This window comes from Oncorhynchus nerka, linkage group LG28, assembly GCF_034236695.1.
Source record: "Oncorhynchus nerka isolate Pitt River linkage group LG28, Oner_Uvic_2.0, whole genome shotgun sequence".
NCBI classification, from domain to species: Eukaryota; Metazoa; Chordata; class Actinopteri; order Salmoniformes; family Salmonidae; genus Oncorhynchus; species Oncorhynchus nerka.
Window position 1 is genome coordinate 53,233,138 of NC_088423.1, and position 72,089 is coordinate 53,305,226.

The 72,089-nt window shown below is 41.5% G+C and overlaps 1 protein-coding gene across 2 annotated transcripts; it reads right to left on the reverse strand.

Annotated features, from left to right (window-relative positions):
* Positions 1–2,741: 2,741 nt before the first annotated feature.
* LOC115113420 (stromal cell-derived factor 1-like) lies at positions 2,742–48,834 on the reverse strand. Of its 2 annotated transcripts, XM_029641025.2 has the most exons (5): positions 48,654–48,834; positions 31,013–31,130; positions 21,469–21,552; positions 12,783–12,855; positions 2,742–4,293 (listed from the first exon to the last, which is right to left on the reverse strand). In XM_029641025.2, exons 1-4 carry the CDS (start codon positions 48,718–48,720, stop codon positions 12,828–12,830), a joined length of 297 nt encoding a protein of 98 aa, XP_029496885.1. In that variant the 5' UTR covers positions 48,721–48,834; the 3' UTR covers positions 2,742–4,293; positions 12,783–12,827. The 2 variants fall into 2 exon arrangements, with proteins under 2 accessions (XP_029496885.1, XP_029496884.1); XM_029641024.2 differs by lacking the exon at positions 2,742–4,293 and having other exon boundaries at positions 5,448–12,855.
* Between the last annotated feature and the right edge of the window lie 23,255 nt (positions 48,835–72,089).

The following is a 72,089-nucleotide window of genomic DNA, read 5'->3' on the forward strand; positions in this document are numbered from 1 at the left end:
TGCTCTCTGGTTTCAGGCCATGGCTTTGAAAAGGCAAAAATTTTGTTGGTTGATTTTAACAGTGATTTCATCAAGATTATCACATGGGCCAAGGAATACAAACATACACATTCTGCCAAGATGAATCCAGGTCACTTGGTCCTGTTCAAATATACTTGCCTCTTCTTTTTTTTGTAAGTTTTTTTTTTACAATACAAATTAAAAGACAGCATATAAACACACACAAACATCAACGACATCACCCTGCCCAGACCCACCTGCTCACCCCCCCCCCCCCCCCCACCATAGCTCCTCCCACCAGCCTCCACTAACCGGTTTCATCAGAAGGATGATCAAAGAGACTATAGTTCTGACTCAGTTTCCCCACTCAGCGTTCCAAGGACAAACCTGTTTACTTTAATGTGTTCGTAATGACCAGCGGTTCAGTTAAATTTCCAGTGTATTCACAAATGTGATTATCCTATGTTTTATACAGTGCCTTCAGAAAGTATTCACACCCCTTGACTTTTTCCACATTTTGTTGTGTTGCAGGCCGAATTGAAAATGTATTACATTTAGATTTTGTGCCATACAATACTCCATAATGTCAAAGGGGAATTATGTTTTTAGACATTTTTACAAATTAATAGTATTCAACCCCTTTGTTATGTCAAGCCTAAATAACTTCAGGAGTAAAATGTGCCTAAATAATCGATAATATTTCAACCGGACAATAACGTTGTCAATATAAAAGGTAAACAAGAAAGGCTCACTCTCGGTCGTGCGCATGAAAAACCTCTGGGACACTGTAGGGTCAACTCATTCAGAGTGGTCTTACTCTCTCATTTTTCAGAATACAAGTCAGATGGATGGACTAACTGTGTGCAATAAGCATGACTTAGCCACAAAGGATCATTAGCTTCTTTTAAAGCTGTGAGTTGTTTCACATCACAAGCGTGTAGGCTTAAATGCCTAGTTGGGAACCCTGTAATTTGGGCAGCGCACGTGGCAATAGGCCTAGCTAATTAATAAGATGTGGCTGTCAGTGAAAAGCAATGCATCTAAAATATGAGTGAAGATAATGTGTCTTCAGTATAATTTGAAATTCACAAGTAAAAATTTGCTTAAAACCTCACTAGGGTACGTGGGACTAGCGTCCCACCTGGCCAACATCCAGTGAAATTGCAGAGCGCCAAATTCATAAACAGAAATACTCATTATAAAAATTTATAAAACATACAAGTGTTATACATCAGTTTAAAGATTAACTTCTTGTTAATCCAACCACAGTGTCAGTTTTCAAAAAGGCTTTACGGCGAAAGCTTACCATGCGATTATCTGAGAACAGCGCCCAGCAGACAAATCATTACAAACCAAGTAGAGGAGTTACACAAGTCAGAAATAGCGATAAAATTAATCACTTACCTTTGATGATCTTCATATGGTTGCACTCACAAGATTCTCATTTACTCAATAAATGTTAGTTTTGTTCGATAAAGTCCCTGTTTATATCCAAAATCTTCTGTTTTGTTCGCACGTTTTTTTCCAGTAATCCACAGGCTCAAACGCAGTCACAACAGGCAGATGAAAAATCCAAATAGTATCCGTAAAGTTCATAGAAACATGTCAAACGATGTTTATAAACAACCCTCGGGTTGTTTTTAGCCTAAATAATTGATCATATTTGAACCGGACAATAACGTCGTCAATATAAAAGGTAAACAAGAAAGGCTCACTCTCGGTTGTGCGCATGAAAAACCTCTGGGACACTGTAGGGTCAACTCATTCAGAGTGGTCTTACTCTCTCATTTTTCAGAATACAAGTCTGAAACCATTTCTAAAGACTGTTGACATCTAGTGGAAGCCATAAGAAGTGCAATTTGAGTCCTAAGTCAATGGATACTGTAATGGCATTCAATAGAAAACAACAAACATAAAAAAATGCCACTTTCTGGATGGATTTTTCCCAGGATTTTGCCTGCCAATGCAGTTATGTTATACTCACAGACATTATTTTAACTTCTTGGATATAGGGGGCGCTATTTAAATTTTTGGATGAAAAACGTTCGCGTTTTAAACAAGATATGTTGTCACGAAAAGATGCTCGACTATGCATATAATTGACAGCTTTGGAAAGAAAACACTCTGACGTTTCCAAAACTGCAAAGATATTGTCTGTGAGTGCCACAGAACTGATGTTACAGAAAAAACCCAGATAAAAATCCAATCAGGAAGTGCCGCATTGTTTGAAACCGCCTCATGGCAATGACTCCTTATATAGCTGTGGAGGAGCTAGGAGTCAGCTTACGTTTTCCACGTTTTCCCCAAGGTGTCTGCAGCATTGTGACGTATTTGTAGGCATATCATTGGAAGATTGACCATAAGAGACTACATCTACCAGGTGGTCGCTTGGTGTCCCCCGTCGCAATTATTGCATAATCTCCAGCTGCAGTATTTTTCCGTTTACTCCTGATGAGAAACCAACTGCCACAAATGATTTATCATCGAATAGAAATGTGAAAAACACCTTGAGGATTGATTCTAAACAACGTTTGCCATGTTTCTGTCGATATTATGGAGCTAATTTGGAAAAAAGTTCAGCGTTGTAGTGACTGCATTTTCAGTTTTTTTTTCTTAGCTAAACGTGACGAACAAAACGGAGCTATTTCTCCTACACAAATAATATTTTTGGAAAAAATGAACATTTGCTATCTAACTGAGAGTCTTGTCATTGAAAACATCCGAAGTTCTTCAAAGGTAAATTATTTTATTTGAATGCTTTTCATGTTTTTGTGAAAATGTTGCCTGCTGAATGCTAGGCTTAATGCTATGCTAGGCTATCAATACTCTTACACAAATGCTTGTGTAGCTTTGGTTGAAAAGCATATTTTGAAAATCTGAGATGACAGTGTTGTTAACAAAAGGCTAAACTTGTGTTTCAATATATTTATTTAATTTCATTTGCGATTTTCATGAATAGGAAACGTTACGTTATGGTAATGAGCTTGAGGCTATGATTACGCTCCCGGATACGGGATTGCTCGACGCTAGAGGTTAACAGTTGTGGAAACTTTAGAGTGTTTTCTATCCAAATCTACCAATATATGCACATCCTAGCTTCTGGGCCGGTGTAGCAGGCAGTTTACTTTGGGCACACTTTTCATCCGGAGGTGAAAATAGTGCCCCCTGCCCTAGTGAAGTTTTAACAAGTCACATAAGTTGCATAGACTCACTCTATGTGCAATAATATTGTTTAACATGATTTTTGAATGACTACCTCATCTCTGTACCCCCCCACATACAAATATCTGTAAGGTCCCTCAGTCGGGCAGTGAATTCCAAACACCGATTCAACCACAAAGACCAGAGGGGTTTTTCAATGACTCGCAAAGAAGGGCACCTATTGGTAGATGGGTAAACATAAAAAAGAAGACATTAAATATCCCTTTGAGAATCGAGTAGTTATTATTTCCACTTTGGATGGTGTATCAATACACCCAGTCACTACAAAGATACAGCCATCCTTTCTAACTCAAAACCGCTCAAGGATTTCACCATGAGGCCAATGGTGATAGGAGATCTCAGGATGGATCAAAAACATTTTAGTTACAGCTGTAATGACTGACAAACGTGATTCTAACATGATTTGACTGAATACTTATATGATCAAAATGTAGATTTTTTTTCTTCCGCTGAGATAGTGTTTTTTTTATGTACATCGTTAACAAAACATGACAATTTTAATCCCACTTTATAACACAACAAAATGTGGAAAAAGTCAGGGGGCGTGAATACTTTCTGAAGGCACTGTGCATTCGGAAAGTATTTATACCCCTTGACTTATCGACATTTTGTTACAATTCAGCCTTATTCTAAAATGGATTAAATTGCCCCCCCCTCAATCTACACACAATAATCCATAATGCCAAAGCAAAAACAGGTTTTTCAAGCATTTTTGCAAATGTACCAAAACATTTTTTGTTGAAATATCACATTAACATGAGTATTCAGACGCTTTACTCAGTATATTCTTGAAGCAGCTTTGACAGCAATTACATCCTAGAGTCCTCTTGGGTATTGGCACACCCGTATTTTGAGAGTTTCTCCCATTTTTCTCTGCAGATCCTCTCAAGCTCTGTCAGGTTGGATGGGGAGCGTCGCTGCACAGCTATTTTCCGGTCTTTCAGGTCAAAACCAGATTCTGAATCCAAGAGGTAAAGAGTGGCAGACAGGCTCGATGACAGGGCAGGCAGAAGGGGCAGGCAGGCAGGTACGGAGTCCAGAAAAAACAGGCAAAGGTCAAAACCGGGAAGACTAGAAAAAAGAGAATAGAAAACAGGAGCAGGGGAAAAACAAGCTGGTTGATTTGAAAACATACAAGATGAACTGGCACAGAGAGACTGGAAACACAGGGATAAATACACTGGGGAAAATAAGCGACGCCTTGAGGAGGTTTAGACAATCATAATAACAGGTGAAACAGATCAGGGCGTGGCAGTTGTCAGTCAATAGCTGGCTACCAACTAGCTAGCTAAGTAGAATTAGCATTGGTTTAGTGTAGCATCACTATTGATAGTAGCTATCACTGCGTGTGGTGCAGCTCATGAGAACGCTGCAATCAATGCACACTATCAGTGATGGCCTACATTTTACGGGTCATCCCAGTCGACCTCCTCCGGCAGTCACACTTAAATATTGTACAAGCTAATCTGACTTTGGTTATTCTTTGGAACCGTATTCCCTTACACAGTTTAAGCTAGAATGCATTCAACATAACTTGCAGACTGGTCTGTATTAATGTGGTGAATGCTAGCTCATTAGTGCATACTGTTCCATGAGTCACACTATTAGCATACCTTTTACGGTATCATTTCAGTGTGCTTATGCTAGCTCATTAGTGCATATAATTGCATGAGTTACACGCATTTTAAATAGGTGGTCCTGCCTGTCAGTGCGTTATAGTAGTATTATTCTAGCGACTGTTCTTATTCTATCATATGGTATTGTAGCAATGACTTCATTCTAGTCTTCACGAATTAGTACTGTCATAAATGAATCTTTTGCTTGCATTTTGTTATCTTCACGTCTTAGTTCTATCATGTATTTTAGGCTGCAACTCTTGTGTGGTGAATGCTCGCACAGTGATATTCTTTGCTTCATTTTCTATACACAGTATGCCTAATGGCATGGCTGCACGTGCATGGTTAGGTTCTGTATCCAGCAGAACCTAACCTAACCTATTGCAACCTTCTGGTTACTAGTCCACCGCTCTAACCACTAGGCTACCCTGCCGCCTGGGGTGGCACGCTCACTGTTTATATTCAAGCTTTGCTTGGGCAGTGAGTTACCCTGAAGGAGCAGAACCTATTTCATCAAGATTTGCATGAAAAGAGCAGGTGTTCAGGTGTTCAGATTAGCAATGGCATGAAAGCAACTTAATTTGCCCCCCACTTAAAAAAATGCAAACATAAATGAATACCTTTTATTCATGGTTAAAAGACTACGTTTAACTCAACAATATACAGTTTAACATTGAAACAATGTTACATCTAGCTCCTTCATAAGAACGGTGTGTGTTTGACATATAAAAGAGTACATCTTTAACCTATGGAAAAATAAAGGTTCAAAATGAAAATGTGATGTATCTCATGCTTAAGATTATTTATATGAAAAAGTACATTAAAAGTACCAAAAAATGTCAAGTAAAAAAGTGCAAAAACAACAGTTGACTAATGTGGATCCTATTCTTGTTCTCATTATCACATTCTAAAGTTATGTATTGTTGCTAACTACTTTATTGAGGGATTTTTTGTTGTTGTTGCTATGACTGTGATATGTGGTTGTGTCACCCAGCTATCTTATAGGTCGACTTTGGGCACAAAAACCATTCCAACTCCATCCCTTTCTCCATTTTAAAACAGAAATGGGGTGTGCCTTTGGTGGATCATTCTGGTCATGCGCGATGACCAACATAGCTAGTTTGTTAGCTACGCTAGCCTCTGTAGCTAGCCAGTAACTTCTCCAGTATGTGTTGACGCAATTTCACACGATTTGTTTTTGGATGGAAGCTGTAGAGATCGGTAAGAAATAGCACTTCTGTAGCCAAATATCTTATTTATCAAGTTTTTTTCAAGCATTAAATGACTTGGTATGATGGTGCATTGGTCAATGAATTGTTTAAAGATGTTTTTTATTTTATTTTGTGAGTGTCTGCTAAATGACTAAAATGTAAATGAAAATTAATGAATTTGTTGGACATAAAGTGCATCGGTATCCAAAATAACATACAGTATATGACATTAATAGGTAGCCAAGCCACTGTATTCCACTAGATCGGGGATGGGCAACTTTGATGGGGGTGGGGGCCACACATTGTTTTTACTCATCATGGGGGGATGAGTAAATGAGTGGAATGAGTGGGTCTGCATACCCTCATTTCATGCAATTCTACTTATTTAGCCGTGGGGCAGAGAGGAATTAACAGATTTACAGCTAATTTCCTGCAAAAGGGTTTGCTGTTTTTAGTATGATAACTGATGATCAATGGGCCCCACCCTGGTCTGTAATACGACCGTGCTTACTACAAGTTTAGATAGCTGGCTGACATACTAACTTAGCAATAATAAAATAAAATAAAATAAATCGCTGACACAACTGAGTGACTGTTAATGCACAAATTTCGAAGTATACAGTGAGTTGAGACCCCAACTGAGTCCCCCCCAATTAAAAAGAGTCCCCCCCCTGCACTACTTCTACTATTACTATACTGCTACTAATACTATCACACTACAACTGTTGATGAGATTATGACTTTCTCTATATTACTATAACATTGATTTTCATAGTGTGTGGTTTGCTAAATATGATACTTTATAAATTCCATAATGTTTCATGAAACATTTACATGGTAGTCTGGCTGACAACAAACATGATTTGGTTAACCCACTGCATGTGTTTGAGATTTTCATACAGTAATGTACTCTGGTCAATGTCAGAATTAAAGGGAAACCTGAACTACAAAGTTATTAGTCATCTGAGTGAACTATCCCTTTTAAGTAATCTGGGTGAGCTATCCCTTTAATAAAATTTGTAAGTACTGTTATTTTAACAATCTGGGTTAACTGTTCCTTTAATAAAATCTGGACATACTGTTCCTTTGATGTTTCCAGAACTGTGACGGAGCTACGGACCACTACCCTCTCATTGGTCGCTCAATTAGCAGAGTTCTGACTCCAGATGTTCTAGAATTTTCAGAGAGATCGGAAATGCAAAAGCAGCATATCATTCCACATTATCGCTCATTGACCGTGTTCCCCTAACAGCTAAAACAGCCCACACGTTCACATACATACACCCACACACAAACAAACACACACATGCAGTGACGGGGTCATGCATGGTCTCACTACCAGTCACAGTTCCACAGTTATCAACCAACTGTTGGCACCAAACATGACAACAACATTGTAATTATAATTCTAACTAGAGAGTAATTATCTTGGAACTTTTAGTGCCAATGTGTCACTGACTGAAATTCTAAATCTCCAATGAACTTCGGCAAACTTTGTATATCTGTGTCTCTTCTGAAGCTGCTCGGAAAATAACATCAAGACTATTTTTCACATTAAGACTGTTTATATAAAATACTTCAACATGCAACATGGCTGGATACCAAACAAAAAGTATTGGTTGATTGGGTACTAGATCTGGATGTCCAATCACTCCTGTGTGTAAACATAGGCAGACATAGGCTCAATCCCAATACCCCCTATAGCCCTCCCCCTCCATTTTGTGCAATTCCTCGATCCTCATCGAGTCGCAGTGCTGTCCCACTTCAACTTTAAGGGAGTGGTAGTGCCTTTTCAGCGCTCTAGTTTGGGGTGGCAGCCTAGTGGTAAGAGTGGTGGGCCAATAACCGAAAGGTTGCTGGATCAAATTTCTGAGCTGACAAGGTAGAAATCTGTTGTTTTTCCCCTGAACAAGACAGGTAACTGTTCCCCGGTAGGCTGTCATTTTAAATAAGAATGTGTTCTCAACTGACTTGCCTAGTTAAATAAAAAATATATAGTTGAACCTCCAAACAAAGGAAATTGAGATGCATGATTACTTCATACTCAATCGTGCAAAAAATGTACAGTTCAGAGAAATATGTTAGTTAATCTAGAGACAAGTGATTATGCATATTTTAAGTCAAAGTTAATTCACGAAAACCTACTTATTAACAAGCTATCTAGCTGACTAGCTAACATTATCCAACTAGCTAAACATTTAGTTTGCTATATGGGCATTTGACATTTGTATGAATTGTAATTTGTGTTGTTTAATGTTTTAGGGAATCCTGAACAATCCAGCCAGTCATCTTGAGAAATCCAGCTGATGTAAAGAATCTAACTTGATAACTAACTAACTTGGCTAACTTGCTGCAAATTGAATGTAGAATTTTTGTAATTTTGCCTTTATTAAAAAATATTTCAAAGCCAGTCACTTTATTGTAGTAACGTAACGTTAACGTTAGAGATTGGAGATATTTGCCAATGCAGGTAACGTAGCAGCAGGGCTTGGAACCGGTTCAGGGAACTGAAAAGTGGGAAAAAAATAATCAAGATTCATAAACGAAACCTGGAACGAAAGTGATCCATATGTTCCGAAACAGAAACATTATTTTAAAAGCATTGGAACTGGTTAATAAACGTTATTTACGTTCCAAGCATTTTTTCTAGTCCCACAACAGAGTGCCTATGCAAAGCCCTCTCTCTTTCACTTATTTTCAGTGTCTGCCAGCAAGCCAAAAATATTTGATTGTGTATGCTTGGGCTACCTGCCACTCACCCCACCCAAGCATAGGCTACTGCACTGACATTACAAGCTTGATTCACAAGATAGGGAGATAGATTTTTAATTAGCTAGAGAATTGGTAAACTTTTTCAATGCTAGTTAAGGATACTCTATGCCTAGTTATAGATAATGTCATAGCAAGATTCCCCGCGCTTCAAGCCTCCTCCTCAACCCTCTCTCCCCACCAGCAAAATTTCAGTCGCATTTTGCACCTTAGGCGACACTTGTCTGTCCATCATGCATGTAAACAACTAGCTTACCTGCTCTATCCGCACTGATTGGTGATTATTTGACCCTACTGGTCATCTATGAACATTTGAACATCTTGAAGAACCATCTGGCCTTAATGACCATGTACTCATATAATCTCCACCCGACACAGCCAGAAGAGGACTGGCCACCCTTCAGAGCCTGGTTCCTCTCTAGGTTCCTTCCTAGGTTCCTGCCTTTCTAGGGAGTTTTTCCTGGCCACCGTGCTACAACATCTGCATTGCTTGCTGTTTGGGGTTTTAGGCTGGATTTCTGTATAAGCACTTTGTGACATCTGCTGATGTAAAAAAGGATTTTTAAATACATTTGATTGATTGATTAAATGTTTTTTTTTTATGTTGATTTCACCGGTTAAAAAATGAACAGAAAGGAACAATATAAATCGGTCCTTTATTTTGGTTCAAATGTCACGCCCTGACCTGAGATATCTCTGTTTTCTTTATATTTTGGTTAGTCAGGGTGTGACTAGGGTGGGTACGCTAGTTTTTGTATTGTCTAGTTTTTTTTGTATGTCTAGGGTTTTTGTAGGTCTAGGTGATTTGTATGTCTATGGTGGCCTGATATGGTTCCCAATCAGAGGCAGCTGTTTATCGTTGTCTCTGATTGGGGATCATATTTAGTTAGGCATGTTTTTGGGATCTTGTCTTTGTGTAGTTGCCTGTCAGCACTTTTTTGTATAGCGTCACGTTTCATTTTGTTATTTTGTTTATTTGTTCAGTGTTCATTCTTTTTAATAAATAAGAATGTACGCATACCACGCTGTGCCATGGTCCGATAACGAACGTGACAGAAGATCCCACCAAAAATGGACCAAGCAGCGTGGTCAGGAGGAATGGACCTGGGAGGAGATTCTGGGTGGAGCAGGAACCTGGACGTAGGCTGGGGAGTATCGCCGTCCTAAGGAGGAGATAGAGGCAGCGAAAGCGGAACGGCGATGTTACGAGGAGTTGTACCAACGAGACAGGCACAAGAGGCAGCCCCATAAGATTTTTTTGGGGGTGGCACACAGGGAGGTTGGCTGAGTCAGGTTGGAGACCTGAGCCAACTCCTCATGCTTACCATGGGGAGCGTGTGACTGGTCAGAGACCGTGTTACGCAGTTATGCGCACGGTGTCTCCAGTTCGCATTCATAGCCCGGTGCGCTCTATTCCAGCTCCTCGCATTTGCCGGGCTAGAATGGTCATCCAGTCAGGACAGATGGTGCCGGCCCAGTGCTCCTGGTCTCCAGTACACCTCCTTGGACCAGGATATCCTGTGCCGGCTCTACGTACTGTGTCTCTGGTGCGTCTGCATAGCCCAGTGCGTCCTGTGCTAGCGCCCCGCACTTGCCGGGCTCAATTGAGCATCCAGCCAGGATGCATTGTGCCAGCTCTACGCTCCAGATCTCCAGTGCGCCTCCATAGTCCAGTACGTCCTGTGCCTGCTACCCGGACTCGCGCTGAGGTGCGTGTCATCAGCCCGGTACCACCAGTGCCGGCACCACGCAACAGACCCCCAGTGCGCCTCCAGAGTCCAGTAGGTCCTGTGCCTCCTCCCCGCAAAATGCCCTGAGGTGCGTGTCTTCAGCCCGGTGCCACCTGTACCGGTCCCACGCACCAGGCCTCCAGTGCGCCTCCACAGTCCAGAACCTCCTGTGTCCTGAGATGTGTCTTCAGCCCGGTACCACCAGTGCCAGCACCACGTATCAGGTCTCCAGTGTGCCTCCACAGTCCAGAACTTCCGGCGACAGTTCCCCGTCCAGAGCTTCCGGCGACAGTTTCCAGTCCAGAGCTTCCGGCGACAGTTTCCAGTCCAGAGCTTCCGGAAACAGTTCCCAGTCCAGAGCTTCCGGCGACAGTTCCCAGTCCAGAGCTTCCGGCGACAGTTCCCAGTCCAGAGCTTCCGGCGACAGTTCCCAGTCCGGAGCTTCCGGCGACGTTTCACAGTCCGGAACCTCCAACGACGGTCCCCAGTCCGGGGTCTCCGGCGACGGTCCCCAGTCTGGGGCCTCCGGCGATGATCCGCAGTCCAGAGCCTCTGGCGATGATCCACGGTCCGGTTCTACAAAGGCGGAGGAATCAGCATAAAGAGGGGGGGCTGCGTCCAGAACCGGAGCCGCCACCGAGGGTAGATTCCCACCCGGACCCTCCCTATAGGTTCAGGTTTGCGGCCGGGAGTCAGCACCTTTGGCGGGGGTCCTGTCACGCCCTGACCTGAGATATCTGTATTCTTTATATTTTGGTTAGGTCCGGGTGTGATTGGGGTGGGTACGCTAGTTTTTGTCTTGTCTAGGGGGTTTTGTATGTCTAGGGTTTTTCTCGGTCTAGGTGATTTGTATGTCTATGGTATTATTGTTGTCTCTGATTGGAGATCATATTTAGGCAGCCATTTCCCTTTGGTGTTTTTGGGATCTTCTCTATGTATAGTTGCCTGTCAGCACTCGTTTGTATAGCTTCACGTTTCGTTTTGTTATTTTGTTCAGTGTTAATTCTTTTTAGTAAATAAGAATGTACGCATACCACGCTACGCCTTTGTCCGATTCTTATAACGAACGTGACATCAAACCGGTTCAGAACTTTGTTTTTTCCATTCGGAACAGTGGAAAGAAACAAAAAAGAATGGTGGTTCAGAACGAAGAGATTAGAAAATAATTTTGGTTCCAACCCCTGCTAACCCTAGCTAACTCTTTTCTTCCTTATTGTGTAGTGGAGGATAAAAATACCTGTATGCTATGGATGTGTAGCTATGTAGCCGATCTGTGTACTGACCCTGAAAACGTTTGGTATAAATATTAGTTCAGAACAGTAGTTTTAATTGTTCTAGCTAAAGTGCCTTCACTGGTAATGACTGAATGAAATGTGACGGTTAAACCGCTATGGAATAAAAGTCCTGCTTCTGTACTACTCCACATTGAACCGCAGCCAGAGGATGGGTACATTACGGGTCCATTGTTGTTCTGCTGTTCTCATTTGATGTTCATATGGTAAGCACATATTTGTTGCATGAGAAATATAAGGAAAGTTATTACTGCAGCCAGTATAGGCATTCTGAAAAACACAAGGTTCATCGTCAATTAATTGCGTGGTGTCCGTGGCCGTTTCTGATGTGCGCAAGTGATGTAGCGATGTCCCATTCCCAAGTGTTATTATAGCTCTCCCTACCACTAGTTGCTCCATTTTTGAGTGCCACTCCCCCACAGACGGACACTCAAAAACGAGGGGGGGGGCTAAGGGATTGAGCCATTGTACGTTCTAGTGGCTCTGCCATGCATGTGTGAACACCTCCATGCCCCTTAGATCTTTCCCAGAATGACCTGTTGAACCTTGTACACTCCCCAGGACAAGCTGATAGAGTTGGATTGTGAGGCTTGAATCCTGTTATGAATCCTCCCTCTCTCTCCATCTCAGCCCCATCAATGCGTACTTTAAGCCCAGTCCTTACTCCTGAATGACAGAGAAGCCGGTGGCCAAAACAGCAACAAAAAATGGCTATTTACTGATGAAATAGGATTAAAAAAATGGTATATACATAATTGATAAAAACATACACTCACACAGATATAATTGCACTTGGCACTAGCAGGGGTGGAGTCTATAAGTGGTGATGGTAACAGAGGTGGTGGTTTTGGAAAGCCGTGGGTTGGATGGTTCCGCGATGGACAGGATAAGTGCTGTTCAGCGTGCGTGACGGGAGAGTACATGTTACATATTACAACCTACACGTCTCATGTTACATGTCTGTTGGTAGGTCTTCCTGCAGGCTCTCTAGTTGGTCTGCTTGGATGTCTTCATCCTGAAAGAACAAAACAGAGTATTAATATAAGAGAGTTAACAGAGCCATCAATTTTTTTTCTGTTTCCCCCCTGTGAGTTCAGGTCAACCACTTGACTGTTGCGCGACTGTATTTAGATTAATGACAATTTGTTTTAGTTATAGTCTGCCTTCCAGAGTTATACTTGTAACATCTGCTCCTGCTACGCCCTCTAAGTGGTCATCCGGTGTTCTCTTGACCTGCAGCGTGCGCGCACACACGCACACACACACACAGGTGTGCTGGAGTCGGAGCAGATCCCTACCAGCTGCAAATTGTTCCATAAATCAAGATCTCTACAAATGCTCATTCCTGCCACTTCAAATCAAATCTATTTGTCACATACTCATGGTTGGCAGATGTTAATGCAACTGTAGCAAAATGCTTGTGCTTTTAGTTCTGACAATGCAGTAATAACCAACGAGTAATCTAACCTAACAATTTCACAACAACTACCTTATACACACAAGTGTAAAGGAATGAATACGAATATGTACATAAAAATATATAAATGAGCGATGGCCGAACGGCAAAGGCAAGATGCAGTAGATAGTATAGAGTACAGTATATACATACAGTATGAGATGAGTAATGTAGGGTATGAAAACATTGTTTTAAGTGGCTAGTGATACAGTACATCAAGATGGCAAGATGCAGTAGATGGTATAGAGTACAGTATATACATATGAGATGAGAAATGTAGGGTATGAAAACATATAAAGCGGCATTGTTTTAAGTGGCTAGTGATGCAGTACATGAAGATGGCAAGATGCAGTAGATGGTATAGCGTAGAGTATATACATATAAGATGAGTAATGTAGGGTATGTAAACATTATATAAAGTGGCTAGTGATAAATTGATTACATACATTTTTCCATTATTAAAGTGGCTAGAGTTGATTCAGTATGTTGGCAGCAGCCACTCAATGTTAGTGATGGCTGTTTAACAGTCTAATGGCCTTGGATAGAAGCTGTTTTTCAGTCTCTCGGTCCCCGCTTTGATGCACCTGTACTGACCTCGCCTTCTGGATGATAGCGGGGTGAACAGGCAGCGGCGCGGGTGGTTGTTGTCCTTAATGATATTTTGGCCTTTCTGTGACATCGGGTGGTGTAGGTGTCCTGGAGGGCAGGTAGTTTGCACTCGGTGATGCGTTGTGCAGACCTCACTACCCTCTGGAGAGCCTTCCGGTTATGGGGGGAGCAGCTGCCGTACCAGGTGGTGAAACTCTCGATTGTGCATCTGTAAAAGTTTGTGAGTGTTTTTGGTGACAATCAGAATTTCTTCAGCCTCCTTCAGGTTGAAGAGGCACCTTCTTCACCACGCTGTCTGTGTGGGTGGACCATTTCAGTTTGTCCGTGATGTGTAAGCCGAGGAACTTAAAACTTTCCATCCTCTCCACTACTGTCCCGTCAATGTAGATAGGGGCCTGCTCCCTCTGTTTTCTGAAGTCCACGATCATCTCCTTTGTTTTATTGACATTGAGTGTGAGGTTATTTTCCTGACACCACACTCCGAGGGCCCTCACCTCCTCCCTGTAGGCCGTCTCGTCGTTGTTGGTAATCAAGCCTACCACTGTCTGCAAACTTGATGATTGAGTTGGAGGCGTGCATGGCCACGCAGTCGTGGGTGAACAGGGAGTACAGGAGAGGGCTGAGAACGCACCCTTGTGGGGACCCAGTGTTGAGGATCAGCGGGGTGGAGATGTTGTTACCTACCCTCACCACCTGGGGGAGGCCCGCCAGGAAGTCCAGGACCCAGTTGCACAGGGCGGGGTCGAGACCCAGGGAGTGGGTCTAGAGTGTCAGGTAGGGTGGAGGTGATATGGTCCTTGACTAGTCTCTCAAAGCACTTCATGATGACGGAAGTGAGTTCTACAGGGCGGTAGTCATTTAGCTCAGTTACCTTAGCTTTCTTGGGAACAGGAACAATGGTGGCCCTCTTGAAGCATGTGGGGACAGCAGACAGGGATAATGATTGATTGAATAGGTCTGTAAACACACCAGCCAGCTGGTCTGTGCATGCCCTGAGGACACGGTCGGGGATGCCGTCTGGGAGTGCAGCCTTGAGAGGGTTAACACGTTTAAATGTTTTACTCACGTTGACTACAGTGAAGGAGAGCCCGCAGGTTTTGGTAGCGGGCTGTGTCAGTGGCACTGTATTGTCCTCAAAGTCTGTCTGGGAGCAAGGCATCGTGATCCGCGACAGGGCTGGTTTTTATTTTGTAGTTTATGATTGACTGTAGACCCTGCCACATACCACCCGTGTCTGAGCCGTTGAATTGCGACTCCACTTTGTCTCTGTACTGAAGCTTAGCCTGTTTGATTGTCTTGCGGAGGGAATAGCTACACTGTTTGTATTCGGGCATGCTTCCGGTCACCTTGCCCTGATTAAAAGCAGTGGTTCGTGCGTTCAGTTTTGCGCGAATGCTGCCATCAATCCACGGTTTCTGGTTGGGGAATGTTTTAATAGACGCTGTGGGTACAACATCACCGATGCACTTGTTAATAAACTCGCACACCGAATCAGCGTATTCGTCAATGTTGTTGTTTACCGCAATGTGGAACATATCCCAGTCCACGTGATCGAAGCAATCTTGAAGCGTGGACCCTGATTGGTCGGACCAGCGTTGAACAGACCTGAGCGTGGGTGCTTCCTGTTTTAGTTTCTGTCTATAGGCTGGGATCAACAAAATGGAGTCATGGTCAGCTTTTACGAAGGGAGGGCAGGGGAGGGCCTTATATGTGTCGCGGAAGTTAGAATAACAGTGGTCTAGAGTTTTGCCAGCCCTGGTAGCACAATCGATATGCTGATAGAATTTGGGGAGCCTTGTTTTCAGATTAGCCTTGTTAAAATCCCCGGCTACAATAAATAAGCCTCAGGATATGTGGTTTCCAGTTTACATAGTCCAATGATGTTCTTTCAGGGCCGTCAATGTGTCTGCTTGGGGGGGGAATATACACGACTGTGATTATGATCGAAGGGAATTCTCTTGGTAGATAATACGCTCGAGCATTTGATTGTGACGTCTCGTTAATCATAAGGCATACACCCCCGCCCTTGTTCTTACCAGAGAGATGCTTGTTTCTGTCGGCGCAATGCGTGAAGAAACCAGGTGGCTGTACCGACTCAGATAGCGTGTCTCGAGTGAGCCATGTTTCCGTGAAACAAAGAACGTTATGGTCTCGGATGTTTCTCTGGAATGCTACCCTTGCTCGGATTTCGTCTACCTTGTTGTCAAGAGACTGGACATTGGCGAGTAGTATGCTCGGGAGCGGTGTGCGATGTTCCCGTCTACTGAGACTAACCAGAAGACTGCTCCGTCTGCGCCTTCTACGGCGCCATTGTTTTGGGTCGCCGGCTGGGATCCGATCCATTGTCCTGGGTGGTAGGCCAAACAGAGGATCCGCTTCGGGAAAGTCGTATTCCTGGTCGTAATTTTGAGTTGACATTGCTCTTATATCCAATAGTTCCTCCCGACTGTATGTAATAAAACCTAAGATTACCTGGGGTAACAATGTAAGAAATAACGCATAAAAAAAACAAAATACTTTATAGTTTTATAGTTAGGAAGGCGAAGCGAGGCGGGCCATCTGTGTCAGCGCCGGAAGTGATAGCAACTTCCACCCTGCCAGATCGTAATCTCTGCTCAGTCAGTCATTAGCCTGACTGAGTCAGTCATCAGTCCTAGCCTTTGTTAGTTCTGAAGATCCTGTTGCTCTGCTGTGCTTTTTTCCCTTCCTTACACCGTTTTGTCCTCTCTTGCAGTTACCGCTCTGTCCGTGTCTCCTGTACTACAACTCACCACCCAACCACCTTGCCCTGGATATCATTCACCACCACTACCTTGGATTCCCCTCAGGACCTGTTTCCCTGTTCAACTCGGCCAACTCCAACCTCACTCTACACTTCTGGTTTTTCTGCAATTCATCTGAGCTACCCGGTTCTGCACTCCATATTTCTCTGTTTCTCTTTTCTCTACCCACAGAACAGAGAAACAGTTTTTACTGATCCAATTCTTCTTAAACGAAGGCATTCTCAAGGTTTTGAAAATATCACTTAAGCATAGGGCAACAAAAGGGGTAACAAAAGTAAATTGAAATAAATTTGCTAAAATTATATAATTACTCCAGTCTATAACAGAAACAAATGAAATACTTAATCGGCGAGCATGACTTACCCACAAAGGCTCATTAGCTTCTTTTAAAGCTGTGGATTGTTTCAAATCACATGTGTGTAGGCCTATATGCCTAGTTGGGAAGCCCGTAATTTGAGCAGCGTGCATAGCAATAGGTCTAGCTGATTAATAAGATGTGGCTGTCGGTGAAAAGCAATGCATTTAAAATGTGTGAAATTCACGAGTAAAGATTTGCTTATTAAGTCACATAAGTTGCATGGACACTGTGTGCAATATAATTGTTTAACATGATTTTTGAATGACTACCTCATCTCTGGACCCAGCACATACAATAATCTGTAAGGTCCCTCAGTCGAGCAGTGAATTTCAAACACTCATTTAACCACAAAGACCAGAGAGGTTTTCCATTTCCTCGCAAAGAAGGGCACCTATTGGTAGATGGGTAAAGATAAAAAAGCTGACATTGAATATCCCTTTGAGCACGGTGAATCAATACCGCCAGTCGCTACAAAGACACGGCCGTCCTTCCTAACTCCGTTGCCAGAGAGGAAGAAATCCTCAGGAATTTCACCATGAGGCCAATGGTGACTTTTAATCAGTTAGAGTTTAATGGCTGTGATAGGAAAAAACTGAGGATGGATCAACAACAATGTAGTCACTCCACAATACTAACCTAAATGACAGAGTGAAACGAAGGAAGCCTGTGCAGAATAAAAAATATTCCAAAACATGCATCCTGTTTGCAATAAATGTACTTTATGTCCTGAATACAAAGCATTATGGTTGGGGCAAATCCAACACATCACTGGGTAGCATTCAAAATATTTTCCAACATGGTGGTGGCTGCATTATGTTATGTGTATGCTTTACATTGGCAAGGACTAGGGAAATAGAGCTGGGAGACATTCACCTGAAACCCAAGGCCAAATATACAGTGTAGTTGCTTAAGAAGTTGACATTGAATGTTCCTGAGTGGCCTTGTTAAATCGGGTTGAAAAGACTTGAAAATGGCTGTCTAACAATGATCAACAAACTTGACAGAGCTTGAATCATTTTTAAAAGAATGATGTGGAAATGTTGTACAATCCTGGTGTGGAGGTCATAAGGTGAATGCACCAATTTGTAAGTCGCTCTGGATAAGAGCGTCTGCTAAATGACTTAAATGTAAATGTAAATGCAAAACTTTTAGATTTACCCAAAAAGACTCACAGCTGTAATCGTTGCCGAATGTGATTCTAACATGTATTAAATATTTCTAAATGATATATTTCTGTATTTCATTTTCAATACATTTGCAAAAAATTCTAAAAACATGTTTTCACCTTGTCATTATGGGGTATCGTGTGTAGATGGGTGAGATGTTTTGTATTTATTTAATATATTTTGAATTCAGGCTGTATCATAAAAAATGTGGAATACAGAGTCTTGCAAAACTATTCATCCCCCTTGGCATTTTCCCTATTTTGTTGCATTACAACCTGTAATTTAAATATATATTTTTGGGATTACATGTAATGGACAAACACAAAATAGTCCAAATTGGTGAAGTGAAATTTAAACAATTACTTGTTTCAATACAATAAAAAGCAGAAAAGTGGTGCATTCATATGTTTTGTTATGAAGCACCTAAATAAGATCTGGTGCAACCAATTACCTTCAGAAGTCACATAATTAGTTGAATAAAGTCCACCTGTGTGCAATCTAAGTGTCACATGATCTCAGTATATGAATAGGTATGCAGTTCTGAAAGGTATGCAATACAACTAAGCAAGCGGCACCATGATGTCCAAGGACCTCTCCAAACAGGTCAGGGGCAAAGTTGTGGAGAAGTACAGATCAGAGTTGGGTTATAAAAAATTTCAGAAACTTTGAACATCCCACGGTGGACCATTACATCTATTATACATTTTTTAAAGAATATGGCACCACAACAAACCTGCCAAGAGAGGGCCACCCACCAAACTCACAGAACAGGCAAGGAGGGAAATTAATCAGAGAGGCAACAACGAGACCAAAGATAACCCTGAAAGAACTGCAAAGCTCCAAATCAAATCAAATCAGCAGAAATTGGAGTATCTGTCCATAGGACCACTTTAAGCCGTACACTGCACAGAGCTGGGCTTCATGGAAGAGTGTCCAGAAAAAATAAGAATACGTATTCCCGATGATAGTCAACCGAGTTCAAAGTAAAGGAAGGCAAAGTCGAGAACACATATACATAACATAGATGGCAGGTAGCTATATTTATATCATAGATGGTAATTGAATAACTGCAAACATGTCACGTTCTGACCTTAGTTCTTTTGTTATGTCTTTGTTTTAGTATAGTCAGGGCGTGAGTTGAGTGGGTTGTCTATGTTCCTTTTTCTATGTTTTGGGATTTCTGTGTTTGGCCTGGTATGGTTCTCAATCAGAGGCAGCTGTCAATCTTCGTCCCTGATTGAGAACCATACTTAGGTAGCCTGGTTTCACTTTTGACTTGTGGGTGATTATGTTTCCGTTTCAGTGTTTGCACCATTCGGGACTGTTTTCGGTTTTCATTTTTGATTATCTAGTTTTTTTGTATTTTCGTATTCATTCCTATTAAAATACATGATGGATACATACCACGCGGCGCATTGGTCTTACGATCCTTCCTACTACTCCTCCTCGTCAGAAGACAACCGTTACAAAACATGTGTGATGAACTTAAATAAATAAATCATGCACTGATGTCAGAGCAAGATTTGTGCTCATGTTTGAAGAAGTTTGAATTATGTGGGTTCTTCTCTAATTAGTATTCCTCTCTTAACCCTTACACAGGAAGAAAACATATACAGTGGGGTCCAAATTATTAACACTCTTGTACTGACACCCTTGATAAACAGCAAAAATGAATGTATAAAACAAATAATAAAAATACTGAGCTTTATACTATGGCATCGTTGAATATTAATTTCTGATTGGCTTGAAGGGCATTCTAGAGTGTGCATTATTTCCCTCTAACACACGGCATATACGCACAATAAAATTCAATGGCTATAGTTCATTCTTACTTGTTTTGTTTAAGCTGCTTTTGAAAGCAAATGTCAATTTTATTTTTTAAATGTTTTAAATTTTATTTATTTATTTTTATTTTATTTTATTTTTTGTTATCAAAATACATTTTCATAATAGCAAGCTAGGACTGATGGTTTTGTTACCACGGCAACTACTGTAGCTATCGAGTAAACTTGCTATCTACTTCAGTAGATGTTGAATCAATCAATCAATCAATCAAATTGATTTATGAAGCCCTTTTCAGCCTATGTCACAAAGTGCTATACAGAAACCCAGCCTAAAAGCCCAAACAGAAAGCAATGCAGATGTAGAAGCACGGCGGCTAAGAAAAACTCCCTATAACATATTTATACCGGCAAATGAAGACATTTCTAAAGGCAAATGTATTAAATTATAGCCATGGTATAAAAGGGACAATCAACTCAGGGTTCTATGCGATCTCTGGAAACTAATGCAACTACATGGAAGGTCAGTGCCACTCTGCTAGTGTGTCGTTGGAAACACCTTCCACGTCGTTCATTATTTTCCATAGAACGCATAGCTCCTCGTTGATTATCCCTTGCATAATGTGAAAGTTCCCAGAACATTCATTAGTTTACAGCAACTGTTTTCATGACACAAAACTGTGCAGGTGTGTTGGTGATTGTACAATGTTTGTATAAAACATTTGCCTGACGTTGCAAGAACATTCTCAGAACACATTTAGTCTGTTCTATAAATGGTTCCCAGAATGCTTCATTAGGTTGCGGGAACAGTCTGGTGGGAACATTTAGGGGACATCACAAACGATATACTCCAAAAACACAAAAACTGTCCATTCGTGTGGAGGATATTGCTTCTTTTAGGGTGCAAAAATATATGTGTTCAAGCTATCCTGAATGTGACCAGTCTATCTGATTTTTAGTTAAATGTATTACTGTTTTTGTAGAGCAGTCTGTGGCTGAGAGCCCAATCCTAATCATTTCATATTTGCACACTCTGACTTTCTCCTGAATCATGTAGCCTGGGCCTATGAATGTCAGTGGCAGACATCCGTGAAAATTGGGATTTACACACATATTTTGTTTTTACCTTTATTTAACCAGGCAAGTCAGTTAAGAACAAATTCTTATTTTCAATGACGGCCTAGGAACAGTGGGTTAACTGCCTTTGTACCTTGTCAGCTCGGGGGTTTGAACTTGCAACCTTACGGTTACTAGTCCAACGCTCTAACCACTAGGCTACCCTGCCGCCCCATATGCAGATCAAATCCAGATTTGGCCATGAGTGTGTACTACTTTACTACTGTATGAATTGGAGAATTGGGTGAATGACATTTTCAGGAAGACTGTAATTTTCCGTTACTCTCAGATACCGTGTCTCTGTGTAGACATGCAGAGAATCAATTTTAGGTTATAGGTTCTCTCAAGGGGTTTCTTACTTGTTGAGGGCATTCTTCAGGTACTGCTGCAGCCACTTGGTCTCGGGATTGATACAAACCTCCTTGTGGTTCTTCAGCTTGGCACTAAGAAGAAAGAAAAGAAAGATTAGTAAGATTAGTTGAGAAAGAGGAGAGGGATGAGATTAATAGTTTCTGGTGCGCTGTTCCATTCCAGCACAGACTGCCTCAATTTCACCTCCATTCAATCCACATTTATGTGCAGTAACATGGAAAGCTGTGTATATGCACCGTTGAGGAGAGCTGGTAAGTAAGAATTTTACTGCACCGTTTTACTGCACCTGTATCCTGTGCACGTGACCAATAAACAGTGATTTGATTTTATATCTAACATCTACATGTGCTTATCTCTTAAACCAACCCTTGAGCAACTGAGCTGCATTCAGACTTGGAGTTCTAAATGGAGGAGATATCTCTCTACATTAGCCATGTTTCTTGATATCTATATACAGTAACTGACTTAGTCAATAAACTTTAGTGTTACATAAATTGGCTGAACTCCATATTGCCTCCATATGTTTACCGGGTAAAGCTATGCTGGTCTGTCATCACCCCAGGTGCATTCCATTGTTCTTATGTGTGTTCCCCAACCCCTATCCTCACACACCATTATCATGTTATCACCTATCTGCCCTAGGCTAGAAGATTGAATTACCACTACCTTCTAAGTTTTAAAAAGTGACAACTGTGCATTTGGCGGTTTAGATAAAGAGATCCAGTCACTCATAAAGCTATCAACTAGTTAATTCCTCATCCCTATCCCTGTTTCCAGTGTTAAATAGTTCCCTGGGAGGAGATATGTTTCAGATGTAGCCAGGTATTCTACAGATAAACACATTAGAGAAGTGGATATTTAAAGGTGTCACAGATTGTATTTACTGGAGACGTTTAAGCATTATGTTGTATTGGTTTTAATGATAGACAGTTCAAGATTGGTATTTAAAGGGATCTATGATCCATCCCCTCTTGCCCTTTGACGAAAAACCCTAACCATGTGCCTATTGGCTTTATCCAGAATAACCTGTGGCAATTGGCTTAGACCAGAATAACCCTAATCTATTTGCAGATGGGTCATGGCTTGAAGTGTGTGGTACACATGTTATGAACACATGTTTTTATTTTCCAAGATGGCATAGCAGTGGGGATGTCTGTTTTGATTGTCTTGACCAGTCCCTTGTATATATCATTTTTTCTACATATTTTTGATTTTTTGATCTCATTTTCCATCTACGGACTGAACATACTCTCCTGCAACCCGCCACACCCAATGTGGTATGGATCTGATATTTTTACACTTTTGAACTGGAAACCCCCTTCTGAAGCTAGCCAGCTAACTACCTACTAGCTAGGACTCAGTTAGCCACTGCTAGCGGTCATCACCGTTAATTAACTCAGACTGCCAGCCTCAGCCCAGGCAACTCTTGCCAGACTGCACAGTGCGAAATCTACCCAGAGCATATCGGACTGCTTTTCTCTACCACATCTCCGGATTCCTACCGCAAGCTCTGAACCTTTACTCCGGATCATCACAGCTAGCTAGCTGCTATCCGAGTCGCTACTCCAGTCTAACGTCTCTGTCCCGAAGCAAGCACCAGTTAGCCTGTTGCTAGCCTCGAACTAGGCCCATCTCTCGCCTAGCAGAAGAGACTATCAAGCAATCCCTGGGCTAAAATAACCTCTTTCGGCAATTAGCCTGGACCCTTTTCTGCCGACACGGAGCCCCGCTGATCCATCACGACTGGTCTACCAAGGTAACCGCCCAAGGGGGTTTCTGTCCCGAAGCAAGCATCAGTTAGCCTGGAGCTAGACTGGAGCTAGGCCCTTCTCCTGGCTAGCCAAAGAATTCCATCAGATAATTCCTGGGCCTCAATACCTCTTCTGCCAATTGGCCTGGACTTTTTGCTGCCGACACGGAGACCCGTCGATCCATCACGACTGGTCTGCCGACATAACAGTCCGAGGGGGTTTCAACAGACTCTCCCGTTGCGACGTTCCCCTGAGGACCATCTGCAAGCATGCTTCCATCCCCGGCCTGCTAGCTGTCTGAATCGCCGTGCCTCCAGCTCGCCTAGCTACTCACTGGACCCTATGATCACTCGGCTACACATGCCTCTCCCTAATGTCAATATGCCTTGTCTATTGCTGTTTTGGTTAGTAATGTTGTCTTATTTCACTGTAGATTCTCCAGCCCTGCTCAATATGTCTTAAGACACTAACAGCTTAGACAATTAAGGTCACAGTTATGAAAACTTACGACACTAAAGAGGGCTTTCTACTGACGCAGATATTCCATATATATTTTGTTAGCTGCATGTGTGAAATATCTCCATCAGTACTATTTATTATATAATTTAATAATTTAATTTAAATCGTACTTTAAAAACAATAATAAATCAGAAAATATTGTTTGTTTAATCGATTAGTATATTTGAGTTTAACCACAATATTTGTTGTATGATATATTCTGTCTTTTCAGGTGCATTAAACTGGAATTGCAATGTTCTCTCTTTGGCTTGTTAAAAAAACAGTGAACTTTCTGAGATTGTTTTATTTTCAATTAGACAGGTATTTTCCTTTACATGGTAGCAAGATCTTATCTATTTTGCTAACTTTCTATTAAAATTAGATCATTTCTTTCAATTGGGATATGAATACAGAATAAATCCACTTTACCGTCTGACCATTTTATTGATAAACGACACGGTAATGTAAAAGTTTTTTTTTTATGATCCAATATGTAATATAGTTCACTTGTCATAATTTGGTTTTAATCCAGAGAGGTTAGAAAACGTATCTAGATCCTCGATGAGGCTGTGGAGGGATCCAAATTGTGGATTTAAAAGAAAACATGAATCATCAGTATACAAAGACACCTTTGTTTTTAAGCCCTGGATTTCTAGACCCTTGATTTATTGTTGGATCTGATTTTAAAAGCCAACATTTCAATGACCATAATAAATGTATATATGCCGATAGTGGACAACCTTGTTTTACTCCTCTTAACAGTTTAATACGTTCTGAGAAGTAACCATCATTTACTCTTTTAGACCTAGGGTTACTATACATAACTTTAACCCACCATATTTTGCTAATAAATTCATAACAAATCCTACAATGTGATTTTCTGGAGAATTTCTTTTCTCATTTTGTCTGTCATAGTTGAAGTGTACCTATGATGAAAATTACAGGCCTCTCTCATCTTTTTAAGTGGGAGAACTTGCACAATTGGTGGCTGACTAAATACTTTTTTGCCACACTGTAATATGAATTCCAGTCGTACTTTATCAAAAGCCTTTTCAATGTCATCTATTAAATACCAGATTTGTAATAGTGTTCTATTGTTTACAGTACTTGTCTTATATTATCTCCAATGTATCATCCATGTAGACAACCTGTATACTTGTTGAGTATCTAATTATCTACAATTTTATAGGAGTGGTTAAAACATGCTAATAACTGTCCTCTGAGTATATCAAAAAAGGTTTGGAATACAGTGGCTTGCGAAAGTATTCACCACCATTGGAATTTTTCCTATTTTGTTGCCTTACAATCTGGAATTCAAATGGATTTGGGGGGGGGGGGGGTTGTATCACTTGACTTACACAACATGCCTACCACTTTGAAGATGCAAAATAAAGTCAATACTTTGTAGAGCCACCTTTCACAGCAATTACAGCTGCTAGTCTCTTGGGGCACATAAGCTTGGCACATCTAGCCACTGGGATTTTTGCACCTTCTTCAAGGCAAAACTGCTCCAACTTCTTCAAGTTGAATGGGTTCTGCTGGTGTACAGCAATATTTAAGTCATACTACAGATTCTCAATTGGACTGAGGTCTGGGCTTTGACTAGGCCATTCCAAGACATTTAAATGATTCCCATTAAACCACTTGAGTGTTGCTTTAGCAGTATGCTTAGGGTCATTGTCCTGCTTGAAGGTGAACCTCTGTCCCAGTCTCACATTTCTGGAAGACTGAAACAGGTTTCCCTCAAGAATTTCCCTGTATTTAGCGCCATCCATCATTACTTCAATTTTGATCAGTTTCCCAGTCCCTGCCGATGGAAAACATCCACACAGCATGCTTTACTGTGGGGATGGTCATCTCAGGGTGATGAGAGGTGTTCCGTTTGCGCCAGACATAGCGTTTACCTTGATGGCCAAAAAGCTCCATTTTAGTTTCATCTGACCAGATTACCTCCTTCCATATGTTTGGGGAGTCTCTCACAGGCCTTTTGGCAAACACTAAACATGTTTGCTTATTTTTTTCTGGACACTCTTCTGTAAAGCCCAGCTCTGTGGAGTATACAGCTTAAAGTGGTCCTATGGACAGATACTCCAATCTCCGATGTGGAGATTTGCAGTTGCCTCTCTGATGAATGCCCTCCTTGCCTGTTCTGTGAGTTTGGTGGGCGCCCCTCTCTTGGCAGATTTGTTGTGATGCCATATTCTTTAAAAAATGTATAATAGATTTAATGATGTTCAGAGTTTCTGATATTTTTTATAACCCAACTCTGATCTGTACTTCTCCACAACCTGTTTGGAGAGGTCCTTGGACATCATGGTGCCGCTTGCTTGGTGGTGGCCCTTGTTTAGTTGTATTGCATGCCTTTCAGAACAGGTGTATATATACTGAGATCATGTGACACCTAGATTGCACACAGGAGGACTTTATTTAACTAATTATGTGACTTCTGAAGGTAATTGGTTGCACCAGATCGTATTTAGAGGCTTCATAGAAAAGGGGGTGAATACATATGCACGCACCACTTTTCAGTTTTTTATTTTTTGAAACAAGTCTTTTTTTTATTTCACTTCACCAATTTTGACTATTTTGTGTTTGTCCATTACATGAAATCCAAATAAAAATCCATTTAAATTACAGGTTGTAATGCAACAAAATAGGAAAAACGCTCAGGGAGATGAATACTTTTGCAAGGCACTGTACCTCAACTGGTATGCCATCCAACCCTAGAGTTTTCCCAGGCTTAAAAGCTTTAATTGCATCAAGAAGTTCCTCCTCTGTAGTTTGGCCTTCACATGAGTCTGTTTAGCTGTTAAATTTAGATTATTAATTGAAAAAATTTATACAATTAACTTTGGTTAGTGGATTAGTAGATGGAGGAGGTAGATGGAGGAGACTGAAATGAAAACATACACTTAAAGTACTGTGCTTTCTCTTTCAAAATATTTTTGGGTGAATCATGGGGGACTGTCATTTGTAACAAGTTTCAGTAAATTATTTTTGGTAGCATTTCTATGTTGAAGATTAAAAAATGATTTGCTGCATTTCCCCCCATATCCCATCCAGTTCGGTTTATTTTATAATTAATTGTTCACCTTTATTTAACTAGGCAAGTCAGTTAAAAACTCATTCTTATTTTCAATGAAGGCCTAGGAACAGTGGGTTACCAGATTTGTACCTTGTCAGCTCAGGGATTTGAACTTGCAACCTTTCGGTTACTAATCCAACGCTCTAACCACTAGGCTACCCTGCCGCCCCATTAGACCTGATCATATTGGATAAGTTCCCATTTATTTTAGTTTTTTCCATAACTTATTCTGTGCCTCTATATTTAAAGATGAGTAATGAATTGCATGGCCTGTAAAGGCACATTTAAAAGTGTCCTATACAATAATGGGATCTGCTGTTCCTATGTTATGTCGGAAAATGTCAGTAATGAATTCTTATGTCCTAGTTAAAAACAATAAGCTTCGATTACATTTCCAATATCCTCACCGACATGGAAATTCTGTAAGAGTAATGTATATGCCAATTATTTGATGATCCGACCGCATTCTGTCCCCTATAAACACTTTCTAAACTTTGGTGCCAGCAAGAATGACATAAGAAAGTAGTCAAGACGACTAGATTGATTGAGCTTCCACCATGTATATCTCAATAGGTCAGGATTTTTAAGCCTCCATATATCCACTAGTTCTAATATATCCACAATATTCATGATTTCCTTAAGTGCATGTGGGTGATAGTTTGTTTATGGTCCAATAACATATTTAAAATAATCCATCTACCTTGCGGATCTGTTTGGACAATTTGCAAATTCGGATTAAAATTACTGTTAATTAATAGCATCACCCCTTTGGAGTTTCTTTGCCCATGGGAGAAGTATATGTAGTAATGAATTGTAGTAACCAAGAAAGTGTTCTATTATATTTGAGATTCTTCAAAGTAGCCACCCTTTGTCTTGATGACAGCTTTGCACATTCTTGGCATTTTCTCAACCAGCTTCACCTGGAATGATTTTCCAACCGTCTTGAAGGAGTTCCCACATATGCTGAGCACTTGTTGGCTGCTTTTCCTTCACTCTGCAGTCCAACTCATCCCAAACCATCTCAATTGGGTTGGAGGTGTGTTGGGTCATTGTCCTGTTGAAAAACAAATGGTAGTCCCTCTAAGCGCAAACCAGATGGGATGGCGTATCGCTGCAGAATGCTGTGGTAGCCATGCTGTTTATGTGTGCCTTTGGTTGGAACCACAAATTTGGACTCATCAGACCAATGGACATTTTTCCACCGGTCTTATGTCCATTGCTCGTGTTTCATAGCCAAAGCAAGTCTCTTCTTCTTATTGGTGTCCCTTAGTACTGTTTTTTTGCAGCAATTCAACCATGAAGGCCTGATTCACGCAGTCTCCTCTGAACAGTTGATGTTGAGATGTGTCTGTTACTTGAACTCTGTGAAGCATTTATTTAGGCTGCGATTTCTGAGACTGGTAACTCTAACTTCCCTCTCTTCCTTTACTGTGGCGGTCCTCATGGGAGCTAGTTTCATCATTGTGCTTGATTGTTTTTGACATTTTCCAGATTGACTGACCTTTAAAGTAATGATGGACTGTCGTTTCTCTTTGCTTATTTGAGCTGTTCTTGCCATAATATGGATTTGGTCTTTTACCAAATAAGACTATCTTCTCTATCACCTCTACCTTGTCACAACACAACTGATTGGCTCAAACACATTAAGAAGGAAAGAAATTCCACAAATTACCTTTTAACAAGGCACACCTGTTAATTGAAATGTATTCCAGGTGACTACCTCATGAAGCTGGTTGAGGGAATGCCAAGAGTGTGCAAAGCTGTCATCAAGAATCTCAAATATAAAATATATTTTGATTTGTTTAAAAAAAAAGTGTTTTCTACATGATTTTATCTGTGTTATTTCATAATGTTGATATCTTCACTATTATTCTACAATGTAGAAAATGGTAAAAAATAAAGAAAAACCCTTAAATGATTAGGTGTGTCCAAACTTTTCACTGGTTCTGTATATATATTAAAAGATGTTTCATATCTTAATTTACTTCCACAATTAACTAATAACATGTGTAATAATGTAGGCAGTTAATGTGAAGGATTTGTTACCAGGATTGCAATTATTATTTTGGCAAACAATTATTGTGATTCATCCTATATTGTCCCTAACATCATTACCCCATAGCAACAGATGTGGGATACATACACACACACACACACTCATACACACTCTCCACCCTTCCCCCATAAACAACCACAAGCTCAACAAGTTCAACAGTTGTTCCATCCCCGTGCCCACCTCAAGAAAATACTTGATGTGCGAATGCATATACGCTTGTAGCTGATTGAGATGGCATGCAACATTTAGCATGTATGGGAAGATTTGATTAACCAATGCCAAGTCCTAGCTGATGGAGCTCAGATACACCCCCTTCCCTTGAAACACACACATGCTGGTCCCCCATTTTGACCATTTCCCCAAGCATCTCTGTGCAGACAGAACTTTGATACATTTTTTCCACCAGGGCCACAATAATTTCCCCCCTCTCTGATCATCTGAGTGTGACCCCATGGGTTACTGCAGTTATTGTTGCCAGCACTGCTATGTTGTCCCCTTGATCTCGGCACTTAACCCCCCCACAACAAAAGTTCCCTGGGCGCCCAGTGTGGCAGACCCCAGCACCTCTCCAAAAACCTGTATATGTATGTGTGTCTTTCAGATGGTTGGGTTAGAAGCAGAAGTCAATTTCAGTTGGACCTTGTGTGCAAATAAAGAGATCTTAATCTTATAATGTTGAACAGTACCAGACCCTGTGAGTTAGGAGCTAGAGAAAAGCCAGTGCGTGAGAACACAGACCAAATATTTAGAGAAAAACAAAACTGCATCCAATTCCCAACCCCCCTCACTCACACTCACTCTTTTTCACAATAACGCTTCCTGTGGATGTGTCTAATTATGTGTGTATGACGTACAGAATGGACAATGAGATGGGCATCAGCAGTGTGTGTGGTGTGTGTGTGTGTGTGCGTGCGTCTCCTTTCACTGGCTGTCAGCTCCATGAGATTGATGGTATGAAATGTTTCAGAGCCAGAAGGTCTTGTGTGTGTGTGTGTGTGTGTGTGTGTGTGTGTGTGTGTGTGTGTGTGTGTGTGTGTGTGTGTGTGTGTGTGTGTGTGTGTGTGTGTGTGTGTGTGTGTGTGCATGATTTTTCAAAATGTAGAGTTTTTGTAAGACCCCAGGATATCGGGAGTTGGCGTCAAATCTGTCCACTACGGCCAACATTTAAAAAGTGTTGTGGTGAACCCGGGTCTATAAAAGAGCAGTCAGCTGCTTAGACCACCGGTACATCCATCCATAAGGACTTTGCAAGGCCAGTCTTAATTAATGGCTAAACTAAACAATGGAGTTGTTTTTCTGAACATAAACAATCAGAATGAATGCCTGAATAAAATTAACCCTATCCCAAACCTTAACCCTAACCAAATGGAATTAATGCCTGACTGTTAACCAATCGGAATTAATGCCTTTCTGTTTTACTTAAAGCTGCAATATGGCGACCAGACCAAATTCACATAGAAATGTGAGTTATAGATCAGTCATTGAAAGCAAGTCTAAGAAGCAGTAGATCTGGTCTATGAGGACAATTTCTATGCTGCCCATGCTTAAGTTAAATTTTTGCGTCTTTTACTTTCGGTCGGTTTTGTACACCCACTTCAAACAGCTGAAAATACAATATTTTTGGTTATGGAAAATGTATTTCACAGCTGTTAAGATGGTACACTGATTCTCCACACAATGATTGCTTTTTTTGTCACATTAACTGAAAGGAGGCTTACTGTTAGAATTTTAGCAACCAGGAAATGGCTTCGTAATTTCTGCATGTTTCATCTTTAACGAAGTCAGAATCAATGCCTAAATCAAGACATTGGTCACAATGGGACTCCCCTGTTGAAATAAAGGTAAAACCAAATAAGTCCAAACCGGCCACTAGGGGCAACGGTGAGCACTACTATCATGAAGTAGGCTTGGCTTTTGCTAGGGTGTTGTGGTTGGCAGATGGGCGGATGCTGGATTCAAAGGTCATGTGTTCAATCCCAGTGATAGGCACTGCGGTATCAATAAACACCTCAAATGTTGATGTTTGGTGCAATTTCAAAATGTGACGTTTGGAGAAATGTCTATTTTGCAGTGAGACTCTGAAAGCTTGTTGTTCTGTGATCTTGTCCGTCCGTACATGTGTGTGTTGGGGAGGTACTCACATCACTTGGAAGGGGCAGTTGGGTGTGTGTAGGAACTTCAGTTCTCGGATGTTACGCTGGGGGACGGTGTTAACTGTAGAACGACACCAACACCTCTCCACCAGACTGATTGGTTTAGCTGAGGAGGGGGTTGAACAGAGAACATGAATGTAATGTACAGTAAAATGAATATAATATCCTTCAACTACACATTTTGCCATGGCGAGTAGAGAAATTGTTGCAGTTTTAAAGCAAACTTTCTGCAATTCTACACATTTTTGTCACAGGACGGAGAGAAGTTAATTAGTTTTAAAGCTAATTTCTTGCAACTCTACACGTTTTGTCAAGACTTATGCCATGTTAATGATATCTGGGTGAGAAAAATTTACCAAAGGGGGCCTCCTGGAGGTCAGGGCCCCTGGGCACATGCCCAGCATGCTCGTTTCGATAACTGGCTAGACTAACTTACCAATCCCCAAAAATATAGCTGGCATGGCTAATTGAGTGACGGTCAGTGACTGACATAACAAGAGACAAACTGCTAATGCCGAACCAAATTTGAAACTTGCACCTTGCGTATTCTACTATTCTAACACGCAACACGCAACCTCGACTCATTTGAGATGGTTTGGGATGAGTTGGACTGCAGAGTAAAGGAAAAGCAGCCAACAAGTGCTCAGCATATGTGAGAACGCCTTCAAGACTGTTGGAAAAGCATTCCATGTGAAGCTGGTTGAGAGAATTCCAAAATTGTGCAAAGCTGTCATCAAGGTAAAGGGTGGCTACTTTAACAAATCTCAAATATGAAATATATTTTGATTTGTTGAACACTTTTTAATTACTACATGATTCCACATATGTTATTTCATAGTTTGAATGTCTTCACTATTATTCTACAATGTAGAAAATAGTCAAAATAAATAAATACCCTGGAAAAAGTAGGTGTCTCCATACTTTTGACTGGTACTATATATGATGCATGGAACTCGCAGATGAACACTCATGGGCATCCAAAATCTCATTTGCATTTAATCTAAAATAGCGTTCGCAGGAAGCAGATGACCAACGCCCCATGATCTTCAGTGTGTATGCAGGTACAGATAAAGAAGCTGTTGAAGCAGCGCCGATGCGAAATGAATGGGTTGCATACCTTTGTTACGATAACCACCAAAGCAATGCTATTGACTTTGGCCTGAACACCGACATATATATAATGCAAGGAAGTCGCAGATTAACTCACTTTTGGGCATCCAAAATCTCCTTTGCATGTGTTATTTCATAGTTTTGGATGTCTTCAATATTATTCTACAATGTAGAAAATAGTAAAAATAAAGAAAAATCCTGGAATGAGCAGGTGTGTCCAAACTTTTGACTGGTACTGTACAAATATATATATATATATATTTGTCAGGGGGTCCCTAGCAGCTGGGGGCCCTAAGCAACTGCTTAAGTCAATGAGAAACATCTACAGTAAGAGATAAGTGGAGAATATGAATACAACCACTCATTGTCTCAGACAACAGGAGAGAACCCAAGGCCTAGTCAAATAATACTGTCAGAGATGAGCAAGGCAACATGAGTACCCCCACTGTCAAGTTGAACATGGAGAATGTTAATATTATACTACTAAACCCCTCACTTTCTTACTTTCTCTCTCACACATGTATATTATGCAGTGAGTGTGTTTGTTTAGTAAATCATGTTGTTTGGTAAGCTTTGTATTTTCTTTAACTTGGTGATGCGGTGGATGTTTGAAATCATTTAACAGAATGTCCCAATATCAGACCGACAGTAGGCTACTGTTCTGTGGTTAATCATACCATTTTCTTGACAAGGACATTTAGATTTGTGATTAGAAATACAAAGTCGATAATTTACTAAACAACAAATAAACATTTTGTGATAAATAGGCTGAAATAGCCCATTATTTGTTGAACATTTCTGAATTTAAAAGGTCGTTTAATGAGAGTAGGTCTAGTCCTAATTCAATTTCATACCACATTAAGATCAGTGTTTAGGGCGTTCACTGCTCTAGAATGAAGAGAAAAACTAGGTAATTCAATAGGGATATTATGAAAGTAATGTCAAAACATTGTTTTCTTTTGCCCTGTGTCATTATAAATCACATTGAATGAATCATTAGATTGTTCTCTACAATATTATAACCATAATATACATGTACTTGACAGTTGTTGATGAAATAAGAACGTTAATTTGCTTTCCATGGCATTGTTGAATACTAATTCCTGATTGGCTTGAAGTGTATTCTAGAGCGTGCATTATTTCCCTATAATGAACAGTACATCAGCATGATAGCAAAGGCTGTAGTTAATTCTTACATGGTTTGTTTGAGCTGCTTTTTAAAGCTAAAGTCGAATTAAAAACATGATTGGCATTGTTGAATTTGATTTTCATAATAGCAAACTAGGACTGCATTCCAACCACTTAAAATACACACCCTCTCCCGTCAACCCTCAAATTAAATGGGCACTTCTGATGACATCAGGACGTCTGACGAGTTAAAAAATATATATCATATAAAAAAAATATAAAAAAATACAGATCAACAGTTTACATTCTTACATCATACAAAACAGAACGCAGGTATTAACGATGTAAATACTGGAAATAAACAAACAAAAAGATACATAAAATAAAAAACAATTCTAATGCAATTGTAATCATTCTGAAAAAATCTTATTGTAATGATTTAGGAAAATGTTATTCTTGTTGTTATTCACTAGGGTTAATATCATAGAATTACATGGATATATCTTATGTAAAATTTTGCAGTGCACTTCCTTAACTTTGTTTGGTATACAGTATTTGTAAGGCCTTAACCATGCATTTTTCCAGACTATGTCAGGAATAAGCATGTTCCAGAAAAACTTTCCTCTCGGTGTAAATTTGGTTTGTGAATGAAGAATTTGTCTTATATATTTATTACATCAAGATCTCACGCCTTCCAATCTGAGTTCTGGATAAACTTTGTGATCATTCCCAAAATTAAGTGTAGTTAGACCACTGGGAACGGCTTTGATCACAGAAATAAACTCTCTGAAAGGTATTGGAACTCTTTCAATGTTATAAATGGTTCATATGTGAGAATATTACCCTTGTTGTCGAAAATATCAAGAACAAAGTCAATATTCCTCTCATGCCAGCTGGGGTAGAACAATGACTTATTCCTTACAGTTATGTCTGAATTATTCCACAAAAGAGCTTTATGTGGGGAAAAAATGTGCAGGAAACCTATTTTCCAGTCCATTAAAGCTTGTTAGTGAAACCTAGCCAATTTAGCAGGTAATCTTTTGGGAATATAATTACATTTCAGTAAAAATTGAAGACCTCCCAATTTATTAAACACATTATTTGGAATGAAATACCAAAAACGAGACAGTCTCTCTGCCTTGGACAGAAGTACTCTCCCAAGTATAGAAAGATATCTTTGTAGCCAATTATTAAATATATTTTTAGTTCTCTCAATTTTAGGAGAGAAATTCAAATGTTGTCTGACTAAGTGGTTTTTTGATAGATGTATTGCTAAATATTTAACACAGTCCTTTACAGGAATATTTTCTATTTTTATCATCAGAGTCAAATAAACATAAGATTTCACATTTAGAAACATTCAGCATTAATCCTGATGCAATAGAAAATGCAGTTATAGCATTAAGGGCATGTGCGACCTGGTCTTTGTCTCTTAAGAAAAGAGTAGTATAATCAGCTAGTTGGGAGATTTTGATTTCTTTGTTAAAAATGGTTAAGCCATACAAATTTGCATTATTCAGAATATCTAGAGATAGAAGTTCCACAACCAAAATGAATAAAAATGAAATGGCGAAATTGGGCATCCCTGTCATACACTTCTGATGATACTGAATATTTTGGAAGTATTGAGGTTTAGTAGCACAGAACTATTTATATATTTGTAAAACATGCAAAATACTTTAATAACATTTTCACCAAATCTAAAAAGTTTAAGAGACCTAAAGAGAAATTCATGTTCAATTGTGTCAAAGGCTTTACAGAAGTACAAAAATAGTACAACCGCATCTGAGTCAATTGCATCTGAATAATTTATAAGGTCCAAGACTAAACAAATGTTAGAGCTTATGGGATGGCCCTTCATAAATCCTGTTTGAGTCTCATTTATAATGGTATCTATTCCTTTCTTTAATATTTTGGCATAAACCAGAGCAATCAATTTGTAATCAACATTTAATAAAGTAATTAGTCTCCAATTGTCAATGAGAGAAAGGTCTTTATCGGGCTTCGGAATCAATGAAATAAGGTCCTGTTTCATAGTGGAGACCATTTCCCCATTTTTAATGCAATCTTGAATCATATTGAAAAGAGAGTCTTCTAGTAACTCCCAAAACTGTCTATAGAATTCAACTGACAGGCCATCAGGGCCAGGTGATTTCCCTTTTTTCATTGAATTCAGAGGCTCTCTAATTTCTTCAATTGACACAGGTGAATCGCAAACTGAGTGGAAATCATCCTCAATTACAGGGACATCATTCAGAATGTGGCAAATGTAGCTTTCACAACCATCTGCCTGAAATTGAGAGCTGTAAACGTTTTCATTAAAGGAATTGACAAATTATGATATTGTAATGAAACAGCAGGGAGCAAGTCTCGAACCATCGGCCTTCGAGCCCGAGGTCCGGCGCGCTATCGACTGTGCCGCAAAAGCATGCTCGTGCGGCAGGGACGATTTCCGCGCTTCTAAACCCAGAGTCGTTACACTATTCCCTCCTTTCAAAGAGCGCGTCCTCGCGCTAGCTTGCGGCTCTACGTGTGCTTGGCGCTCACCGGCCAAGCACACGCACTGTCGTGGATGCGAGGTCCGATCACTTCTGACACCAATGTAATGAAACAGCAGGGGAGCGCAATCGACCTTCTAGCCCGAAGGTCCGGCGCGCTATCGACTGTGCCGCAAAAGCATGCTCGTGCGGCAGGGACGATTTATAAAAGTTAACCGAACAAAAACAGCATTACTTTAATGATAAGTGTTTGAGCCATCATGTGCATGAGTAGCTCAATTTTAAACTTACTTAAAAAAAAAATTATGTTGACTTCTCCACATTAATGTTGGTTTTAAGTTTTGACTGACTTTTCTTAGCGGAAAACCATCATCGCGAATTGAAATATGGGGCGTTTCAGGTCTGAAGTGAACATAATTGTATACTCGCAAACTCCATTAAAAACGAGGGCTGGGGGGCTTACGTTGCAAACTTCTCTTGCTTGGCTAATCATTTGGACCAACGACAAATATGGCCGCGGGGATTCCCCCAATGGCATAAGGCAAGGTTAAGTGGTTGAGGGTATGTCTTTTATGAATTTGAACGGGCTAAACTAGCATGTCTGTTTGGTTACCATGGCAACTAATGTAGCTATCTATTAAACTTGCTAGCTACTTCAGTGGATGTTCAACACATTTCTATGAGCAAATGAACACATTTCTAGTGGCAAATGTTTTCAATTATAACCATTGTATAAAAGAGAATCAACTCGGGGCTCTATGCGTTCTCTGGAAAATAATGCAACTCCGTGGACGGTCAGTTCCACTCCGCTAGTGAGTCGTGGAACACAACCTCCACGTCGTTCATTATTTTCCATAGAACGCATAGCCCCTTGTTGATTATCCCTTACGTGACCGATGCTAGTTTAGACAGTGCCGCTATTTTTTGGATCTCTTCTATTATTTGTGGTTGGGAGATGGTACCATTTGGAGGTATTTCCGCAGGATGGACAAATCAAAATTAACTTAATAACCTCATCATTTTTATCTCCAGATCATTGTCTTTCATTGGCTATATTGGCAATCAATATACGCCGAGAGGGGCCATTTCTATGGCGATTTAAAGGGAAAGACTCAGAAATACACAATGAAAACAGGAACATATCGTCTTTGCGGAGGTTGGATATTGAAATTCAGTCTGTTGCTTTGTAAATAAAGATATTTAGTCCCTATGTTCGTATTCTGCAGATTTCATTTTGAAAACAGTATTTTTCTATCAAAAAACCTGCAGCCAATAGCTTGTCTGTTGACATTCGAAGGGCTCCCAAGTGGCGCAGCTGTCTAATTTGCCTACTTAAATAAAGGTTCAATAAAAAAATAAACATTTTAAAAGTTAGCAGCGTTCTGCCGTGGAGCAGCGCCACAGAGGTCTATAGAGAAGTGGCCACTTTTTGATCATGTCCGTGATGGACATTCCATTTACTCCAAACATGCTAAATTCTCAGAGTATATCGTCTGAAACTTTTGAACCATTCACTGAGTATACCACACATTAGGAACACCTTCCTAATATTAACAAGCCCCCCCCCCTCCATGGAGGACCAAACCTGCCTTAATTAGAATTAAATGAAGAAATGCACACATAAATAGATAACTAAAACAAAGCTTCTTTGCAATATCTAATTATTCAAACTTTAATTCATTTAAGCTTTCTTGCTCCAATATGATAATGAGGGGGTGTCAATCAGACGTCTGTGGGTGGTATCTAACTCACCATTGGTTGAACAATGTAATGGTACGTTGCTTCGGTCGCTTTTGCACCCGCTATGTGAAGCTAGCCACAATAACGAATAGCCACGATAGTATAATTTGTGGTTCGCTTCAAAATAAAAGTCCCTCATTGACGCTGATACAAATAGTGGAATCATGCTACATTTGGACTAGATAATGGGGGTGTATTGCATGCATTGTACAACCTTGCCAATAGATCTTGGATCCATTAAATATTCACAACTGTGAAGAGTTTACACAAATATTAGCATTGTAGTGCTTATTTTAGGACTTTAACTGTGGGAAATCACCTCACTATTCAGCCTATTTACCTATGGATCCATGAAAAGGGTTATCAGCCTACTCAGTGACACCCAGAGAACACAACTGTGAAGAGTTTACAAATATTGCGTTGTAGCTCATATTGCAGGACTTTGACTATGGGAAATCACCTCACCTGTCAGTCTTTTGTGCGTATTGGACATTGCAATATGAATGTACAGCCTTACCTATGGATCTTGGGTCCATGAAATGGGGTATCAGCCAACTCAATTTACGCCCACAGAACACAACTGTTAAGATTACAAAATATTAAGTTCATAACACTTATTGCAGGACTTTGTTGAGTGCATTTGCTGTTTGTGTCGGTTGTGTTTCAGATTATTTTGTGCGTAATATAAATGAATGGTAAATAATGTATTGTCATGAGTCAATTTTAATGTAAATAAGAATATAATATGTTTCTAATGTAGATGCTACCATAATTATGGATAATCCTGACTGCATCGTGAATAATGACTAGTGAGAATGCGTTGTTGGCTAGAGAGCACATGCCAATTCCAGAGTGGTCACACTCATTATGTAACGCAACATTTTTTGTGAGAAAACTATCAGAGTTGAAAATGTGATGGAAACTCATTTAACTAGTGTTTTTTTTTCGGCATATGGGAATTTAAACACAATGTATTTTTATGTGCACTACATCATCATGCACAGCCATTTATCTGCAACAAGTCAATTTGATGGAAACACATCTCCGGTGGGAAAATGCATGTATTGTTTTTATGCAGATTTTTGAATATTTGGATGAAAATGTGTCACTAATTGGATGGAAACCAAGCAAATGACACTAACTAAATGTTGAATTGTTCAGCAACATGGGCAGTAAATTCTAAAATGACTTTTGTGTTGAAAGGTATATAATACACTTATTGTCATCTCCCTATCACTACATGCTGTGACGTGGGCCTGGAAGGTGACAAATCTACAAGCTGCCTGACTGTGGCCTAAGGGCCTTACTGGGATGTACAGCATCAGTCTCTCTGTCTCGCTGCCATTCTGTCAACATGAAACTCAGCAAAAAAAGAAATGTCCCTTTTTCAGGAACCTGTCTTTCAAAGATAATTAGTAAAAATCCAAATAACTTCACAGATCTTCACTGTTTTCCATGCATGTTCAATGAACCATAAACAATTAATGAACATACACTTGTGGAACGGTCCTTAAGACACAGCTTACAGATGGTAGGCAATTAAGGTCACAGTTATGAAAACGTAGGACACTAAAGAGGCCTTTCTACTGACTCTGAAAAACACAAAGAAAGATGCCCAGGGTCCCTGCTCATCTGCGTGAATGTGCCTTAGGCATGTTGCAAGGAGGCATGAGGACTGCAGATGTGGCCAGGGCAATAAATTGTAATGTCTGTACTGTGAGAAGCCTAAGACAGCGCTACAGGGAGACAGGACGGACAGCTGATCGTCCTCGCAGTGGCAGACCACGTGTAACAACAATTGCACAGGATCGGTACGTCCGAACATCACATCTGCAGGACAGGTACAGGATGGCAACAACAACTGCCCGAGTTACATCAGGAACGCACAATCCCTCCATCAGTGCTCAGACTGAGAGAGGCTGGACTGAGGGCTTGTAGGCCTGTTGTAAGGCAGGTCCTCACCAGACATCACCGGCAACAACATCGCCTATGGGCACAAACCCACCGTCACTGGACCAGACAGGACTGGCAAAAAGTGCTCTTCACTGACAAGTCGCGGTTTTGTCTCATCGGAGGTGATGGTTGGATTCGCGTTTATCGTTGAAGGAATGAGCGTTACACTGAGGCCTGTACTCTGGAGCGGGATTGGAGGTGGCGGATCCGTCATGGTCTGGGACGGTGTGTCACAGCATCATCGGACTAAGCTTGTTGTCATTGCAGGCAATCTCAACACTGTGTGTTACAGGGAAGACATCCTACTCCCTCATGTGGTACACTTCCTGCAGGCTCATCCTGACATGACCCTCCAGCATGACAATGCCACCAGCCATACTGCTCATTCTGTGCATGACTTCCTGCAAGACAGGAATGTCAGTGTTCATTGAGCACGTCTGGGACCTGTTGGATCGGAGGGTGGGGGCTAGGGCCATTCCCCCCAGAAATGTCTGGACCTTGCAGGTGCCTTGGTAGAAGAGTGGGGTAACATCTCACAGCAAGAACTGGCAAATCTGGTGCAGTGCGTGAGGAGGAGATGCACTGCAGTACTTAATTCAGCTGGTGGCCACACCAGATTCTGACTTACTTTTGATTTTGATTCCCCTTTGTTCAGGGACACATTTCAGTTCTGTTCGTCACATGTCTGTGGAACTTGTTCAGTTTCTCTCAGTTGTTGACTCTTATGTTCATACAAATATTTACACATGTTAAGTTTTCTGAAAATAAACGCAATTGACAGCGAGAGGACGTTTTCTTTTTTGCTGAGTTTATTATATGTAGCCACTCAAATTCATATGAACTGCTACAGACACAATCACTGACTTCTATTCACTTTGTCTACTTGCCCCATTCTTCAATCTTGTCTGGGATATATATTTTAGTTGACACACCTGTGTGATGTATCTGATATACAGTAAATTTCGAAAGTATTCAGACTGCTTGAATTTATTCACCTTTTGTTACGTTAGTCTTATTCTAAAATTGATTAGATATTTTTGTCCCTTATCAATCAACACAGTACCAAATAATGGCAAAATGAAAACAGGTTTTTAGAAATTTTTGCAAATGTATTAAAAAATTAAAAAACAAAATACCTTATATACATAGATATTCAAACCCTTTGATATGAGACTTGAAATTGAGCTCAGGTGCATCCTGTTTCCATTGATCAACCTTGAGATGTTTCTACAGCTTGATTGGAGTCCACCTGTGGTAAATGCAATTGATTGGACATGATTATGAAAGGCACACACATGTCCAACAGTTGACAGTGCATGTCATAGCAAAAACAAAGCCATGTGGTCAAAGGAATTGTCAGAGCTCGAAGACAGGATTGTATCGAAGTATAGATCTGAGGAACGGTACCAAAAAATGTCTGTAGAATTGAAGGTCCCCCAGAACACAGTGGCCTCCATCATATTTAAATGGAAGAAGTTTGGAACCACCAATACTCTTCCTAAAGCTGGCCAAACTGTGCAACCGAGGGAAAGGGTCTTGGTCAGGGAAATTCCTCTGTGGAGATGGAAGAACCTTCCAGAAGGACAACCAGCACTCCACCTGCAGCACTCCACCAATCAGGCGTTTATGGTAGAGCGGCCAGACGTAAGCCACTCCTCAGTAAAAGGCACGACTGTCCACTTGGAGTTTGTCAAAAGGCACCTAAAGGACTGAGAAACAAGATTCTCTGGTCTGATGAAACCAATATTGAATGCTTTGGCCTGAATGCCAAGCGTCATGTCTGGATGAAACCTTGCACCATCCTTACAGTGAAGCATGGTGGTGGCAGCATCATGCTGTGGGTATGTTTTTCAGCAGCAGGGACTGGGAGACTAGTCAGGATCGAGGGAAAGATGAACGGTGCAAAGTACAGAGAGATCCTTGATGAAAACCTGCCCCAGAGCGTTCAGGACCTCAGACTGGGGCGAAGGTTTTACCTTCCAACAGGACAAGGACCCTAAACACACAGCCAAGACAACACAGAAGTGGCTTCGGGAGTTTCTGTATGCCCTTGAGAGGCACAGACTTGAACCTGATTGAACATATCTGGAGATTGCTGAAAATAGCTGTGCAGCGACAGTCACCATCCAACCTGACAGAGCTTGAGAGAATCTGCAGAGAATAATGGGAGAAAGTCCCCAAATACAGGTTTACCAAGGTCGTTGTGTCATACACAAGAAGACAAGACGGTAATCACTGCCAAAAACACAGTACTGAGTAAAGGGTCTGAATGCTTATGTAAACGTGATAATTAAGTTTGTTAGAAATTTGCTTTATCATTATGGGGTGTTGTTTTGATGATGAAAAAAAATGTAATCAATTTCAGAATAAGGCTGTAACGTAACAAAATGTGGAAAAAGTCAAGGGGTCTGATTACCTTCCGAATGCACTGTACATGAATAAAAATGCATTCACCCTGAACTTGCGTTGCATTTACTTTAGACTTTTTGAAACACAAGCTCCAAGTGTCTTTGTGTTTAAGTTACAACAGAAGTTAGTCAAAGGTAGTGTGAAGACCCAACATTACGAACATGCTATGAAAAGTAGTATTGTAATCTAACAACAATAAAATGTGTTTATACAAAACTCATCCCCAAAATGTATCCTTTGAAAGCCTTGATATTGTAGATAGCTGAAAACAGGGTGGCAGGTCTTTTGATGTGCTGCTCTAAAGTTCCATAGCCTAGCAGACTCATCTGGGGATAGGGGGATGGACACATGTTAGTTTTGACAAATGTCTGGGAGCTTTTTACAGAGAGGGGAGAGCAAGAGTTTTGGCGTGAGTACAGTAAATCCAATCCAACCAGTGGCCCTTGATAATATGCTATGTTATCACACAGGCAGAACTGCCATAGTGAAGTAGGTTTACATAGTGCATCGAGTATACTAATATGAGTGTAGACTACTTCTCTGTACTCTGGAGAGATCGCAGTTAGTTGGTCAGAAGGCTTTGAAGGTCCTTGGACCATTCTGTCTCTGTAGCACCTGGAGAGAGATGGATAAGGGTGAGTGCTAGAAAGGTGAGTGCTAGAAAGAGAGACAGCCCTCAACCCTGACCTCCCACTGGCCCAGGGCCTCCTCCCTAGTTCCATGTAATGTAAAGGAAAACAATATCATGAGTCACTGACACAGAGTGCTCCATGTTCCTGCTGGTAGCAAGCCTCAACCTGGATGCAGAGGAATGTCCTGCTGGTAGGTTTGCATCTATCTCCACCAGGCTCCAATAAATCAGTTGACAACCCTGCCATGATTAACAAAATAACATTTTATCTGTATTTAGGATTCATTCATCAGTTTGCCTACTTGACATTCATGTCTCTAAATGACAACAGTAGATCTGATTAAAAGTATACATGCCATTTGTGATAACAGCTATGACAAATGACATGGCGTACATGTGAATTTATAGCTAACGCAAACTCACTCACTTTTGTACATCGCCTTGGTCTGTACAATTGACCTTATTTTAGCGCCCCAAAAACGTAATACTTCCAGATCAACTGTAATGTCAAATACCATTGTAAAGCACAATTTCTCCCCTTTCCAACAGAATCAATTACATGACCCCCATGCTGCCCGTTTCGGCATAATTCAAGAAGACAATGAGCCCCGTCGGGTCTTTTTAAAAATGATGGGTGGGGTAGCGAAACTAATGCGTGATAGTGAGAAGGAGAGATGTTGTGTGGGAATTTTTTTTTTTTTCACTCGATCTGTCCAACTTATCACCTTATTGCCTCTAAAATGTAAATAAAACACTATAAAGAGTTTATATAATGTGTCATTACATACTTATTTGAAGGTTTGTGTCAAATTTGAATCAGGTTTTTAGGGCGGTGCTAAAGTGATCTTAGAAGTAAACAGTGGCTTTGAGAATGATGATCGCATGCAATGATGACGCAAGAAAATGACTAGGTATCCCCCTTACCCCCGTCAATGTCCATTTCTTCTTTTTAAACGATGAGAGAAGTGCTATACCTGGTGGAGAGAGATTGTAAGACAGAAATAGTTGCTTTTTGCGTGCTGTACGTTACGACACCACACGTCACGATGTAACGGAGGGTCAGTTTTTAAAACTTTTCTCCAATACTATAGAGCCATTACCATGTCGATCAACGCTTGAATAGAAACCTAGTTCACACCCCCGATTTTGAAGTCAACACAGTCGCTACAGTCCCATTAGTTTTCTTTGTAGCCTCGTTTGAATGTTGCGGTTGCGCACATTTGTATGGAATGGGGTGAGTTTACGTTAGCTAAGATATTATTTATATTATGGCACCGCGCCTCTTCTCACTAACAATTGCAACAGCAAATGTCACTATTGTGGCTAATCCTTATTGTGGCTAGCTTCACATAGGTGACTTATTCCATCATGACAACATGCTCCTCCTTATTTGACTGTAGTTAGCTAGCTGCTAGCTTAGATGTTGGTCATTGTTGGCACTGAATTTTGCAGCCAAACTGCTTCAAAGATGGATGATGTCAAGAATGATCAAATGTAGCTAGCTAACTAAATTATAACTTATTTAGTAATAGAGTGGATACTTAATATGGTTATCTAGCTAATGTGAGCTAGCCAACATGTATTGCCTCTTACAAATGCCACAATTCTGCTTGCTTTACATTTGACATATTTATCTACCGTAGCTAGCTAGATAATAATGGTTTATGATACTTGCAGTTTAGTTCCTTATCTAGCTAACTGTAAAACTGAGAGTCTGTCTGTAAAACTAAGCTAGCTAGCCACCTCGACTTTATCAGTTGTAACCAAGCTAGCTAGCTTGATAATCACTCAGTAACGTTAGCTTACCATGCTTTTCTGGCCAGCTGGACATTCCTCTAGCACATCCCGGTCGACTACTTCTTGCATACTCCCATTTCTTCTTCTTCTTCTGTGGGTTTTATGGCGGACTACAACCCAAAAAGGTGTATTGCTGACACCAACGGGAGAGGTTGAAAAACCAAAACAAGGTAAAAGAAAATCCATATGTGATAGGGAAACTAATTTAATCCAACTAAATAAAAAGAGTACATTGGCAAAACCAACACAAAACTCTACTTCTTCCTTCTTTCAAATCTCCATATCTCCCTTCTCAGGCTTTACTGACAATATTCCATGTAACTCTTCCGCTGATAAATCTTTCAGTCCCAGGAACCGCTCTGCTGCATCCACAATGATGTCTATCTTCCTGGACCTTCTCTAGCTTGATAGTGCCATTAATCACCATAGCTATAAAGGACACAAAGCCCACCTTCTTAACCTTTAAAATGTCAGGGTACTGCGGGTGAAAGGCAGCCCCTGCAGCCTGCAGTGAAGGCCTATCCACCACCATGGACTCTTCAGGAGCCATTCAAATCCTCAACCCGTTCAAAAGCTGCTGCATGTGAAATGCTCTGGACAGCCCTGACTTTGGCCACCTAATTCTCTTTTACCCTTGTCGGGCAATTGAAAGATGTAGCTTCATGGTTCCCACCACAATTTCAACATTTTCCTCACTTTTAAAACACATGATATTATTTTTTCCACAAGTAGGACATATCGGCATCTCGCTTCTGCAAACACTTTACAATGATCACACTGCATTGGTCTTGGTATAAATGTTCTGACTCTGTATTTTATATAATCCAACTGCACTTGAGTAGGGAGAGACTCCATATCAAAAAACTAAAGAACAGATCGACTCTTCACTTTTTCACCATTCACCACACGATTCATCCAGCGTGCATCAATCACTCCAGGAATATTTTTCATCTCTTCAAAATCAACTTCCCTCGAAATGCCAGATATAAGGGGTGCTTTGTTCCGAAGATTGGGTGAGACGCAACGTACGTTCCTTCTGATCAGCAGAAGCACCAAAAATCTAAACAAGCCTGATCCTGAAACCCTTGACTTCACCCAGCACTCTCTCCACCAGTTTGGATATCTCAAACGGTTTCTTCAAGACTGGTAATCTGCTCAGCTGCTCCTCATTACCAAACCCTAACTCCCTCTAGATACAAAGGGACATTCTCATCACTGTACACTAATTTGCTCCGTCATCCATTCTTTTGGACAATATTCCAATTCTCCTGGATTCTACCGCCATTGGATTCAGAATCCACTTCATTGTCCGCTTCCACCATCTTTTTTTGCCTCCACACGAGTAGGCCACCACTCCCATCTCTTGATCTTCTTCTATGTTTAAAACGATATGGCTGTAGTCCGGTGCCTTATTGTCAAAAGCAGCCCACTCGTAACACAGCCACCTAGTGCAGGCAGGCAGTCAATGGCTCAGTGTTCCAAAACTGTTGATCTGTTTCTACATCCTCGACTTTGGCGATGTCATTTACAAAATAGCCTCCAACACCCTACTCAACAAATTGGATGCAGTCTATCACAGTGCAATCCGTTTTGTCACCAAAGCCCATATACTACCCACCATTGCGACCTGTACGCTCTCGTTGGCTGGCCCTCGCTTCATACTCGTCGCCAAACTCACTGGCTCCATGTCATCTACAAGACCCTGCTAGGTAAAGTCCCCCCTTATCTCAGCTCGCTGGTCACCATAGCATCTCCCACCTGTAGCACACGCTCCAGCAGGTATATCTCTCTAGTCACCCCCAAAACCAATTCTTTCTTTGGCCGCCTCTCCTTCCAGTTCTCTGCTGCCAATGACTGGAACGAACTACAAAAATCTCTGAAACTGGAAACACTTATCTCCCTCACTAGCTTTAAGCACCAACTGTCAGAGCAGCTCACAGATTACTGCACCCGTACATAGCCCACCTATAATTTAGCCCAAACAACTACCTCTTTCCCAACTGTATTTAATTTATTTATTTATTTTGCTCCTTTGCACCCCATTATTTTTATTTCTACTTTGCACATTATTCCATTGCAAAACTACCATTCCAGTGTTTTACTTGCTATATTGTATTTACTTTGCCACCATGGCCTTTTTTGCCTTTACCTCCCTTCTCACCTCATTTGCTCACATTGTATATAGACTTATTTATACTGTATTATTGACTGTATGTTTGTTTTACTCCATGTGTAACTCTGTGTCGTTGTATCTGTCGAACTGCGTTGCTTTATCTTGGCCAGGTCGCAATTGTAAATGAGAACTTGTTCTCAACTTGCCTACCTGGTTAAATAAAGGTGAAATAAATAAATAAACATCAAGCAAGGACAATGTTCCATTTGTTGTTTTTGTGTGTTTTTATTGTGCACGTGCGGCACAGCAACATACAGATTTTATCTGCTATCCCCCCCAAAAAAGGGATATATCATATTGAGACATAGCTATACGCTACACATTATTGTTTGGCGGGATGGAGAGGGGGTGCTAATGTGAAACATGGCCTTTAAACTTTGAACACCATTCTGTAATACTGAACGCAGCCCAGGCAAATGCAATCGAGTAACGTGCCGTGGCATTGATCAACCAATGGTGTGTTAGATTCCATCCACATACATTTGCTTGACACCCCCTCATTATCATATTGGAGGAAGAAACACAGAAATAATTACCCCTTTCAAAGGCACTTAAATATTTTGTCTTCCCCATTTACCCTCTGAATGGTACATAAACTCAATCCATATCTCAATTGTCTCAAGGCTTAAAAAATGCATCTACACTGATTGAAGTGGATTTTAAGAGGTGACATCTGGATTCACCTGGTCTGTCTGTATCATGGAAAGAGCAGGTGTTGTTAATGTGTTGTATTCTCATTGTATATGGTAGATGGGGTTTGGACCATTGTTTTTCTGACTCAATTCTCTATTGAATTGACATTTGTATAAACCATTCATTAAAAAATAATTTTATGTGTGATCACCTTACGCAGCCCTGGCAAATGACAGCCTTCAGACATTTTTTGAAAAGGGTTTAGTAGGCTATATCCTGTCCCTAAATCTCACACATATTTTCCGTGAAATTGTGCAAAACGTAGGCCTATTGCAGCATTTCGTGCATGTTGGTTGTTCGAGGCGCATGTGTCGTGAATGAGATCTCACAAAAATGCACAATATTTTGCAATAGTTCTTGCATGATTTTACTCGAAATTGGTGAGATCACGTTGCCTGTCCAGATACAATCTCGGGTTATTTGCATACTTGCAGCCTGTTTAATAGATTATCTTTATTAAAAGAGACGCAACTAATTGTATAGAGCAGCTCCAGGGAAAGATAGCCAAATGCAATTAAATAATGTTTTATGTAGTTCTGCTATTGCACCAAAACGTTTCAAGTTTCAGTTTCAACCCTCAAATTCTCACTATAGCCCCGGTGCTTAACGGTCATCAGGTGAGGTGATAACAACCTGGATTAACCCTCTCCGTCCACAAAAGAAGTACCCTGAGGTCATTGTAATGACGCGACACCTGAACCAGCCGCATTACCAAGAGAAAGAGGCCGCAGTAGAGAGCCATCTACCCGGCTGAGTGATGTCGCCAGCACCGCTATCGCACTGGCTTTGTGTTGGAGGATAATTTGAGGGTAATTAAATGGTAACAAAAGGGAGGACAAATAAACATATTAATCAGCAATCCGACTGAGGTCTGCTGCGCTACAGACAGCCTATATGCACACAATGCTAGAGTTCTAGTGCCCTGGTGGGGTTGCTTTACGCACGACGGGTAGGCTATACATGCGCTATGCCACTTGTTATTGCTGCTCATGGGGAATATAGCTGGAAATATATGATATTCAGAGGGGAAATTCAAAGAGCCATTCGAAGGGTTTAGTTGAAAATACAATTATGTGCATAGGCTATAGCAAAGTGAACATAGGAACTAGACTTTCAATAATCAAATAAAGCATGTTGGTTGTTGGTGATCCCACTCTTTCAATTATTCAAAACAGAAGTAATACATTCTATAAAATAGTTTACACTATATTTAATTGCACCGCGATCAGACAATTGTTTAGGCTAGGGCCAATACAAATCAAACAGCATAGATTATTTTAATTACGAGTGACTAATGTATATCTGATAGTGGCATAAACAGTAGAATGACAAAAAATGATCAGGTGCATCTCACTAGAACAACCTTTTAACATGCAGCGCCTCGGGCACACAGCGAACCACCCCACGGGGGCATAAAACATATCCAGACAATTACATGAATGCTTTATGTTAATAACGAATAACAAATAATAGCTAAACTCATGCACTGTAGCCTACCTTGTGAGAAAGGAGCGTATGTCGCCACAGCGAGCACAACCATAACCGCAAAGTATTTCAAATCCATGATTAACGATACCGGTCCGATAATCTGTTCAATGTAGAGTCCAGATCGCACTGTGAAAGTGTGTGTCGGAGTGTTGAAGTTATACACCGTGCATACAAGGCACGCTGCAGAGGAGGAAAGGGAAAGTGGGAGTGTTTGAGGATGAACAAACTACCCCTCCCCCACACACGCGCGAACGCACGCACGCACGCGGACTCGTACACACGTTCTCAAAAGATGGAAGTGTGTGTGTGTGGATTTCATTTATGACTCCCTGGCAAGGCGAGTTTCCTCTATCAGAAATCTCTGGACCGGAATCAAAGTGTTACGAAAATCTTTGCAAACTTCCCATGCTTTACCTCAAATAAAATGTTATTGGTCACATACACGTGATTAGCAGATGTTATTGTGGATGTAGCGAAAAGCTTGTGCTTCTAGCTCTGACCATGCATGGGGAATATAACTGGAAGTATATAAAAATATAAACAAAAATAAGACTCGGAAGTTTACATACACTTAGGTTGGAGTCATTTAAAATGCTCCACAAATGTCTTGTTAACAATCTATAGTTTTGGCAAGTCAGTTAGGACATCTACTATGTGTATGACACAAGTAATCTTTCCAACAATTGTTTACAGACAGATTATTTCACTTATAATTCACTGTATCACAATTCCAGTGGGTCAGAAGTTTACATACACTAAATTGTCTGTGCCTTTCAACAGCTTGGAAAATTCCAGAAAATGATGTCGTGGCTTTAGAAGCTTCTGATAGGCTAATTGACATCATTTGAATCAATTGGAGGTGTACCTGTGGATGTATTTTAAGACCTACCTTCAAACTCAGTGCCTATTTGCTTGACATCATGGGAAAATCAAAATAAATAAGCCAAAATTGTAGACCTCCACAAGTCTGGTTCATCCTTGGGAGCAATTTCCAAACGCCTGAAGGTACCACGTTCATCTGTACAAACAATAGTACGCAAATATAAACACCACGGGACCACGCAGCCGTCATACCACTCAGGAAGGAGACGCGTTCTGTCTCCTAGAGATGAACGTACTTTGGTGCGAAAAGTGCAAATCAATCCCAGAACAACAGAAAAGGACCTTGTGAAGATGCTGGAGGAAACCGGTACAGAGTATCTATATCCACAGTAAAATGAGTCCTATATCGACATAACCTGAAAGGTCGCTCAGCAAGGAAGAAGCCACTGCTCCAAAAAATATGAAATAAATCATTCCCTCAACTATTATTCTGACATGTTACATTCTTAAAATAAAGATCCTAACTGACCTAAAACAGGGAATGTTTACCAGGATTAAATGTCAGGAATTGTGAAAAACTGAGTTTAAATGTATTTGGCTAAGGTGTATGTAAACTTCCGACTTCAACTGTAAATATTAAAAAGTAACAAAGATAAATAGAAACAAATTGTAGTATATATATACAAATAAAAAAAGAATCAAATGATTACCCTATTGCTAACAAAAACATACAAATAAAACTAATTTGCACAAATCCTATATCACACAAATAAGAATAACACACTTATAAAGAAGAGAACCTGATTTATTACACTATTGCACTTCAAACAAGAAACACACAAACTAAATTGCACAACTTTTTTCATTATATGATATGATATCATGATATCATGGACGTGACGTGCAAATGAGCGATAGAAAATAGATTGCACATATGTCACCATTCGGAATATTATCATTTTTATTTTTAAAATGTTTTGTGTGTGGCACCCCCGGCAAGATGCCACCCTGGGCGGCTGCCCATGCCCTATGCCTAAATCTGCCACTATACCCAATACACACAAACCTAAGTAGAAATGAACTAAGACTATATACACATGGACGAGCGATGTCAGAACGGAATGGACTAAGATACAGTAGAATAGTATAGAAAAACAATGTACACATATGATATGAGTAATGCCAGATATGTAAACATTATTAAAGTGACTAGTGATTCCTAGTCTATGCCTATAGGCAGCAGCCTCTAATGTGCTAGTGATGGCTGTTTAACAGTCTATTGGCCTTGATATAGAAGCTGTTTTTCAGTCTCTCTGTCCCAGCTTTGATGCACCTGTACTGACCTCTCCTTCTGGATGATAGTGGGGTGAACAAGCAGTGGCTCTGGTGGTTGACCTCCTTGATCTTTTTGGCCTTCCTGTGACATCAGGTCCTGTAGGTGTCCTGGAGAGCAGGTAGTTTTCCCCCGGAGAGCTTTGCAGTTGAGGGCGGTGCAATTGTCGTACCAGTCGGTGATACAGCCCGACAGGATGCTTTCAATTGTGCATCTGTAAAATTTGTGAGGGTTTTAGGTGACAAGCCAGATTTCTTCAGCCTCCTGAGGTTGAAGAGGCTCTGTTTGCGCCTTCTTCACCACACTGTCTTTGTGGGTGGTCCATTTCAGTTTGTCAGTGAAGTGTACGCCAAGGAACTTGAAGCTTTCCACCTTCTCCACTGCGGTCCCGTCGATGTAGATAGTGGTGTGCACCCTCTGCTGTTTCCTGAAGTCACGATCATCTCATTTGTTTTGTTGACCTTGAGTGTGAGATTGTTTTCCAGGCACCACACTCCCAGAGTCGGTGCCATTATGGTGGCATAATGGCACATTTTGTATATTTGGCTTTGGGGAATGGAATTGCCAGTGTTTAATGGGGCTGTGTATTTGATACAGTATGATACATAGAAGAAAGCACATTACTCATAAATTAGCTATGCATTCTGCTCTGTCTTTTACAGTATATGGTCTTCATGCTGCATTCAGAGAAATGGCAGGATACATTTAACACATGTTTATATTAAGTTCTGGTGTGTTAATTTTTGCCATAAGCCTGCAACACAAAATATCGCATTTACATTTGAGTAAAAACACACCAAGCTACAGACTTACTTTATATTACAACACATGTGCTAATGAATATAGGAGAAACAGTAACCACAGGAAGAACATATGGTCCTGTTAGAAAGGAATGATCTGTGCTATTCTCAATTTAAGTGAATCTCAAAACAATTGTCTTTAGCTCAGGCTGGAACTTTCCAGTTTGGGTTGGGGGGAGAATGTGTGTCCAGTGTTGTGTTTGGAGAGGGTTAATAGTGAGTTTAACAGGATGCAGCTGAAGTCCAATTCCAGACATTTGGCTCTAGCCCACCAGCGCAAATGTGTGTGTGTGTGTGTGTGTGTGTGTGTGTGTGTGTGTGTGTGTGTGTGTGTGTGTGTGTGTGTGTGTGTGTGTGTGTGTGTGTGTGTGTGTGTGTGTGTGTGAGTGTGTGTGTGTGATTGTAGAGGTTTGTGGGCAGTGAAATTAATTGAACCAGGGAGGCCGATGAGCACTGTTTACACTGAGATCTGAATACAGAGAGAGGAATATCACACAGACACATGTTGACTTATCTCACACAGATGGATACTGGGCGAGAGAGAGAGTGTTTAATGTGGGCTGTCTGTGAGTTTTTGGTGGAGAAGAAAAGTAAAGAGCTGAGCAAGAGGGACTGTGATATGCATGTGAAAGCCGAGTGGGTGCAGTGTGTGAGTGAGGTGTATAGTGTGCAATGACACATTAAAAATGCCGTGTGTGCAGTCATTGTGATGTCTGTGAGGTCTTTGTTCCTTGACCGCTTTTTGCTTTTCATGTTTGACTAATGATGAAACAGTCATTGAAGGAGCAATAGAGAGCTTCTAACTACACCTGAACACTTCTGTGATGTGTCAGATAGGGGCCAGCCATTATCTGTATTGAGTCCATGGGCTGTTGTTGTGTCTCTTTGGGGTGATGGTGGTGTTTTAACATATAACGACTAGTGTCTGTAAGTGACCTAACAGCCCTGAATCAACAAGCTCTTACAGTCTCACTGCAGAGTTAGACGTTTTTGCACTTTTCTCCAAACATCACATTTCAAAGTGCTTTTGACACCCTGGGTTGCTCCTTCTACCACTGGGATTGAATACATGACCTTCGGAGCTGGAGTCATGGGATTATGTAATGCCAATCCACCACCCCTGTTCACAGTGCCCTAGCGAAAACCCAAGCCTACTTGATGCTAATAGCGCTCACTGTTGCCCCTTGTGGCCGGTTTCAAGGCATTTCATGGAAATCTGGCTGCTCTGAATATATGAACATGTCTTGTCTAAGCAAACACACACAATCTAAGCTAACACTTGCCACTCAAACCAATGCAGCTGGTTCTAAACTCTAAAACATAGACACATTAATTAAATTATGAAGAGAATACATTTCAACATCTCTCTCTCTCTCTCTCTCTCTCTCAAAGAGAGTGCTGAAAGCTTGAACAGTCTAAAGGTACAATGAAGCCGTTTTTATCTCAATATTAAATAATTGATGGGTAATAAAGTACTACTGTGATTGTTTTCTATTAAAATGGTCAAAAAGAAACAAAAATATCTTCTTAACAAAAAGCAATTTCACAAGCAATAATTTTGCTAGGAGTGGTTTGATTGGGCAGGGCAAAACCAGCTGTTATTGGAAGAGTTTAAAAAAATGTAACTAGGCAAATTCACATTTACAATGAAGGCCTACCCCGGCAAAACCCAACCCGGGTGATGCTGGGCCATTATTCCAACCTCATAGTGTGGAAATACATATAAAACACAGGATAATCTAGGGTTTGACTGCGCTGGACCTTTAAAGTAACGTTCCAGGTTTTCCATATTGTTTAAAAGCAGCTTTTCTATGTTTGAATAGTGTAATCAATGATTTTCTGAATGCCTATACCCTATAACGCTTTTACTCAATCGTACATTTACATTACATTTAAGTAATTTAGCAGACGCTCTTATCCAGAGCGACTTACAAATTGGTGCTTTCACCTTATGACATCCAGTGGAACAGCCACTTTACAATAGTGCATCTAGGTCTTTTAAGGGGGGGGGGGGGTGAGAAGGATTACTTTATCCTATCCTAGGTATTCCTTAAAGAGGTGGGGTTTCAGGTGTCTCCGGAAGGTGGTGATTGACTCCGCTGTCCTGGCGTCGTGAGGGAGTTTGTTCCACCATTGGGGGGCCAGAGCAGCGAACAGTTTTGACTGGGCTGAGCGGGAACTGTACTTCCTCAGTGGTAGGGAGGCGTAGTTGTGAAAGTCGTCATAAAACTTGATGAAACACACAGAGGGTTTGGTTCAACCGGTGGTGTGGGCACATGCCAGTCATTAAAAATATTCATGACAAGTGAAACAGCTGACTGGCTTGGTCAGCCAATGAGCCAACGTGACATCCAGTTATATGACAAAATAGAAAGCATTTTTTTAAACAGTCTGTTTGAGATATATATACGTTTCACGTGTTTTTTTTCTGTTTACATGAGGCGTGTGTGTGTGTGTGTGCGAGCGTGTGCGTGTTTGCACGGGTGTACCACACTTTGTACTTAACTCTGAGCAGATGATTAATGTTACTGGTTGGTGTTTATCTTCACCCTGTCTTACTATCTAGAGATCGGGTGTGTCTGACAGTGTGTCTGCTCTGGATAAGAGCGTCTGCTAAATGACTTAAATGTAAATGTAAAATGTAAATGTCTGTGTGTCTCTCGGTCGGTATGTGTGTTCTGTGGTATTTCTCACTCCAGGGGTCCAACTCTTCCTCTTAGTGTGAGTCATTAGTTAAAGTGCTTTCAAATGACAAGACAGCCGCATCTCTTTGGAGTGGGTTTGTGGGTGTGTATGTAAATCAGAGGGAAGTAAATGTCTGTCTGTTTGACAGTGGGGCAGAGGCACAGCGTATGTCTTGTCTTTGGAGAAAACTGTAACAAATGATTTAGAGGACACACGGATATACTGCCCTCTGTTAGCGTTTACGACTGCCGACCAATCTGTAAATCTACAGGCAAGTGACACAAACCACATCACATTGGAAAAATCAAAGACCCAAACAAACATTTGGATTACTCTTATTTAATCTCAGAAATTACCGCTTCCCTAAATATTTTAAACATCCACCGAGGTGAATCTTACCACACTCCATATAACATCAAACATGAAGAATTTCCTGGCAAATAAAGAGAGAATGTCTCATTCCTAACCATTGCAAACCATTCCTTAACTTATCATTCCTTTTGGTATTTTCTTCATCAAAGGGTATTATAATGTCACGGGAGGAGATGGCTGCCGTTTTACGGGCTCCTATTGTGGACCGCCTCTACCATCAGTCCTATTAGTCAACGTGCAGTCATTGGATAATAAACTGAATGAGCTCCGATCAAGTCTATCCTACCAACGGGACATTAAAAACTGTAATATCTTATGTTTCACCTTATGTTTCACCGAGTCGTGGCTGAACAATGACCTGGATAACATACAGCTGGCTGGGTTTTCTGTGCATTGGCAAGATAGAACAGCTGCCTCCGGTAAGACAAGGGGTGGCGGTCTGTTTCTATTTGTCAAAAACAGCTGGTGTACAGCTATGTAAATGAAGTCTCGAGGTATTTCTCACATGAGATGGAGTATGTCATGATAAGCTGTAGACCAAACTATTTACCAAGAGAGTTTTCATCAATATTTTTGGTAGCTGTCTATTTACCACCACAAACCGATACTGGCACTAAGAACACACTCAATGAGCTGTATAAGGCCATAAGCAAACAAGATAATGTTAATCCAGAGGTTGCGCTCCTAGTGGCCGGGGACTTTAATGCAGGGAAACTTACATCATTTCTATCAGCATGTTAAATGTGCAACCAGAGAAAAAAAACCTCTAGAACACCTTTACTCCACACACAGAGATGTGTACAAAGCTCTCCCTGACCCTCCATTTGGCAAATCTGACCATAATTACATCCTCCTGATTCCCAATTACAAGCAAAAACTAAAGCAGGTAGTACCAGTGACTCGCTCAATACAAAAGTGGTCAGATAACGAAGATGCTAAGCTACAGGCCTGTTTTGCTAGCACAGACTGGAATATGTTCCGTGATTCGTTTGATGGCATTGAGCTGTGTACCACATCAGTCACTGGCTTCATCAATAAGTGCATCAATCCCCACAGTGACCGTACGTACATACCCAACCAGAAGCCATGGATTACAGGCAACATCCGCACTGAGCTAATGGGTAAAGCTGCCAACGAACCATCAACAGGCAAGCGTCAATACAGGATGAAGATTTAATCCTACTACACTGGCTCTGAGGCTCATCGGAAGTTGGCAGGGCTTGCAAACTATTACGGACTACAAAGGGAAGCACAGCTGGGAGCTACGCAGTGACACGAGCCTACCAGACGAGCTAAATTACTTCTATTCGCACTTCGAGGCCATTTTCATTAATGGGGCTGTAGTGGAGCAGGTTCAGAGCTTCAAGTTCCTTGGTGTCCACATCACCAATGACCTGTTATGGTCCAAAAACATCAAGACAGTTGTAAAGAGGACACGACAACACCTATTCCCCTTCGTGAGACTGAAACGATTTGTCATGGGTCCTCAGGTCTTTAAAAAGTTCTACAGCTGCACCATCGAGAGCATCCTGACTGTTTGCATCTCCGCCTTGTATGGCAACTGCTCAGCCTCCTATCACAAGGCACTACAGAGGGTACATACGGCCCATTACATCACTAGGGACAAGCTTCCTGCCACCCAGGACCTCCACACCAGGCGGTGTCCGAGGAAGGCCCTAAAAATGGCCAAAGACTCCAGCCACCCTAGTCATGGACTGTTCTCTCTGCTACCGCACGGCAAGCGGTATCGGAGTACAAAATCTAGGTCAAAAAGGCTTCTTAACAGCTTCTATCCCCAAGCCATAAGACTCCTGAACAGCTATCCAAATTGCTACCCGGACTATTTGCATTGCCCCCACCCCCCATTTTTACGCTGCTACCACTCTTTTTATCTATGCATAGTCATTTTACCTCTACCTACATGTACATATTACCTCAATTACCTCTTTACCGGAACCCCCTGTATATACCCTTGTCACTGTTATTATATTGTTGTCTTTAATTATTTGTTATCTTTCTATTTTCTTATTTGTTTCATTTATTGTTATTTATTTATTGTTTACTTCACTTTATTTAATAAATACTTTAATACGTATTTTTTCTTAACTGCATTGTTGGGCTTGTAAGTAAGCAAGTAAGCATTTCATATTCGGCGCATGTAACAAATACAATTTGATTTGATTCAGATGGCTGAGGTATGGATGACTGCATGCATTATAGCAGGGAGGCCAGTTTCCATAGAGCAATTCTGTGTTAGGGAGCACTCAAGCGACTGGCCCAATGGGGGCTCTACAGGGCTTCATAATGACTCTGCTGTCTTGAGGGTCTGCTAGTTGTGTCTTTGTCTTTTTTTCTCTCTAACTCCTATGGAGAGTCAAGCTCCCAAACCTTTGTTAAGGGATTTTTATCATTAATGAATAAATTATGTATACATTTCAATCAGAACTATGACTAAACAGAATACTATTATGTTACTGTATGAATGTATGAATCTTATTATAATCTTAGTAGTGAATATAATGTGTGTAATTATAATCAAGAATTAGAACAAAGACTGTCTGTTCCTTGGTAGAAACGAATGAAGTTATCGTCAGACAGGCTAGAATGCTTATCTACACAGGGAGAGGAGAGACCTTGGGCTGGTAGTAAATTATCTAACAGGTGGTGGACGATGTGGGAAGGCTTGTGAACTATACTGCCATTGTATCGGAGTGGAGGAGGGACAGTTTAAAACCTGTACCTGTCACGGTCGTCCTCCTCTTCATCTGAAGAGGAGAGGCGAGAAGGATCGGAGGGCCAAAATGCAGCGTGATATGTGTTCATGTTGAATGTTTAATTAAAGAAAGAACTGAACACTGAAACACTATAGTCTTAGTCCGCCTTATTGTCCGCCTCCGTAGCTTTCTAACCATGGCCACCCCTCTCAATGACCCCACTGGACAGAGGGGCGGAAGCTCTGGACAGAGGGGCGGAAGCTCGGGACAGAGGGACAGCTGCTTGGAACAGAGGGACAGCTGCTCGGGACAGAGGGGCAGCTGCTCGGGGCAGAGGGGGTCTGGCGCCTCTGGGCAGAGGGGCTCTGGCGCCTCAGACTCCGGCAGCAGCGCCGGGCAGAGGGGCTCTGGCGCCTCAGACTCCGGCAGCAGCGCCGGACAGGCGGGAGACTCCAGCAGCAGCGCCGGACAGGCGGGAGACTCCGGCAGCAGCGCCGGACAGGCGGGAGACTCCGGCAGCAGCGCCGGACAGACAGGACCACCTGCAGGAAGGAGACAGAGAGACAGCCTGGTGCGTGGGGCTGCCACAGGAACCACCAGGCTGGGGAGACCTTCAGGAGGCTCTGTGTTAGGAGGAGGCACCTGAAGGACCGGGCTGTGGGGGAGCACTGGAGCTCTGGTGCGCAACCTTGGCACCACTTCCCCAGGCTGGACAACTACTCTAGCCCGGACCCTCCAGAGTGCAGGCACAGGTTGAACCGGGCTGTGGGTAAGCACGGCAGATCTAGTGCTTACTACACGCACCTCTCCCTTAGGCTCCACTCCCACATTTGCCCGGCACGAGCGGAGCGCAGGCAGAGGACGCACTGCACCCTCCCAGCGCCCTGGAGACACAGCACGCAGAGCCGGCGCAGGATACCCTGGACCAAAACTGCGTACCGGCGACCAGACCCGCTGAGCAGGCACCATACGCCCTGGCTCGATGCCCACACTCGCATGGCACTTTCGGGGGGCTGCCCTATAGCGCACCGGGCTATGGGGACGTACTGGCGACACCGTGCGCTTAACCGCATAACACGGTGCCTGACCAGTAATGCGCTGCTTATAATAAGCACGAGGAGTGAGCTCAGGTCTGCTACCTGGCTTAGTACCACACCTCGTCTGCCCCCCCCCCCAAAAAAAATTTGGGGGCTGCCTCTCGTACCTGTCGCACTGCCGTGCTGCCTCCTCATATCGCCGCCCCTCAGCTTTCGCTGCCTCCAGCTCTGCTTTGGGGCGGCGATATTCCCCAGCCTGTGCCCAGGGTCCCTCTCCGTTCAGTATCTCCTCCCATGTCCAGGAGTCCTGTGATGCTGGCCGCTGTTGTTGCTGCTGCTGTTGTTGCTGCTGCTGCTGCTGCTGCTGCTGCTGCTCGTCGCTGTCTTTTACCACGCCACTTGGTCCTTGGTTGGTGGGTGATTCTGTCACGGTCGTCCTCCTCTTCATCTGAAGAGGAGAGGCGAGAAGGATCGGAGGACCAAAATGCAGCGTGATATGTGTTCATGTTGAATGTTTAATTAAAGAAAGAACTTAACACTGAAACACTATACAAAAACAGTAAACAAAATAACAACCGTGAAGCTAATGCGAGCTGCGCTGAAACAAGCCATCAACATAGACAATCACCCACAAACAAACAGTGCAACCCAGGCTACCTAAGTATGATTCTCAATCAGAGACAACTAATGACACATGCCTCTGATTGAGAACCATACTAGGCCGAAACATAGAAATACCCAAATCATAGAAAAACAAACATAGACTGCCCACCCAACTCACGCCCTGACCATACTAAATAAATACAAAACAAAGGAAATAAAGGTCAGAACGTGACAGTACCATGATCAGTACTCTCGAGAATAAGCGCTATTGACTGATTTTGAGACTGGCCTCTGTCCATTTTATGCAAATAAGTATCTTATAAATTCTTAGGAATGGGCAGAGTGTTTAATTGAATTGGTTAATAAAGATATAGGAATCTAATTCCTTTAAAACCTCTTGAAGCTAGGAGGCACTATTTTTATGTTTGGAAAATAACGTTCCCAAAGTAAACTGACTATTTCTCAGGACCAGATGCTAGAATATGCATATAATTGACAGCTTAGGATAGAAAACACTCTAAAGTTTCCAAAACTGTAAAAAATATTGTCCGTGAGTACAACAGAACTGATATTGCAGGCGAAAGCCTGAGAAAAATCCAATCAGGAAGTGACTCTTATTTTGAAACCCCTGTGTTTCTATGCATCCCTATTGCCCATTGAAGGGGATATCAACCAGATTACTTTTTCCATGGCTTCCCTAAGGTGTCAACAGCATTTAGACATAGTTTCAGGCTTTTATTTTGAAGAATGAGCGTGAATGACCACATTGCGTAAGTGGACAGGTGGGGGCTCTCAGAGTGATTTGTGCGCAAAAGAGAGAGGCGGCCATTGTTACTCCCGGTCCTAGTGAAAAGCCAACTGTCCCGGTTGATATATTATCGAATAGATATTTGAAAAACACCTTGAGGATTGATTATAAAAAAACGTTTGACATGTTTCTGTGTACATTATGGATATAATTTGGAATTTTTGCCTGCGTTGTCGTGACCGCTCTTTCTGGTGGATTCCTGGGCATAACGCATCAAACTAATGGAGGTATTTGAATATAAAAAATATCTTTATGGAACAAAGGGAACATTTGTTGTCTAACTGGGAGTCTTGTGAGTGAAAACATCCGAATATCATCAAAGGTAAACGATTAATTTGATTACTTTTCTGATTTTCGTGATCAAGTTCCCTGATGCTAGGTGTACTTATTGTTTTGTTTTGCTATCGATAAACTTACACAAACGCTTGTATTGCTGTCGCTGTAAAGCATAATTTCAAAATCTGAAATGACAGGGTGATTAACAAAAGGCTAAGCTGTGTTTCGCTATATTTCACTTGTGATTTCATGAATATGAATATTTTCTAGTAATATTATTTGACTGTTGCGCTATGCTATTCAGCGTTGCTGATGACAAATATACCGGATCCGGGATGGGTGGTTCTAAGAGGTTTTAACAACCTTACAGACCAATAAACACACACACACCACCATATAGACCACCACTAAAGTGGTCAGAGACATTGTTTAGTCTCAATAAGGTTCCATGATTATCTACTCTTGCTGTGATTGTAATAAGTCCTTTTGTTCACCCAACCTAGAATACCTCACAATCAAATGCCAACCATATTATTTCCTAAGAAAATGATCTTCGGTTATAGTCACAGCCGTGTATATTCCCTCCCAAAACTTAAAGCGCGAACCACAGCATGTAACCATGGCAAGGTGACTGGGATTATCGCCGAATACAGACAGTGTAGTTATTCCCTCCATAAGGAAATCAAACAGGTAAAACGTCAGTACGGAGAAAGTGGAGTTGCAATTCAGTGACTCAGACACAAAACGCTGTAGCTGGAAACAGTTGATTTTTTTAATGGAATATCTACATAGGCGTACAGAGGCCCATTATCAGCAACCATCACGCCTGTGTTCCAATGGCATGTTGTGTTAGCTAATCCAATATTATAATTTTAAAAGGCTAATTGATCATAAAAAATCCCTTTGCAATTATGTTAGCACAGATGAAAACTGTTGTGCTAAAGAAGAAGCAATAAAACTGGCCTTCTTTAGACTAATTGAGTATCTGGAGCACCAGCATTTGTGGGTTTGATTACAGGCTCAAAATGGCCAGAAAAAAATAACTTTCTTCTGAAACTCGTCAGTCTTTTCTTGTTCTGAGAAATGAAGGCTATTCCATTTGAGAAATGGCCAAGAAACTGAAGATCTCGTACAATGCTGTGTACCCTTTACAAAACAGCGCAAACTGTCTCTAACCAGAATAGAAAGAGGAGTGGGAGGCCCCAGTACACAAGTACACAACAAGTCCATGACCCAGTTCCACAGGGTGGGGTTCAGACCAAGTTCAGGCCAGAGCTTAATGATGAACTTGGAGGGTACTTACATCGGTATTCCTCTTGTCCAGATGGGATAGGGCAGTGTGCAGTGTGCAGTGCAATGGCAACTGCATAGTCTGTGGATCTATTAACCAAATTTAAGTGGGTCTAGGGTGTCAGGTAAGGTAGAGGTGATTTGATTCTTGACTAGTCTCTCAAAGCACTTCATGATGACAGAAGTGAGTGCTATGGGGCAATAGTCATTTAGTTCAGTTACCTTTGCTTTCTTGGGTACAGGAACAATAGTGGACATTTTGAAGCATGTGGGGACAGTAGACTGGGATAAGGAGAGATTGAATATGTCCGTAAACACATGCTCTGCACATGCTCTGAGGACGTGGCTAGGGATGCCATCTGGGCCGGCAGCCCTGTGAGGGTTAACACGCGTAAATGTCTTACTCACGTCGGCCACAGAGAATGAGATCCTTGGAAGCTGGCCGCATAGGTGGCACTGTGTTATCCTCAAAGTGAGCGGGATGCAAGATGGCGGTGTGTGCGACGTGGCTGGTTTTCCTTTTGTAGTCTGTGTCACGTTCTGACCTTTATTTCCTTTGTTTTGTTATCATTATTTAGTATGGTCAGGGCGTGAGTTGGGGTGGGCAGTCTATGTTTGATTTTCTAAGATTTGAGGATTTCTATGTTTCGGCCTAGTATGGTTCTCAATCAGAGGCAGGTGTCATTAGTTGTCTCTGATTGAGAATCATACTTAGGTAGCCTGGGTTGCACTGTTTGTTTGTGGGTGATTGTCTATGTGTCAGCACAGATCTCATTTGTTGCTTCACGGTCTTTATTGGTTTATTGTTTTTGAATGCAGTGTTCAGTACTTTCTTTAATTAAATATTCACTATGAACACATACAACGCTGCATTTTGGTCCTCTGATCCTTCTCGCCTCTCCTCTTCAGATGAAGAGGAGGAAGATCGTGACAGTCTGATTGTCTGTAGAACCTGCCACATACAGTACCGTTCAAAAGTTTGTGTCACTTATAAATGTCCTTGTTTTTGAAAGAAAAGCATATTTTTTGTCCATGAAAATAACATCAAATTGATCAGGAATACAGTGTAGACATTGTTGATGTTGTAAATTCCTATTGTAGCTGGAAACGGCAGATTTTTTTAATGGAATATTTATATAGGCTTAAAATAGTACCCGCAAAACACCAGTCTCAACGTCAACAGTCAATGAAGAGGCGACTCCGGGACGCTGGCCTTTTAGGCAGAGTGTCACGTTCTGACCTTAGTTCTGTTATTTTATCTTTGTTTTAGTATGGTCAGGGCGTGAGTTGGATGGGCAGCCTATGTTTGTTTTTCTATGTTGGTTTTTGAGTTCGGCCTAGTATGGTTCTCGATCAGAGGCAGCTGTCAATTGTTGTCCCTGATTGAGAATCATACTTAGGTAGCCTGGGTTACACTTTTGGGTTGTGGGTGTTTGTCTTCCGTGTTAGTGTTCGTACCACACGGGACTGTTTAGTTTATTTCACGTTTATTGTTTTGTATTTCGTAGTGTTCAGTTTATGTATTAAAATAAACATTATGGACACTTACCACGCTGCAAATTGGTCCTCCGATCCTTCTCGCTACTCCTCCTCAGAAGAGGAGGACGAGGTTCGTTACACAGAGTTCCTCTGTCCAGTGTCTGTGTTCTTTTGCCCATCTTTATCTTTTCTTTTTATTGGCCAGTCTGAGATGTGGCTTTTTCTTTGCAAATCTGTCTAGAAGGCCAGCATCCCGGAGTTTCCTCTTCACTGTTGACGTTGTGACTGGTGTTTTGCGGGTCAAGTTTGCAGATGACACAACAGTAGTAGGCCTGATTACTAACATTACTAACAACTAACAAACGAGAAAGCGGACATGGAGGAGTTGAGGGCCCTGGTAGTGTGGTGCCAGGAAAATAACCTCTCACTCAACATCAACAAAACAAAGGAGGGAAACAGCAGAGGTAACACCCCCCCTATCTACATTGACAGAACCACAGTGGAGAAGTTAGAAAACTTCAAGGTCCTCGGCGCACACATCACTGACAAACTGAATGGTCCACCAAGACAGACCGTATGGTGAAGAAGGTGCAACAGTGCCTCTTAAACCCCAAGAGGCTGAAGGATTTTGTCTTGGCACCTAAAACCCGGACAAACTATTACAGATAAACAATTGAGAGCATCCTGTCGGGCTGTATCTCCGCCTTGTATGGCAACTGCAGCGCCTGCAACCGCAGGGCTCTCCAGAGAGTGGTGCAGTCTGCCCAACGCATCACCGGGGGCAAACTATCTGCACTCTAGGCCACCTACAGCACCCGATGTCACAGGAAGGCCAACATATCATCAAGGACAACAACCACCCGAGCCACTGCCTGTTCACCCTGCTATCACCCAGAAGGCAAGGTCAGTACAGGTGCATCAAAGCTGCGACCAAGAGACTGAAAAACAGCTTCTATCTCAAGGCCATCAGACTGTTAAATAGCATTCACTAGCAACTTAGAGGCTGCTGCCTTATATACATGGACTTGAAATCACTGGCCACATTAATAATGGAACACTAGTCACTTTAATAATGTTTACATATTTTGCATTACTCATCTCATATGCACATACTGTAATCTATTCTACTGTATTTTAATATATGCCGCTCCGACATTGCTCGTCCAAATATTTATACATTCTTAATTCCATTCCTTTACTTTAGATGTGTTTGTATTGTGTGTATTTTTGTGAAGCTGTTAGATATTACCTGTTAGATATTACTGCACTGTTGGAGCTAGAAACACAAGCATTTTGCTACACCCAAAATAACATCTGCTAAACATGTGTATGTGACCAATACAATTTGATTGGATTTGATTTAAGGGTTGCAGTGGTTTGACAGGCCCCTGGTGTTGTGGTGTTTAGTGTGGCACGGGAACACAACCCTGTGTCTATCACCTGTTGCTCTGATGTTACTAAAGAAGACACCAACAGTCAATCTGGTCAGTCATGACATATTAGTTAAACTGATATACAGTTTTTTTTTGTTGAAAGTTCATATCTAAACAATGTCGCAAATGTTGAAATGTGGACCCTTCCGTTGTCAGTTGTTAAAGCTACTCTGTCTTTTGGCTAAATACTTCTCTGTCTGTGTGGGTTGTGTGCCTGTCTCTCATTGTGTTGTTTATACATGTTTGGCGTAGATCTGGCAGAGATAGATTTAGACTTCCAGTAAAGTCCTGGGAGTCTGGCAAAGAGAAACAGTAGGGTTGTCCTCATAATTCTTTGCATCTGGATGAATGGAAAGGTTTAAGGCAAACGTTATAGTGAACATCCAATAAAGTTGCAATTACAGAAGTAGGGACATCACACACACACACACACACACACACACACACACACACACACACACACACATTCCCCACTCAAGCATGAATAAACAACAAACTCCTCTTCTGACATAGAAGTTAATTTTGTCACTGAAACCTAAAACCTCAACACAAACAATGAGCCTCAAGCTTGACTTCCAACCACAACTGTTATCCCTAACAAAGGTCTTGCACACAACCATCCCTCTCATCTCTCAACCTTTTACCCTCTCTGTCTCTTTCACTCCCACCTCTCTCCATCTTTCTCTCTCTCACCCACTCTCTCAAACTCTCTCTCTTTCTCACTCTCTCTCTTAACCTCTTACTCTCTCAGATTATATCTAGCAGACAGGATATGAGTGAAGATGGATTATGAAGGCACAACGCTGGTCTGAGATCAGTGGTAGCCAGTTCTCTCCTCACTGGGAGGTTTACTCTGATTGATATGTTCATGGTTTGGAATTTGTTCAAAAACAGATCAGAAGAAAATACAAATGTATTGTCATATGCGCTGAATACAACAGCCTTACTTACAGTACAAGCCCTTAACCAACAATGCAGTTTTAAGAAAAAACAAAAAAGAAGTAAGAGATAAGAATAACAAATTATTAAAGAGCAGCAGTAAATAACAATAGCGTGGCTATATACAAGGGGTACTGGTACAGAGTCAATGTGCTGTGGCACCGGTGTCGAGGTAATTGAGGTAATATGTACATGTAGGGAGAGTTATTAAAGTGACTACGCATAGATAATAACAGAGAGTAGCAGCATCGTAGAGGGGGGGGATTGGAATGCAAATAGTCTGGGTAGTCATTTGATTAAATGTTCAGGAGTCTTGTGGCTTGGGGGTAGATGCTGTTTAGAAGCCTCTTAGACCTAGACTTGGTACTCCGGTACCGCTTGCCGTGCAGTAGCAGAAAGAAAAGTCTATGACTAGGGTGGCTGGAGTCTTTGAATGTTTGTAGGGCCTTCCTCTGACACCGCCTGGCATAGAGGTCCTGGATGGCAGGAAGCTTGGCCCCGGTGACGTTCTGGGCCGTACGCACTGCCCTCTGTTATGCCTTGCGGTTGGAGGCTGAGCAGTCGCCCTACCAGGAAGTGATTGCAACCCGTCAGGATGCTCTTGATAGTGCAACTGTAAAACCTTTTGAGGATCTGAGGACCCATGCCAAAAGTTTTCAGTCTCCTGAGGGTGAATAGGTTTTGTCGTGCCCTCTTCACGACTGTCTTGGTGTGCTTGGACCATGTTAGTTTGTTGGTGATATGGACTTGAAGCTCTCAACCCGCTCCACTGCAGCCCCATCGATTATGGGGGCGTGCTCGGTCCGCCTTTTCCTGTAGTCCACAATCATCTACTTGGTCTAGATCAAGCTGAGGGAGAGGTTGTAGTCCTTGCACCATAGGGGCAGGTCTCTTACCTCCTCCCTATAGGCTGTCTCATCGTTATCGTTGATCTGGCCAACAACTGTTGTGTCAATGGCAAACTTTTGTTATTATTATTTTATTATTATAAGCCACACTGCTTCTTGACACATTGCCCGCTTAACCCGGAAGTCAGCCACACCAATGTGTCGGAGGAAACATTGTACACCTGGTGAATGTGTCAGAACGACAGATTTGTACCTTGTCAGCTCATCCTCTAGTCCAACCCAGACTAGGCTACCCTGCCGCCCCAGGATTGTGCACCGAACCCATGGGTCTCCGGGTCAATTGTGCCATGGGTCTCCGGGTCGTGGCCAGCTACGACAGAGCCAGGACTCGAACCAGGTTCTCTAATGGCACAGCTGGCATGGCAATGCTGTGCCTTAGACTAATGCGCCACTCGGGAGGCTGTCATCGGCAAACGTAATGATGGTGTTGGAGTCATGCTTGGCCGTGCAGTCATGAGTGAACAGGGAGTACAGGAGGGGACTGAGCACCCACCCCTGAGGGGCCCCCATGTTGAGGATCAGCATTGTGGATGTGTTGTTCCCCACCTGGGGGTGGCCCGTCAGGAAGTCCAGGATACAGTTGCAGAGGGAGGTGTTCAGTCCCAGGGTACTTGGCTTAGTGATGAACTTTGAGGGCACTATGGTGTTGAACGCTGAGCTGTAGTCAATGAATAGTGTTCTCACATAGGTGTTCCTTTTGTCCAGGTGTGAATGGGCAGTGTGGAGTGCAATAGAGATTGCATCATCTGTGGATCTATTGGGGCGGTATGCAAATTGGAGTGGTTCTAGCGTTTCTGGGATAATAATGTTGATGTGAGCCATGACCAGCCTTTCAAAGCATTTCATGGCTACAGACGTGAGTGCTACGGGTCGGTAGTCATTTAGGCAGGTTACCTTAATGTTCTGGGCACAGGGACTACGATGGTCTGCTTGAAACATGTTGGTCCTATATATTCAGATAGGGAGAGGTTCAAAATTTTAGTGAAGAGACTTGCCAGTTGGTCAGTGCATGCTTAGAGTACCTGTCCAGGTAACCCGTCTGGCCCTGTGGCCTTGTGAATGTTGACCTGTTTAAAAGGTCTTACTCACATCGGCTGCGGAGAGGGTGATCACACAGTCATTTGGAACGGCTGGTGCTCTCATGCATGTTTGTGTGTTACTTGCATAGAAGTTATTTAGCTTGTCTGGTAGGCTCGTGTCACTGGGCAGCTCTCGTCTGTGCTTCCCCTTGTAGTGTATAGTTTGCAAGCCATGCCACATCCGATGAGCGTAGGAGCCGGTGTAGTACAATTCGATCTTAGTTCTGTATTGACGCTTTGCCTGTTTGATGGTTCGTTGGAGGGCATAGCGGGATTTCTTATAAGCGTCCGCTCCTTGAAAGCGGCGGCTCTACCGTTTAGCTCAGTGCGAATGTTGCCTGTAATCCATAGCTTCTTGTTGGGGTATGTACATACAGTCACTGTGGGGACGAAGTTGTCGATGCACTTATTAATGAAGCCTGTGACTGATGTGGTGTACTACTCAATGCCATTGGAAGAATCCCTGAACATATTCCAGTCTGTGCTATAAAAACAGTCCTGTAGTTTAGCATCTGCTTCATCTGACCACTTTTTATAGACCGAGTCACTCGTGCTTCCTTCTTTAATTTTTGCTGTTAAGTAGGAATCAGGAGGATGTAATTATGGTCATATTTGCCAAATGGAGGGCGAGGGAGAGCTGTGTACGCGTCTCTGTGTGTGGAGTAAAGGTGGTCTACAGTTTTTTCCTCGTCTGGTTTTACATTTAAAATGTTGATAGAAATGAGGTTAAACTGATTTAAGTTTCCCTGCATTAACTTCTTGCGTCTAGCCAACCCGGATCCGGGATCATGACTACAGCCTCAAGCCCATTACCATAAACGCAACGTTAACTATTCATGAAAATCGCAAATGAAATGAAATCAATATGCTAGCTCTCATGCTTAGCCTTTTGTTAACAACACTGTCATCTCAGATTTTCAAAAATATGCTTCTCTACCATAGCAGAACTAGCATTTAGCGTTAGCATTTAGCATTAGCATTTAGCGTTAGCATCACCAGGCAACATTTTCACAAAAACCAGCAAAAACATTCAATAAATAATTTACCTTTGAAGAACTTCGGATGTTTTCAATGAGGAGACTCTCAGTTAGATAGCAAATGTTCAGTTTTCCTGAAAGATTATTTGTGCAGGAGAAATCGGTCCGTTTTCTGCGTCATGTTTGGCTACCAAAAAAAAACGAAAATTCAGTTATAAAAACGCCAAACTTTTTCCAAAATAACTCCATAATATCGACTGAAACATGGCAAACGTTGTTTAGAATCAATCCTCAAGGTGTTTTTCTACATATCTCTTCAATGATGTATCGTTCCTGGAAGTCTGCTTCTCCCTCTGTATCGCATGGTGAAATGAGTGCCACTGGGAGTTGCGCAGCAATTTAGACAAAGGACACCGGACGGCCCCCTGGCAAATGTAGTCTCTTATGGCCAATCTTCCAATGATATGCCTACAAATACGTCACAATGCTGCAGACATCTTGGACGAACGGCAGAGCGCATAAGCTCGTTCACAGCATATTCACAGCCATATAATGAGACGATAGTAAAACAGAGCGTCAAAAATCCTGCTCATTTCCTGTTTGAAGTTTCATCTTGGTTTCACCTGTAAGATCAGTTCTGGGGCACTCACAGATAATATCTTTGCAGTTTTGAAAACGTCAGGGTGTTTTCTTTCCAAAGCTTGCAATTATATGCATAGTCGAGCATCTTTTCGTGACAAAATATTGCGCTTAAAACGGGCACGTTTTTTTATCCAATAATGACATAGCGCCCCCATAGGTTGAAGAGGTTAATGTCCCTGGCCACTAAGAGCACCGCATCTGGATGAGCGTTTTCCTGTTTGCTTATGGTGGTATACAGCTCATTGATTGCGGTTTTTAGTGCCAGCATCGCTCTGTGGTGGTATGTAGACAGCTACAAAAAATACAGATGAAAACTCTCTAGGTAGATAGTGTGGTGTACAGTTTATCATGAGATACTCTACCTCAGGCGAGCAAAACCTTGAGACTTCCTTAGATATCGTGTAAACCCCCGCCCAGTGTCTTACCAGTGCTGCTGTTCTATCCTGCCGATAGTGTATAACCCGCCAGCTGTATGTTATTAATGTCGCCACGACTCATAAGATATTAACCTCTTCAGTCGACCCTCTACTTTTTTGAACATTCTGTTAAAAATCGCGCAACATTTCAGCGCCCTGCTACTCATGCCAGGAATATAGTATATGCATTTGCTTAGTCTGTGTGGATAGAAAACACTCAGACGTTTAAAAAACTGGTTAAATCACTGCTGTGGCTTTACCAGAACGGCATTTACATCGAAAAGCACAGGAAAAACTGATCACTGAAAATGGGGAAAATATATCCATGCGCTACTTGAACCCATTGATAAACGTGAACCACAATTAATTGACTGAGGTTGCAGTACCTACAGCTTCCACATGGTGTCTAGAGTCTTGTCATTTCCCTTCGAGTTTTTTCTTGGTCAAACACATACAGGACACCGTATCTAATCCGGTCTAGGACCGGATATTTTCGTTGAGTTTCTAGCCGGACATTTTTCCAGACGGACAGCTAATGATCTTTACATCGCCTCCTGATGAATTTTATCGCTTATTAACGTTTACTAATACCTAAAGTTGCATTACAAACGTATTTCGAAGTGTTTTGTGAAAGTTTATCATCGACTTTTTGAATTTTAAAAAATGACGTTACGTTTTGAAACTATGTTTTTTTCGTTTATCACACAGTCTACATATAACGATATCTAGGCTTTATATGGACCGATTTAATCGAAATAAAGACCCAAATAGTGTTTATGGGACATCTAGGAGTGCCAACAAAGAAGATGGTGAAAGGTAATGAATGTTTTCTATTTTATTGTGCGGTTTGTGTAACGCCAAAATGCTAATTATTTTGTTTACGTCCCCTGTGGGTCTTTTGGGGTGTTGCATGCTATCAGATAATAGCTTCTCATGCTTTCGCCGAAAAGCATTTTAAAAATCGGACTTGTTGCCTGGATTCACAACGAGTGTAGCTTTAATTCGATACCCTGCATGTGTATTTTAATGAACTTTTGAGTTTTAACTAATACTATTAGCATTTAGCGTAGCGCATTTGCATTTCCAGAGCTCTAGTTGGGACGCAAGCGTCCCGAGTAGAAGCAACAGGTTAACAGTCTTTAAAGTGAAACATAGGATATTACAGTCTTTAATGTCCCGTTGGTAAGATACATGTGCTTTCAGTTTATCCCATTTATTTTCCAGCGATTGAAAGTTAGCTAACAGTACAGATGAAGGCAGATTAGACACTAGTAGCCTGATCCTCACAAGGCACCCCGATCTCTTTCCCGCAAAATCTCAGTTTCTTTCTCCAGCGAATGACGGGGATGAAGGCCTGTTAGGGTGTTTGGAGTATATCCTTCCCGTCTGACTCATTGAATATAAATTATTTGTCCATTTCCAGGTGAGTAATCGCTGTTCTGATGTCCAGAAGCTCTTTTTTGGTTATAAGAGACGGTAGCAGCAACATAATGTACAAAATAAGTTACAAACAATGCGAAAAAACAAATAAAATAGCGTGGTTAGTTAAGAGCCAATAAAACGGCAGCCATCCCCTCCGGCGCCATCTTTTATTAAGACAAACTAGCTCTGGAGAGTATTGCTGAGTCTGACAATATTGCCAAGAATCTATTCATAAAGTGGTATATAATATTGCTATAGTAAGGCAAGCCAACAACTGATTTATTGTGTAACAAAATATATGGTATCATTTTTACAACTTCCACATGATTTGTCATATTCAGAGATGCCGGATAACCTTGAGTTTTCCCCATAATGTAGAAATGGCGGGAGTAGCCTACTGTAACCAAACTCTACACTCTATTATCCAGTATCCAGCGTGTTGCATTGCCTATGGGTGTTGATAATAACTATTCAATATAGTATCTGAGGTTTACATCTCTATTGCCCATCTCTGTCCCCTCGCTGACACTCAGCTCTTCACTACAGCCATAATACCTTCACTGCTGCCTATGCTATGCTGCGTGTCAGGGTTCAAGTCACCATTAACCACTTAAAGAGCCTTTAAACTGAACCACATATTCACATACTGACAGGTGCTTCATACGCAGGACAGCAGCTGTCAGTCATTCCCATGGCTGTTAGGCCTGGGGTTGAAGATGCACTTTGTCTTGTTTAGTGTGATTGACTGTATCGAACCTGATTCATCAGAACGATTTTGATACTATGTTAACCCATTGAGCTAAAGCCTTGGTGTGGGAGCTAACACAAATATTGAGGTCTCAGGCAAGTTACCTCAACTCACAGTTGAGCATAGTTCACCAAATCACCTCCAGTACAATATCTTGTATTTAATCTTGACTCTATTTAGCCTATAAGGTATTATGGTAATCAAACTGCTATTAGAGGGAATACAATACCCGAAGAGAGACCAAGATAGAGTATCTAATCTTCTTTAATATGAACTAATAACAGATCTAGTAACTGGCTGATTCACCCAGTGAGACTGCTTTGAAGTACTGTTTTTTCTCTGATAGATGACTTAAGGTTATTTTTCATAGAGCAGTAACAGAGAGAAGCAACATTGGCTCATTCATAAAAGTGGAAAATTGAGGATAATTCATGGTTGAAAGAAAGGTCTTGCAGGGGTACAGACACACACTGAGGGTGATTTATAAAAGAGAGTCTAGCCTCTTGCTGATCAGAAAGCCTCAGTGTGTGTGTCTGAGTGTCCACAATGAGCACACTGAATTATGGAAGATATCCCCGTTGGGGCTCTGGCTGTTCTGCTGTTGCTCTAAATGAGCCATGTGATTCATATTCCCTCGTATGCCCTCCTATGGCTCGGCCACC

What these genes read in the sequence shown, in the direction of transcription:
- LOC115113420 (XM_029641025.2), bottom strand. Translation starts at nt 48,720, where the DNA reads ATGGATTTGAAATACTTTGCGGTTATGGTTGTGCTCGCTGTGGCGACA. An exon ending in ATACGCTCCTTTCTCACAAG is followed by an intron (nt 31,131 to 48,653) that starts GTAGGCTACAGT and finishes CCCCCTCCTCAG; the next exon opens with CTAAACCAATCAGTCTGGTG. An exon ending in CTGAAGAATGCCCTCAACAA is followed by an intron (nt 12,856 to 21,468) that starts GTAAGAAACCCC and finishes TTGTTCTTTCAG; the next exon opens with GATGAAGACATCCAAGCAGA.